Genomic DNA, 64,597 nt, shown 5'->3' with positions numbered 1-64,597 from the left:
CGATCGAGACGGCCTACAGGGAGAGGTGAGGGCCCTCGGAGTGTGGTGTCAGGAAAATAACCTCACACTCAACGTCAACAAAACAAAGGAGATGATTGTGGACTTCAGGAAACAGCAGAGGGAGCACCCCCTATCCACATCGACGGGTCAGTAGTGGAGAAGGTGGAAAGTTTTTAAGTTCCTCGGTGTACACATCACGGACAAACTGAATTGGTCCACCCACACAGACAGCGTTGTGAAGAAGGCGCAGCAGCGCCTCTTCAACCTCAGGAGGCTGAAGAATTCGGCTTGTCACCAAAAGCACTCACAAACAATTCTACAGATGCACAATCGAGAGCATCCTGTCGGGCTGTATCACCGCCTGGTACGGCAACTGCTCCGCCCACAACCGTAAGGCTCTCCAGAGGGTAGTGAGGTCTGCAGAACGCATCACCGGGGCAAACTACCTGCCCTCCAGGACACCTACACCACCCGATGTCACAGGAAGCCATAAAGATCATCAAGGACAACAACCACCTAAGCCACTGCCTGTTCACCCCGCTTACATCCAGAAGGCGAGGTCAGTACAGGTGCATCAAAGCAGGACCGAGAGACTGAAAACAGCTTCTATCTCAAGGCCATCAGACTGATAAACAGCCACCACTAACATTTAGCGGCCGCTGCCAACATACTGACTCAACTCCAGCCACTTTAATAATGGGAATTTGATGGAAATTATGTAAAAATGTACCACTAGCCACTTTAAACAATGCCACTTAATATAATTTAAATTTTATTTTTTTTAATTTTATGTTTTTATTTTTTTAAAAATTCACCTTTATTTAACCAGTAGGCTAGTTGAGAACAAGTTCTCATTTGCAACTGCGACCTGGCCAAGATAAAGCATAGCAGTGTGAACAGACAACACAGAGTTACACATGGAATAAACAATAACAAGTCAATAACATGGTAGAAAAAAAAAGAGAATCTATATACAATGTGTGCCAAAGCATGAGGTAGGCATAAATCGAATAATTACAATTTAGCAGATTAACAACTGAGTGATAAATCATCAGATGATCATGTGCAAGAAGAGATGTACTTGGTGTGCAAAAGGCAGAAAAAGTAAATAATAAAAGCAGTATGGGGGTGAGGTAGGTAAATTGGGTGGGTAGTTTACAGATGGACTATGTACAGCTGCAGCGATCGTTAGCTGCTCGGATAGCAGATTTTTAAAGTTGTTGAGGGAGATAAAAGTCTCCAACTTCAGAGATTTTTGCAATTCGTTCCAGTCGCAGGCAGCAGAGAACTGAAGGAAAGGCGTCCAATGAGGTTTTGGCTTTAGGGATGATCAGTGAGAATACACCTGCTGGAGCGCGGTGTTGCGGGTGTGTGTAGCCATCGTGACCAGTGAACTGAGATAAGGCGGGCACTTTACCTAGCATAGCCTTGTAGATGACCTGGAGCCAGTGGGTCTGACGACGAACATGTAGCGAGGGCCAGCGACTAGGGCATACAGTCGCAGTGGTGGGTCGTATAAGGTGCTTTAGTAACAAAACGAATGGCACTGTGATAAACTGCATCCAGTTTGCTGAGTAGAGTATTGGAAGCTATTTTGTAGATGACATCGCCGAAGTCGAGGATCGGTAGGATAGTCAGTTTTACTAAGGTAAGTTTGGCGGCGTGAGTGAAGGAGGCTTTGTTGCGGAATAGAAAGCCGATTCTTGCTTTGATTTTGGATTGGAGATGTTTGATATGAGTCTGGAAGGAGAGTTTGCAGTCTAGCCAGACACCTAGGTACTTATAGATGTCCACATATTCTAGGTCGAACCGTCCAGGGTGGTGATGCTAGTCGGGCGTGCGGGTGCAGGCAGCGAACGGTTGAAAAGCATGCATTTGGTTTTACTAGCGTTTAAGAGCAGTTGGAGGCCACGGAAGGAGTGTTGTATGGCATTGAAGCTCGTTTGGAGGTTAGATAGTACAGTGTCCAAGGAAGGGCCGGAAGTATATAGAATGGTGTCGTCTGCGTAGAGTGGATCAGGGAATCGCCCGCAGCAAAGAGCAACATCATTGATGTATACAGAGAAAAGAGTCGGCCCGAGAATTGAACCCTGTGGTACCCCCATAGAGACTGCCAGAGGACCGGACAACATGCCCTCCGATTTGACACACTGAACTCTGTCTGCAAAGAAGTTGGTGAACCAGGCAAGGCAGTCATTAGAAAACCGAGGCTACTGAGTCTGCCGATAAGATATGGTGATTGACAGAGTCGAAAGCCTTGGCCAGGTCGATGAAGACGGCTGCACAGTAATGTCTTTTATCGATGCGTTATGATATCGTTTAGTACCTTGAGCGTGGCTGAGGTGCACCCATGACCGGCTCGGAAACCGGATTGCACAGCGGAGAAGGTACGGTGGGATTCGAGATGGTCATGATCTGTTTGTTGACTGGCTTTCGAAGACCTTAGATAGGCAGGGCAGGATGGATATAGGTCTGTAACAGTTTGGGTCCGGGTGTCTCCCCCTTTAGAAAGGGGAGGACCACTCCGCTCTCATGTATTGTTTGAGGCCAATTCTGGCCTTTGAGGCTACCATCCTCTCATCGATTGACACGTTCTGGGCTGGCTGAAAGTACGTCTTGCAGGCCTCAACAATGCTGGAGTAGAGAGGTTTGATTTTGCACAGTCTATCAAACGTTGCTGTGCCTCTCTTCTTCTCATTCTCTTCATCAACCTTTGGGTCACTGATATGAAGCGCCTGTGAAAGAACCAGAAACCTTTTGCAGGACATAACAGTCATGGGGAAAGGCAGTTGGTAGAGAGATGACGTTTTCCAGTAGTCCTTCAGGCTTTTCAGCTTCACCAGCCCCATGTAGATGACCAGTGAAAGGTAGCAGAAAAAGTCTGACATGGATATGGGCTTCCATGCTACCTTTTTGCCTGCTTGCTTCTTCTCCCCATACTTATTCGTGTTAGACACGAGCGAATCTACAACAGATTGTGTGAAAAACAGCTGAAGGGGGCTGTAAGTTGCRGTCGAGTTCACCTGAGGTCCTGGCTTCCTTTTCGGCCTAAAAGTTGGTTGGGGTGGCTCCACATCATCTTCTAGGACAGTGTGCCAACGCCCTTCTGTCCCTCTGTTAGCGGGTGGCACACTTCCCCTCTTCCTCTTCTTTGTCAGTGCCTTCACACCTCTAGATGGCCCGGGAGGTGTGGAGTCAGAGACAGCAGGGGTACAGATGGATGAACCAGCTTCAGAGGGGGATGGACAAGTTGGCAATGGGGGCTCCCAGTCGGAGTCAGTGCCACTGTGAAAGAAAATTTTCAGTTAGAATMRTTTCACATATGAGCCCTGTATCAACAGGTATAATAAACATATATATAGAGTACAGGGAACATAAAGTGCTGTTCCATTTCACTTTGGCCATTGTTGTGGGCCTGCCTCAAATAGGCTATTTCATGTGGGGGTGGGGTGGAGCAGCAGTTGCTAGACCATGCTCCCTCTAATCCCTAACATGTAGACTGATTGGAGGAAGCATGCTGGCTGTGTTGAGATGTATGGGTTTGCTTACATTCTACACCATACCATTTATATATATATATATATATATATATACACTGCTCAAAAAAAATCAAAGGGGAACACTTAAACAACACCATGTAACTCCAAGTCAATCAACACTTCTGTGAAATCAAACTGTCCCTTCGGAATCTAAACACTGATTTGACATAAATTTCACATGCTGGTTGTGCAATGGATATAGCAACAGGGTGAAATTATTAGGCAATTAGCAAGACACCCCAATAAAGGAGATGGTTCTGCAGGTGTTGACCACAGACCACTTCTCAGTTCTATGCTTCCTGCGCTGATGTTTATTGGTCACTTTTGCATGCTGGCGGTGCTTTCACTCGTAGTGGTAGCCATGAGACGGAGTCCTACAACCCAACACAAGTGGCTCAGGTAGTGCAGCTCATCCAGGGTGGCACATCATGGCGAGCTGTTGGCAGAAGGTTTGCCGTGTTGTCAGCTAGTGTCGAGAGAAATGGAGGTCTCACCAAGGAGACAGGCCAGTACAATCAGGATGACGTGAGGAGGCCGTAGGAGGGCAACAACCCAGCAGCAGGACCGCTACCTCCGCCTTTGTGCAGAAGGAGCAGGAGGAGCACTGCCAGAGCCCTGCAAAATGACCTCAGCCAGCGCACCAATGTGCATGTGTTCTGCTCAAACGGTCAGAAAGACTCCATGAGGGTGGTATGAGGGCCCGACGTCCAAGGTGGGGTTGTGCTTACAGCCCAAAACCGTGCAGGATGTTTGGCATTTGCCAGAGAACACCAAGATTGGCAAATTCGCCACTGGCGCCCTGTGCTCTTCACAGATGAAGCAGGTTCACACTGAGCACATGTGACAGACGTGACAGTCTGGAGACGCCGTGGAGAACATTCTGCTGCCTGCAACATCCTCCAGCTATGCCCGGTTGGCGCTGGGTCAGTCATTGGTGGGTGGGGTGGCATTTCTTTGGGGGCCGCACAGCCCTCCATGGGCTCGCCAGAGGTAGCCTGACTGCCATTAGGTACGAGATGAGATCTTCAGACCCCTTGTGAGACCATATGCTGGTGTGGTTGCCCTGGTTCCTCCTATCCAAGACAATGCTAGAGCTCATGTGGCTGGACTTGTGTCAGCAGTTCTGCAAGAGGAAGCATTGATGCTATGGACTTGGCCCGCCCGTTCCCAGACCTGAATCCAATTGAGCACATCTGGGACATCATGTCTCGCTCCATCCACCAAAGCACGTTGCAACCACAGACTGTCCAGGAGTTGGTGGAATGCTTTAGTCCAGGTCTGGGAGGAGATCCCTCAGGAGGACCATCCGCCACCTTCAATCAAGACATGCCCAGGCGTTGTAGGGAGGTCATACAGGCCGTGGAGGCCACACACACTACTGAGCCTCATTTTGACTTGTTTTAAGGACATTACAATCAAAGTTGGATCAGCCTGTAGTGTGGTTTTCCACTTTAATTTTGAGTGTGACTCCAAATCCAGACCTCAATGGGTTTGATAAATTTGATTTCCATTGATAATTTTTGTGTGATTTAGTTGTCAGCACATTCAACTATGTAAAGAAAAAAGTTATTTAATAAGAATAGTTCATTCATTCAGATCTAGGATGTGTTTTTTAGGTTCCTTTATTTTTCTTGAGCAGTGTTATATTATATATAATACACACAAACATAGGCTATGGGTCGTTCACATACATACAAACATACCCTCACTCACAATGAATAGCCAACGTGTACTTTACACATTTCATTACATTTTTTAAATATATATTGCTCTTCCAGTACAATTTGCAATGCCGAAAGACCTCGTTACGCCAGCGTTCACTATATGGGTTGGTCGAACAACAAAGAACCATTGGATATTGCGTTTACCTCTGCTCATTGGCTATCTACCCAGCTAGATTTCAAAGACGATCAGTGGTCATAAAATACAGTCAATCAACGAGACAGTGGTCATATAATTGGTGCACAATGAGCTCGTCACTTGTTGTCTTCCAATTTTGCGGTCAATCCGTCCCGCAAAATGACCAATCATACAAACCAAACGGTTTTGTTAAAAACAAACAGTTGATTGCAAGGAAACCAAACATGACTAGATGAAGTCAGGTATTAGTCTGTGTATTTATGTCGGATGTTTCGTCGAAAATTGAATGACACGAAATTCAACGAGATAAGCGTTCACAAAATGTTTCGTGTTACGCTTCGAACACACCGACTGCGTCATTGCGTTTCGATACACAGAAGTACATTCATTTCCAATGGAACGCTGCGTTTGCCTTGCAGCATTGCGTTGCAGAGGCAGTTGCAGTGCGTTCCGTGTGGTGCATACGTTCGATTTGACCAGCTGTCAGAGCAGCTCACGGATCACTGCACCTGTAATAGCCCATCTGTAAACACCCATTCCAACTACCTCATTCCCAATTTATCTGTATTTATGTTAGTTGTAGTCTTGCAGTCGTTTGCGACCTTTCCAGTATCTTCTACTTGCACATTCATCTTCTGCACATCTATCATTCCAGTGTTTAATTGCTATATTGTAATTACTTCGCCACCATGGCCTATTTATTGCCTCCCTTATCTTACCTCATTTGCACTCACTGTATATAGACTTTTTGTCTTCTTTTTTTCTACTGTATTATTGACTGTATGTTTTGTTTATTCCATGTGTAACTCTGTGTTGTTGTATGTGTCGAACCGCTATGCTTTATCTTGGCCAGGTCGCAGTTGCAAATGAGAACTTGTTCTCAACTAGCCTACCTGGTTAAATAAAGGTGAAATAAAAAAATACCTCAATCACCGCAGTAGATAGAAGTAGCCGAGGTGGGATCTTTAGAGGGACCTGAAGGAATTACAAAGAGAGCAGGGAGTATTTCCTGAACAGAAACTCAACCACTCTTCTAACATWATTTTTCAGTTAAAAAAGAGAGAGCAAAGAAGCCCAAATATCCCATCTATGCATTTTTCTTCGAAAGCCAAGTTAAGAAAAAGTTTTGTAGGTGAATACAAGTCATCACTGTAGTAAGCCTACAGTCACCTGTGTTTTCTATCTAGCCGTCCTCTGATGTTGAGCATGTCACCCCTTCTCAGACCTGTGTAATTACAACTTCAATCACAGACAAATGGTTGTGTGCACGGACCAGCTGTGCCAAGGCCCTCATTTGGCCCCTACAAGACAGTGATTTGAGTCACCTCAGATCCACCCAAACTCATGCCTGCTGCCAGTTGATTACAAAGCAAAACCACAAAGCGAAAATCTAGTCGCTAATGGATTGATTCTGGCTATGTCTCACCATTGCTATTAGTCACATGTTCTCCTGTAATTTAACACTTTTCCAACTGAAATACAAAGAATGCTGATCTGGAATGAACTTTCTAAACCTCAACATGAGAATATATCCATTGAAACGAGTGCAGTATGGCTGCTGTGAATAGTTGGCTTGTGAAATCCACCCTCTCCAGAATGACTCATTTCTCCTAGTTGGATGTTCTCCCTGCAGTGGTCATTGCATGTCTTTCTGGTAAAGTAACTGCCTCACTGAGAGCAGTGGGAAGTGTTCCTGGCTGGTCTCACTGTGATGCATGCTGTGTCTGTCTGCTTTACAACCTGCAGGCGGCCATAGCAGCTGCCTGCATTAGTGTAATAATGTAAAAGAGATATTTGAATATTAATACCACTTGCATGACTACTATGAGACATGGTACAAATTATTTCAATCGCTGCTGAAATGTAAAACTATCTTGAATGCCGAAGAGTCTGTTTATCCTCACTTGGATTTGCAAACATGAGGGAGACTTGGGTGCTAGGAATCTGAGGGCATGTTTATGTGTTATTCAGAGTCAGACTAGAAATAAGGCATTTGATGAAAGGTGTTTGTAAGAAAACATCATTGTACATTTAGCAGCCTATTGCAAATGCCCAAATTACCATCATTAGAAACGTTGTTGAGATTTGTCACCATGAGTTGAATTTCCATTGGTCTAAATTACACATTGGCTAGCCCCTGTCTACTATTAAGCTAGTATCTGGACCACTTTGTTGTTACAAGTACTCAGAGCAGAGACCAGGGGGGGGAAATCTAATCTGGCAGCCCTCTTTCTAAACAGAAGAGTCCCTTTTAAATATCCTTCAAGAGATTGGGTTTATGAAATAAGATAGACCACAAGTGAGGGGAAAGAATGAGTGTGGTAAGGGAGACTTAATGTATGGAAAGTTAGATTCAGCTCCTTGGTTTAAAGCTACAGTGAAAACGATGAGGCGAAAAGACTAACTAGTTACAGTAATACGCTCAAAATGGAGGAGAGGACCTCTGCTTTCCAACATTATCTTGTTCATGTGTCATGATCCCAGTGCACATTCAGTGCAATATGTGCCCAGTTAAGTCCTTTTCCTACTTTCTTTTTTTTAAAGGCCCTGAGTTTTCTTTAGAAAAAACCTTCATAGGAGTAATATACACAGAGTATACAAAACCCCGCAGGACCCTGCTCTTCCCATGACAGACTGACCAGGTGTATCCAGGTGCAAGCTACGATCCCTTATTCATGTCTCTTGTTAAATCCACTTCAGTCAGTGTAGATGAAGGGGAGGGGACAAGTTAAAGAAAGATTTTTAAGCCTTGAGACAATTGAGACATGGATTGTGTATGTGTGCCATTCAGAGGGTGAATGGGCGAGACATAAAATTTGAAACGGGTTTGGTAGTAGGTGCCAAGCGCACCATTTTGAATCAAGAACTGCAACACTGCTGGTTTTTTCACACTCTACAGTTTTCCGTGTGTATCAAGAATGGTCCACCACCCAAAGGACATCCAGCCAACTTGACACAACTATGGAAAGCATTGGAGTCAACATGGGCCATCATCCCTGTGGAATGCTTTCGACACCTTGTAGAGTCCGTGCCCCGATGAACTGAGGCTGTTCTGAGGGGAGAGGGGGGGTTATGCCACTCAATATTAGGAAGGTCTTCCTAATGTTTGCTATATTCAGTGTCTATCTTGTTGACTATGGTGACTCCACAGAGGTTCGTTGCAACGTGCTGCACCTGATCTGGCATGGCACGTACCACTGCACCCAGGGTTATGTGGTGGACTCCAGCTGTGACTACATCTGTGAGCCGGGGTACCGGATCGAGGGGGACCACTATCGTACCTGTCTGGATGGGGGGTCCTGGAGTGGGGCAGAGCCCATCTGTGCAGGTATAGCTCATATGTTTAGTCAGCACATCGAAGTATACTGACATGATTCATGAATGCTTTTTCACTGTGGTGTGAAACCCAGGTGGTGTTTGGTTTGATATGCTTGGAGGCAAGTGAATGGTCAGAGTCAGTGGTAATTAAGTCAGCATATTTTTTTATTTTTTTCATGAATTAATGAGATGCATGCACCCTGTAAGCACAGCAAAACAAAAAAAAAACATTTGGAATCCAAGCTAATTGTTTTTCCAGTGCCGTTTTGTTTCTGACTTCTATAAGCCCTGGCAGCTCCCATGGGCATGTCTCCCACCCACATAAACACAACACAGATACTCATCTAGTACCGCTCTTTCCACGTTTCATTTCCTTTTTCTGTCTTTGTCTCAAAACCAAGACCAATAGATATTTCTTATCTTCAAAGTTCCCCTCCCTCAAAAGATGAATTGATTCAATTGACCCAGACCAACAGAGGATGTTAACATTTAACTCAGATATTTTTCTATTCTCTATTCTTTTTATTCACTGGTTTACCAACCTGTGGTGTTTCAGATCATGATCCTCCCCAAATAAAGTGTCCCCTGTCCCAAGTGAAGGTCGCTGAGCCTGGGAAACTAACAGCCAGAGTGTCCTGGGACCCCCCTGTTGCCTCGGATACAGCTGATAAAACACTAGAGTATGACAGTCCTTTTTAACAATAAAAAAAAAGATTCCCTCCTTCTTCCCCTGTGCTTTATCAGGAGGTGAATCACGTGGTGTTCTTTGTCTGTTTGCAGTGTAACACTGATAGGCCAGGGGCCAGATACCAACTTTAAAGAGGGGATGAACATTATCCGGTACACAGCACATGACCAAGCCAGAAACAGGGCTGCCTGCAAGTTCATTGTTTGTGTGGAGGGTAAAGCACCAAAGTGACCTGACATTCAGACACAATGACCTGACATTTGGACTAGAGTAAAGCCCAGACTTACTGTACAAACAAACAGTGCATTCGGAAAGTGTTCAGACCCCTTGACTTTTTCCACATTTTGTTATGTTACAGCCTTGGTCTGAAATGGATTAAATTGTTATTTTTTTGTCAATCTACACACTATAATGACAAAGCAAAAACTGTTTAGAAATTTTTGCAAATGTTTTCAAAAACGGAAACACCTTATTTACATAAGTATTCAGACCCTTTACTCAGTACTTTGTTGAAGCACCTTTTGCAGCAATTACAGCCTCGAGTCTTCTTGGGTATGACACTACAAGCTTGGCACACCTGGATTTTGGGAGTTTCTCCCATTCTTCTCTGCAGATCCTCTCAAGCTCTGTCAGGTTGGATGGGGACTGTCGCTGCACAGCTATTTTCAGGTCTCTCCAGAGATGTTCGATCGGGTTCAAGTCCGGGCTCTGGCTAGGCCACTCAAGGACATTGAGACTTGTCCTGAAGCTACTCCTGCGTTGTCTTAGTTGTGTGCTTAGGGTCATTGTCCTGTTAGAAGGTGAACCTTCGCCCCAGGTTGAGGTCCTGAGCGCTCTGGAGCAGGTTTTCCTCGAAGATCTCTCTGTACTTTGCTCTGTTCATCTTTCCCTCGATCCTGACTAGTCTCCCAGTCCCTGCCACTGAAAAACATAGATTATTTAGGTTTAGGAAAGTATTTTAAAAAAAGAGGTTTGGAGAGAAATTGCCACATTCTTCAACCCATGGTAATCTTCAAATTAGTTGATTCAGCTATTTCAGCCACACATGTTGCTGACAGGTGTATAAAATCGAGCACACAGCCATGCAATAGACAAACATTGGCATCAGAATGGCCTTACTGAAGAGCTCAGTGACTTTCAACGTGGCACCGTCATAGGATGCCTCCTTTCCAACAAGTCAGTTCATCAAATTTCTGCCCTGCTAGAGTTGCCCCGGTCAACTGTAAGTGCTGTTATTGTGAAGTGGAAACGTCTAGGAGCAACAACGGCTCAGCCGCAAAGTGGTAGGGCACACAAGCTCACAGAACGGGGCCGCTGAAGCATATAGCGCGTAAAAATCGACTGTCCTCGGTTGCAACACCACTACCAAACTGCCTCTAGAAGCAACGTCAGCACAATAACTGTTTGTGAGCTTCATGAAATGGGTTTTCATGGCCGAGCAGCCTAATGCCAAGCGTCGGCTAGAGTGGTGTAAAGCTTGCTGCCATTGGACTCTGGAGCAGTGGAAACGCGTTCTCTGGACTGATGAATCACGATTCACCGTCTGGCAGTCCGACGGACGAATCTGGGTTTGGCGGATGCCAGGAGAACGCTACCTGCCCGACTGCATAGTGCCAACTGTAAAGTTTGGTGGAGGAATAATGGTCTGGGGCTGTTTTTCATGGTTCGGGCTAAGCCCCTTAGTTTCAGTGAGGGGAAATCTTAACGCTGTGCTTCCAACTTTGTGGCAACAGTTTGGGGAAGGCCCTTTCCTGTTTCAGCATGACAATGCCCCCGTGCACAAAGCAAGGTTCATACGGAAATGGTTTGTTGAGATTGGTGTGGAAGAACTTGACTGGCTTGCACACAGCCCTGACCTCAACCCCAATGAACACATTTGGGATGTATTTTAACGGCGACTGCAAACCAGGCCTATTTGCCCAACATCAGTGCCCGACCTCACTAATGCTCTTGTGGCTGAATGGAAGCAAGTCCCCGCAGCAATGTTCCAACATCTAGTGGAAAGCCTTCCCAGAAGAGTGGAGGTTCTTATAGCAGCAAAGGGGGGACCAACTCCATATTTAATGCCCATGATTTTGGAATGAGATATTCGACGAGCAGGTGACCACAAACTTTTGGTCATTTAGTGTAGGTCAAGATCAGAATACGGTGTATCTGTAGACACACCTCCGCCACACCTTCATTTATTCCATCTCCACCCCGGAAACAAATAGTGGGTGAATAGCATGCTATTGTCATGCTTAAGTTCAAGGTCATAATACTCGTAGGTAGAAAAGTGCATAAAAAGGGAATTCCCCTATAGCGTCTCAGAGTAGGAGTGCTGATCAAGGATCATGTCCCTATGTCCATATCATCTTAAATCCTAAACTGATCCTATATCAGCAATTGCTTTGGGAACAATAGAGATCTTGGGCCTCCCGGGTGGCGCAGTGGTCTAGGGCACTGCATCGCAGCGCTAGCTGTGCCACCAGAGACTCTGGGTTCACGCCCAGGCTCTGTCGCAGCCGGCCGCGACCGGGAGGTCCGTGGGGCGACGCACAATTGGCCTAGCGTCGTCTGGGTTAGGGAGGGTTTGGCTGGTAGGGATATCCTTGTCTCATCGCGCACCAGCAACTCCTGTGGCGGGCCGGGCGCAGTGCGCGCTAACCAAGGTCGCCAGGTGCACGGTGTTTCCTCCGACACATTGGTGCGGCTGGCTTCCGGGTTGGATGCGCGCTGTGTTAAGAAGCAGTGCGGTTGGGTTGTGTTTCGGAGGACGCATGACTTTCGACCTTTGTCTCTCCCGAGCCCGTACGGGAGTTGTAGCGATGAGACAAGATAGTAACTATTAACAATTGGATACCACGAAAAAGGGGGTAAAATAAAAAACACAATAGAGATCCTTCTCTCTGTCTCTCCCCAGTCAGGTGTCCAGTCCTCAAGCCCACTCTCCATGGTTACCTCACCTGTGATTCTGACGGGAACAACAACTGGAACTGGACCAGTTCTACGAGAAGAGGAGGCTTCTGATTGTGTCGGCACCTAACGTAGCCCATGGAGACTACAAGCTCCAGAACCTTATGGTACAGGTGAGTCCGAGACACCAGGATGTTTTGGGTATTATCTGCAAGTCAGGGAATTTCTGCTCTCAACAATGGTAGTTACTACAGGACTTAATAAAAGCTGTTTAGGGAATGAAATATGAGCACCTTGTTTGTATGAATTGTGACCATGCTTGGGGTGTTTTCATGCCTAGAAAGCAGATTGTGGTCTGGACTTAAGACGAGTGACAGTGATTGAGCTGCAAGGGTCCCCTCCTCGAGAAGTGGGCCGCATCACCTGGACACAGGTGTCACCTGGACACAGGTCATTGAGGGTCTGAGGTAAGGTGACTTCACATAATCAAATTGTATTGGTCACATACATGGTTAGCAGATGTTATTGCGAATGTAGTGAAATGCTTGTGCTTCTAGTTCCGACAGTGCAGCAATATCTAACAATTTCACAACAACTACCTAATACACACAAATCTAAGTAAAGGGATGGAATAAGAATATGTACATATAAATATATGGATGGGCCATGACCGACCAGCATAGACGGTATAAAATACAGTATATACATCTGGGATGAGTAGTGCAAGATATGTAAACATCATTAATAAAGTGACTATTGATCCATTTGTTAGTGTCCAATCGTTTTGGCTGCACTGCATCTTCAGGCAATGTAATACACCATCACTGACTTGACACGAAATGGTCATCTCGTACTGTGGTACAGGCAGGCTTTCCAGATCTCCAGATCCTACTTCAACATGGTGCTGCTGGACAAGGATGATTTGGACCACGAGAGATTCCTCACACCCACCACATCCGATGAGCTCTTCTCATACATCGACAATAACCTTTTGGACGAAGAAGGTTGGAGTTACAGAGACCTCTGTGACTAAGACTTAAGAGTGCCCCCTGGTGGCTTGGGGAGGTCAGACACTTTTACAAAGATATCAGCTCAGAGGAAGGCTGGCCCAGAATAGAGAGAGAAACAAGAAAACAGATAACAGCTCTGGTAGTCAAATGTTTCCACTGGCTGATAGATGAAGAGATCTCAGCCGTTTTTCAGGTCTAAAAGTATAGAGATTGTTGGTGTATTGTTAGAGGATGAAACGTAGGCGCCTTTTTACTTCACCTTCCATACTGCACAGACAGGTATAACAAACGTGGATGATTACAGGTTTAGTCACTTCATATATATATTTATTTATTTATTTATTTATTTATTTATTTATTAGGTGAATTAAATATTTGATACAGCCATAGGACTCAAATAAAAGAGCATAAAAGTTGAGAAATAAAATTAGTCTCCTTCACTTTGTGCAACTGGTAATATTTACATACATATTTAAATCACAGGCACAGTAGTTTTTCAATTACCATGAATCATAACCCAAGGTGACATGGACCAAAACTGGTTCAATGCCTTAAGAGTGGAACAGAGATTCTGCCTGAAATTGAAACACCAGCAACCCCCATGAAGCACCACAGTTAATTGAGTGGTTTGCTGAACATGGATAGAATTCAGCTTCAATAAATACATGATAAAATGTAAATTAAACAGGAGTTGTTCAATTTGATCAAAACTTTGGTTAGTGTCGATTGATCTCAAAAAGTATTTGTATAGTTAGACAACCTTACATTTAAAAATATGAAATGATACCTCTTCTATCAAAAACCTGAAGCCATCAGGTGAATTTACACTATGCTTTCAAATCACTTGTTTTAGGCCAATGTGTCGTAATGGTGCCTGAGGTTAGACACAGCTGTATATATGACAGTCTCTTTTTTTTTGTTACAGAATGATGGTGATAAAAAGTTGAGGGATTGCCCTGTGTCCATAGCTCTTCTTTCAGGTTACGAGGTAGAGTGTGGCGTCTTCACTTGCTCTTGCCCATAGAGGAGCGTAATGGAAGAGTGCCCTCTGCACACGAGTCAGGGTATTGCATCATCTTCTGCCACAGAGTCACCTCCTCCCCTGTAGAATCCGCCTCCACTTCCTCCTTCTCAACCTCCAGTGTGGCTGAAAAGAAGGGCACCAGAAACACAGTGAACTAAAGTAGGTCTGTCCTGTCCTGACCTCGTCCCCAGGCTATTGCACAAAGCGCATATCAGCCTGGGATAATGATTCAAAGTTGGCGTTAGTGGGTGTGACCATTAGGTGTTGTGGGATTGTTTGGTAGATTAAGCCGATGAAGCCAATGCTATTTGCACCGTGAGTTTCTCCCKGTCTTTCTGTATTGGCTAACAAAAGCTMAAGTTTGACGCTTTGGTCCACCAGACTTCACACATTTGGACAGAAATGTCAGGGAATGAGATTTATTTTAACAATAGGCCTAYTGCTCTTAGTAATTTGAACTGAGGTAGCTTCACCTTACTACCAACTTTAACATTGGCAAAATAGGTGACCTGCAACGGAATAGTAAATCAAACACGTAAAACAGTAGAGCAATACTGCCAATGGATATAAACTGATACTTCCCCGCCATAAATCAACAAGGTGTTGTGTGTCATTAATTGTGGCTTTGCTGAGTCGAAACCCCACCCAGGAAGATAAAAAGGTGTTGTGTCATTACCTGTGCCTGTGCTGAGTCGAACCCCACCCAGGAAGTCATTACTGGACATGGCCTCCCGGTCCCACACTGTCAGCTCTAGCCACATCTCACTTAGCTGGTCTAGGGTCAGGTCTTTGTACACAAATGTGTGGTCGTAGTGGGGGTTCAGAGTTTTCTTCACCACCGGAGTCTTCCTCTTAGTGGACTTGGCCTTCGATGGCAACAAGTACCTAGGTTTAAAAGCATGAGTGAGAAGGATTACATTTTGATGAAGGCTAGGTGGCTGAAAAATGTTCTTAAAATGAGCGGGAGTTGCACAATCTCAAGTGAGGATGATGAAACAAAATTCATCTCTGTTAGAGTGAACGTAGAGAATTAGTGACATCATGCCTCCAGCTAACCCTTTCACAAAGGAATCCGACGTGTCCCCTGCTTTCATTGCCGTCAGGTTCTTGGCCTCTTTGATCAAGACGTGCAACTCCCCTCCCTGCTCCGTCTTTGTCTTCTTGCCTAGAGAGAGTCTCTTGCCTAGGGGAGATAGTGGTGTCAGACAGCCACTGGTAGGGATTGGTCTGACACAGATAGTGCTGACTGAGCTTTTCTGTTCGTTTGTTCTGTCGACACGGACACTCCTACCTTTGGTCTTTTCAGTGGGTGAATTCTTGGTCGAGACGTATTTCAGGGAAATCAACAGTTCTCCTTTGTACTGAGAGAAGGCAGAGGACTGCAGTGGTGAYGCCTATAGAGGATAATAGTCGGTAAAACCACTAGACCACAGGGGTGTACTGTATATTAGAAATAMATTTAGTGATTGATGTGTAGGGCCTGCAATGTTTTCTGACCATGTGACCTGACCAGGAACAACTGAGCCCTAGTGATGAGACTATTCAGGCTTACTTTTCCCACGAACGCCACACACTCCTCGTGGCCTGCGTCGAGGTTCCTGCAGTCCAGAGGCACCTCCACCTCTCCAAGGAGGGCATTACGGCCCAAGCGGGCATGGTGCCAGACGGAGAGCTGGAGGGAACGATTGAGCACCTGGGAGCGACTGATGGAAAACTGAATGAGGAGAAGAGATGAAGTGAGAGAGTGACACCCTGCTCTCACTGATCCGTCAACGACATCTTAGTAAAGTTTTCCACCCAACCTCTCTGGCCTTTGCATCAGAGTTACTTGTTCACTATACTCCGAGTTAAAAAAGGGCAGCAACAAAATCAATATTTGTTTGTCTTTCACTAACGGCGATTAACTCTCCTTATCTTGAATGCCAATATCAATCTTACTGCCTACTGAAGAAGGCGGCATTATCAACTTAACAACCGGCCATTGAGTAATAAGGGATGTGTACAGGGTTAAAGTTCATCAGTGTTCATCTAATTCTACTGCAGTTCCAGAGAGGCCATCACCTTTAGGGTCTCATTGTAAGTGGGGTCCACTGTGTTATGTTTAATGCTGGTTTTTCTCTTGCCAATGCGAGACTTGTCAGGGAGAAGGTAGCACTTGACATACCTGCAGGACAAAAAAACATGAATATTTTCCTACATGTTAAAKAGTTCAAATGAAGCCATATTCCGTCTGGTCCTGCAACACCAAGAAACTATACTGAACAAAAATATAAAACGCAACATGTCAAGTGTTTGTCCCATGTTTCATGAGCTGAAATAAAAGATCCCATAAATTGTCCATATGCCCCAAAAAATGTATTTATCAAATTTTGTGCACAAATTGGTTTACATCCGTGATAGTGAACATTTATCCTTTGCCAAGATAATCAATCCACCTGACAGGTGTGGCATATCAAGAAGCTGATTAAACAGTATGATCATTACACAGGTGCACCTTGTGCTGGAGACAATAAAAGGCCACTCTAAAATGTGCAGGTGTCACACGACACAATGCCACAGACGTCTCAAGTTAAGGGAGCGTGCGATTGGCATGCTGACTGCAGAAATGTCCACCAGAGCTGTTGCCAGAGAATTGAATGTTCATTTCTCTACCATAAGCCTCATCCAACGTCGTTTTAGAGAATTTGTGTGTATGGCGTCGTGTGGGCGAGAGGTTTGCTGATGTCAACGTTGTGAACAGAGTGCCCCATGGTGGCTGTGAGGTTGTGGTATGGGCAGGCATAAGCTATGGACAAGGAACACAATTGCATTTTATTGATGGCAATTTTAATGCACAGGAATACCGTGACGAGTACCTGAGGCCCATTGTGAGGCCCATTTCTTTTAAGGTATCTGTGACCAACAGATGCATATCTGTATTCCCAGTCATGTGAGCTCCRTAGACTAGGGCCTAATGAATTTATTTMAACTGACTGATTTTCTCATATGAACTTTAACTGAGTAAAATCTTTGAAATTGTTGCRTTTATATTTTTGTTCTGTTATTTAAGTTCAAATATAAAGTGCCTACATTTCCAAACTACAAATGTATAATTATTTTTCTTCCGTTAAATGTAACCTTTACAATTCTTCCTTTTGGAACTCTGATAATGACCCCTGGGCACATCAAACATTTTGTAAACAGGACAGGGTCTTATCTAAGATTATCTACGTCAGGRATCATCAACTAGATTCAGTTGCGGGACAATTTGTTCTTRAGTGGATGGTCGGAGGGYCGGAACATAATTACAAATAATTTGTARAYGGCAAACTGACCGCAAAAAGCCCAAACAGATATGTTTGACTAAWAATCTATTCAAACCTTGCTTACGATCACATGGTTCTCTCTATTATGCATGGGAATACTTGAACCGATTTCTTCAATTAAAATCACTTGGAGATGATTTCCTGATGTTTTTWGTGTTATGTTCAACAWTAAAATAAATAAATAAAATAAGTATATAAAAGTTGCTCAGAAAATTGGGGGGGGCCAAATAAAACCAAACCAAATTCGGCCTGCGGGCCGCAAGTTGGGAAACCTGATCTACATGATGTCATACAGTAACAACACTGAAGTGTGTGTCTAGAGTGAACAACAGGATTACTGGGAATCAATCTCTACAACGCATCTCATCTACTGTCATCATAAAAACATGACGAGACTTATTGCAAMCTACGGTAGAATAGTGTTGGTCTCACTTGAAGGAGTGGGGGATACTATCACTGTTGGCAATGACATGATGGAATGCATCTGAATAGTGTAAAGGCATCCACCATGACTTTCATCCACCCAGTGTTTTCAGATGTGGGGATATGAAGGAGAGGAAACATTATTGAGATGCACCCATCATTTCCTACTGAGACAACTATTAAACCCTAGTCCTGAGGGGACACTCACGGGTTTGAGCGCTGGCGTCTGGCGTCCCCGTGGGCCAGCGAGTGACACTCCTTGACGAGGACGGCCAGGCTCTGGGTGGTGTCATCGTAGCTGATAGAGAACACGATGTCCCCGCTCACCTCCACGCTGTCATAATCTCCTGCCTCACTGTAAATACTCATCAGACTGCCCAGTGTGCTCTGTGGTGGACACACACAGACAGACTTCTGTTAGTAGTTGGTTTAAATGCATTCATATTGACTACAATTCTAGAACTTGGAATTCAAAATGAGCAAAAATTGTGACCAGAAAGGTAAATGTAGCATATTCAATCAAGTAACATAAACTTCCTGGAAAGCACACAAAGGAGGCCTGTGACCATGAAAATCAGGTCAGTCAAATTTGCATGCCCTGAAGCAAATTTGAGCGTGAGCTTTTGTTGCCATGGTAACTTAATTAGGCAGCAGCTCACAACACAAACCAGGATATCCTGAATTGTCTCAAAGTTCTGGTTCAATAAATATCTTGAGGAACTCTAAAGATAGCATCACACACTAACTAGAACCTTTGAAAATAGGATAAGTGAGAATCGCATGCATTTACCTTGGAGCCGCGAAGATTTGAGGTACTTGAGCACACCTTCTTTCTATGGATGCTAACCAAGTTATCAATGTCTTCATCCTCCTCATCATCCTGCAAGCACAGCAAACAATTTAAAATCATGAAAAAGACAACGCAACTGCATCTTTCACCAATACTAGCACTATAAGGAAGTATTTTGTAGTATAGTGAAGCCTTATGCATTAGTCTGTAATGAGGAAGAGGTACTGCTCACTGGCACATTGAGCCCAGGCACCGACTTGCTCCGGTCACCCATAAAGCCCTCTGATGCTTCAGCCCCCTCCTCACGCAGGTCCAGCACAGATGTGAATTCTGAGTGAAACCCATGGAGACGCATTAAAATGGAGCATGTCTTTGTTAACTCGAGCAGGCCGGATGCCCTTAAAACAAACAATATTTGAGTAGAGTTTGGGAGTCAGGGCTACTGAGGCGACAGACACACAAGAGTCTCACCRGAGGGTTTCTGAACTCGTCTGACGCTCTTCTTGAACAGGCCGCCATCTTCAAATGCAACAGACCCCGTGCAGGGACTAACACTACGACTATTTACTACGGAGGACTATGGAAAGGGACAAGAGTTACAGTCAGGTGTGACAGYATAATATGTATTGGCTGGAGACATGAGGACTAATACAGGGTTAGGGTCAATTCCATTATTTTTCATGTGGACTTTTCACTTGCCGACTTGACTGACTGCACAGAAATGGAATTGACCCCAACACCCGATTGATAGGTAAACAGTCTCCTTACCGTGTCTGCATCTGAGGTGGAGCTGTGGCTACTGACGAGGTCTGCTTTGACTAGAACATTCATACTGGACCCTGTTGGACTAGACTGACCTGTGCTCTCCTCCTTCCTGGATCATAAACACCATTCATAATGAGCAGACATCCCAAAAGCAGTTTTGTTAGCATGCAGCGCTAATGCAATAGGCCTACTTGTTTGGATGTAGACTTACCTTGGCAAGAGAGGAGTCCCAAGAGAGGACTCAGTCTCTGTCATGACACTGTTCAGGCTGGCTTTCTCTGCAGGCTCATTGTCCCTGTGCTGCTGTTGCTCCTGCTGCTCCTTGACTCCCACGGATTCTTCGGAGACTTCGTCTAGCAGACTGAGAAGGTCGAAATAACAGTGTCAAAATGTTATATATTGAATTTAAACTCCATCCACATATTACAGTAACTGCATCACACTATTGATTTTAAAGCCTGTGTTGTCCCCCCCAGATAAAAATAGGACTCACTCCTTGTTGGAGGCTGCTAGGTCCCTCAGTCTGGGTCGGGGAACAGGGGAGGCGGGCTGGCTGGGGTTCAACTCTGTACTCTTCAACAGGAGCGCTCCCATGTTCTCCCTCTTCCTCACTAAAACAGAACACCAAGCTTCAGCATGACAGGCGACTGGTAATATGCTGACAGTGGCTTCATTCAGATAGGGATTTCATTACTGGGAAGTGCCATTCAAAAAGTACATGAACAAAAGCTATGCAGTAACGGAGCTTCTTACGTATCAATATTGAAATTGAGYGGAGAAAATAGGACAAATTGCTATGCTGCCACGTCACCGACAATGACATTCCACTCTGCAYCAGCAGTGAGTCGTTTATGGTTTCCAATTGAATAGAGCGTTGCCCACAACTTGGTGGTTCYTGGACTCACATGGGGGCCTCTTTTTGAGGGAAGTCCTCACTATGTCGTGTCCAGGGGTGGTGAAGAAGCGGTTGACTCGCTGGTCATAGAACCAGTCTCCAGTGCACTTCTTTAGATCACTGGAGAAAATAACACCACACATTACCACCACGTTAAAACATCATCAAATATATGGACCRCAACCCTAAGGGTGACATGCTGACAGTGCAAAAACACTGCACTGTTGTAAAAAATATATATTTTAAAAAGACACAGAAAGATATATATTTTTTTACATKAGTTTAGAATGCAACAGATATGCATAGCATACATCGCGGACCAACGAAATGTAAACCCGCTGAAAGTATTATCGTCTCCTCGTGGGCGTTGTACAGTGAGAGTCTTTGACGTTAATAAAAACATCACGCTTTGCATATAGATTCAGCAAACACAGGGATCATCGCCATTTAGATGCTAAAGGACAGGGTGGGGTGATGTACAGAGRAATTGACTCTTACGCCTCTTTAGCACACACACTGCACACCCAGGATCCATTGGGGCACACTGCGCGGCAGTTGTGGCACACTTGGTGTTTACATGCCCTACACTGGCTGGAGCCGGCAGATAGTGGACCAAGTAGTTCCTGGCAGCGGCCGCAGCTGCGCTCACTGTACTTCTCACTGCTACGCTTGGCGCCCTTCCTCTTAATGTCCAGCAGCTCCGTCTTCAGCTTCCTAAAACAACAGGGGGGGGGGGGACATTGGTTAGACCCTTGCCTATTGGTGTCTGYGTTGACATCTTTGCCTAACTGGATGTTGAAAGTCTATTGACTTCCTCCATCTGCACTCATGAAATACTGAGTTGATGAGGTGAATGCTAAATTCCCACCAGCATGCACTGTATCGCTTTCACCGGTCCTGTCTTTTTAGATCAGATTAAGGAAATGAGACAAGGGCAGGAGGAAGCCACTTTAGGACTATTGAGATGCAGCTCGGGAGGGGAGTTCTCACCGGACACGGTGCTCCTCAGCCTGCCTCAGTTCCTCGTCCCTCCGCAGCACCTCCAGGATCAGCTCCCGCTCCGAGTCAGTCAGGAAGGCCACATTAATCATGTCTGCAGCTTGTGGCATTGCACCTCCGTCCCAGGCTAACCCCTTGGGGATTGTCACCCTAGGCCAGACAGGCTCCTGCTAGCCAAAGAAGAGAACAAGGCTGAGTTCAGAAGGCACAAAATGGGAACATGTTTTATCTATCTATAACTTGTCCTTCGTGGTTTCTGCCTGAAAATGCCTTTCTCCTGCTTTACCAAGCACCATAGCTTACATTTGAAATCGCTCATGATATCACAGTGAAAACCAGTGTGAAAGTTCTAATCTCAAACATCAGCAGCATTGAAGATGGAGTAAAGCTGATCGGAGGCTAAGGCTCCTTTACCCCCAGCTAATGTCCATTTAATAGAGGACCCACTTTCAGTACATGAGCAACGACCTCATATACAGTACAGGCTACTCAGAAAGAGCACAGCATTACAGTGGACCACTGCAGGAGAGAGTGCGCGTTTAAACAATGGGAGGGCTTGATGTGAGGGGAAAGGACAGAGACAGGTAGAGAGCGGTAGACAGTGCAGGACTAGCAGACATACAGACAGACAAAGGGGACTGTTAGTGGATTGTGTTACCCTTACCTCCTCCACTAGTGAGCCTCCATGCAGAGAGGCTGCTGCTGCCACAGTGTCAGAAGCCTCTCACTCTGCCTTGCTGGAGCTGGCTGGGTAATTTAGGGAGGTGGAGCTGGCAAGCATGGACAGACCCAGACAACAGACAACCTAGCTTAGAGTCAACACCCTGAGATGGCCCTGCTGCAGACAAACCAGATTGAAGGTGGACTAGCAGAACATTTACATGACAGACTGACCAGGTAAATCCAGGTGAAAGCTRTGATCCCTTATTGATGTAACCTGTTAAATCCCCCTTTTTTTTTTAAATCAGTAGATAAAAGGGGAGACAGGTTAAATAAGGACTTTTAAGCTTTGAGACATGAGGGTGAATGGGCGAGACAAARGATTTAATTGCCTTTGAACGGGGTATAGTAGTAGGTGCCAGACGAACTGGCGAACACAGAACTGCAACACTGCTGGGTTTTTCATGCTCAACAGTTTCCCTTGTGTCTCAAGAATGGCCCACCACCCAAAGGACATGCATTCAACTTGACACAACTGTGGCAAGCATTGGAGGAATGCCATCACATTTTATAGTCCATGACCTGAAGATTTGAGGCTGTTCTGAGGGCAAATGGGGRTGCAACTCAATATTAGGAAGGTGTTCCTAATGTTTTGTACACTGTGTAAATCTCACCAGGATGTACAGTACTGTGTCATTTCAACTGGAGTAAACACCAAACTACAACACCTTTAACAAACTAAGCCTATAACGTTGTACTGTATATGCTTACATCATGTAGAAAATCCTTTGCAGGGAAAGAAAACAGCCCTGCCTAAGTAGATCTTGAGCTTTGAGTCAGGTACACAAACAGAAATTAACATTTGTTGACATATAGATAGTGATTTTATTTCAGCATGTCATCCTATAGTAAATTATAACAGGAAGACATGGGAAAATAGTCTCTACCTAATCTTACTTTGACAGACGCTGGCACGCATATAGAATAGATAGATGATGACAAATAGGATCCARGATCCTTGAGGTTTTAAACCCCTCTGACAGGGTGAAAGTTTGCTTGAGGGAATTTGAACAGGAAAGCTAAAAACAACACGAGCGCAGCATATCGCAGGGTTCCCACCCTCTAAGGACATAGAGCGGCGGGTGGAGTGCACTGGTTAAACCATTTGTTTAATCCTGACATCAAGCCTGTCATCGGCCATGTTCCAGTTATGAGCTTCAATCTCTAGGTGAATCCAGAACCTCAGAAGACATTGAATAGTCAAGTTGACAGTTTAAAAAAAAAAAGGCACTTCCATTTTTTGACAACTTTGAATTTACTGTGAACACACTATATTTTGAAGGAAAGGCAATGTTTTTATCTGCTCAGGAACAGTTTCAGTGTGAGCCAGAACATTCGAGAAATAGTGTACAAAAGTATTGTTTGCTTCATCATGACCACATGGTATGGAAACCCGAGTGCCAAGAAGAGGACACAACTGTCCAGGGCAGCAAATATGGACAGCAAGATAGTTAGCAAACCTCAAAAAGAAGTTCAATAACATATACAGTGCCTTCAGAAAGTATTCATACTCCTTGACTTATTCCACATTTAGAGCCTGAATTCAAAATGGATTAAATATATTCATTCTCACCAATACCACATAACGACAAAGTGAAAACATGTTTTTAGATATTGTTGCTAATTTATTGAGAATGAAATACAGAAATATCTCATTTACATTAGTATTCACACTAGGGCTGACCCCAATTTACTGGTCGATAGGCTGGTTGGTCGACCAAGATTTTACACACACACAAACACACCCAGTCAAAAGTTTGGACACACCTACTCATTCAAAGGTTTTTCTTTACTTTTACTATTTTCTACATTGTAGAATAATAGTGTAGACATCAAACTATGAAAAAACACACATGGAATCATGTAGTAAACAAAAAAGGGTTTTGATATATTTTATAATTTTTCAAAGTAGCCACCCCTTGCCTTGATGACAGCTTTGCACACTCTTGGCATTCTCTCAACTAGCGTCACCTGGAAGGCTTTTCCAATTGTCTTGAGGGAATTCCCACATATGCTGAGCRCTTGTTGGCTGCTTTTCCTTCACTCTGCAGTCCAACTCATCCCAAACCATCTCAATTGGGTTGAGGTCGCGTGATTGTGGAGGCCAGGTCATCTGATGCAGCACTCCATCACTCTCCTTGGTCAAATAGCCCTTACACAGCCTGGAGGTGTGTRTGTGTTGGGTCATTGTCCTGTTGAAAAACAAAAGATAGTCCCACTAAGCGCAAACCAGATGGGATGGCATATCGCTGCAGAATGCTGTGGTAGCCATGCTGGTTAATTGTGCCTTGAACTCTAAATAAATCACAGACAGTGTCGCCAGCAAAGCACCCCCACAACATCACACCTCCTCCTCCATGCTTCACGGTGGAAACCACACATGCGGAGATCATCCGTTCACCTACTCTGCGTCTCACAAAGACACGGTGGTTGGAACCAAAAATCTAACATTTGGACTCAGACCAAAGGACAGATTTCCACCGGTCTAATGTCCATTGCTCGTGTTTCTTGGCCCAAGCAAGTCTGTTCTTATTATTGGTATCCTTTAGTAATGGTTTCTTTGCAGCAATCTGACCACGAAGGCCTGATTCACGCAGTCTCCTCTGAACAGTTGATGTTGAGATGTGTCTGTTACTTGAACTCTGAAGCATTTATTTGGGCTGCAATCTGAGGGGCAGTTAACGCTAATGCACTTATCCTCTGCAGCAGAGGTAACTCTGGGTCTTCCTTTCCTGTGGCGGTCCTCATGAGAACGAGTTTCTTCATAGCGCTTGATGGTTTTTGCAACTGCACTTGAAGAAGCTTTCAAAGTTCTTGAAATGTTCTGTATTGACTGAGCTTCATGTCTTAAAGTTATGATGGACTGTCGTTTCTCTTTGCTTATTTGAGTTGTTCTTGCCATAATATGGACTTGGTCTTTTACCAAATAGGACTATCTTCTGTACACCACCCCTACCTTGTCACAACACAACTGATTGRCTCAAACGCATTAAGGAAATAAATTCCACAAATGAACTTAACAAGGCACACCTGTTCATTGAAATGCATTCCAGGTGACTACCTCACGAAGGTGGTTGAGAGAATGGCAAGAGTGTGCAAAGCTGTCATCAAGGCAAAGGGTGGCTATTTGAAGAATCTCAAATATAAAATATATTTTGATTTGTTTAACACTTTTTGGTTACTACATGATTCCATATGTGTAATTTCATAGTTTTCATATCTTCACTATTATTCTACATTGGAGAAAATAGAAAACCGCTTGGCATTCAGGCCAAAGCATTCAATCTTGGTTTCATCAGACCACAGAATCTTGTTTCTCATGATCTGAGAGTCCTTTAGGTGCCTTTTGGCAAACTCCAAGCGGGCTGTCATGTAACTTTTTCCTGAGGAGTGGCTTCCATCTGGCCACTCAACCATAAAGGCCTGATTGATGGAGAGCTGCAGAGATGATTGTCCTTCTGGAATGTTCTCCTATCTCAACAGATAAATTCTGGAGCTCTTTCAGAGGGACCATCGGGTTCTCGGTCACCTCCCTGACCAAGGCCCTTCTCCCCCGATTGCTCAGTTTGGCTTGGCGGCAGGCTTTAAAAAGAGTCTTGGTGATTCCAAACTTCTTCCATTTAAGTATTATGGAGGCTATTTTGTTCTTGGGGACCTTCAATGCTGCAAAAAATGTTTGGTACCCTTCCCCAGATTTGTGCCTCGACACAATCCTTTCTCTGAGCTCTACGGACAATTCCTTTGACCTCATGGCTTGGTTTTTGCTCTGACATGCCCTGTCAACTGTGGGAGGTGTCTGTCAAGGTGTGTGCCTTTCCAAATCATGTGGTAAATTCAATTGATTGGACAAGAGGACTCAAATTAACTTGTAGAAACATCTCAAAGATGATCAATGGAAACATCCAAAGCAAAGCTGGAATGACTTCAGAACATATAAGTCCTTGAGTGGCCCATCCAAATCCCAGACTTGAATCCCATTGAAAATCTGTGGAAAGACTTGAAGATTGCTGTTCACCGTCTTAAACTCTGAAGCATTTATTTCCATCTAGCCTTTATTTTTTATTTTTTTTATTTAACTAGGCAAGTCAGTTAAGAACAAATTATTATTTACAATGACAGCCTACAGATTAACAGAGCTTGAGAAAATCTGCAAGGAAGAATGGGAAGAAAAAAAAAAACTATTCCAAATGTGCAAAGCTGATACAGACAACTCAAAGCTGCAATTGGCTCTAAAGGTGCTTCTACAAAGTATTGATTCGAGTGAACATTTCATTTTCAATAAATGTGCAAACATTTCTAAAAACATGTTTTCACTTTGTCATTATGGAGTATTGTGTGTAGCTGGGTGAGTAGAAAAAATGATTTAATCCATTTTGAATTCATGCTGTAAACACAGTAAAATGTGGAATAAGTCAAGGGGTATGAATACTTTCTGAAGGCACTACAAGTGCTGAGCACTCAGAGCAAAGCACTGACTATAGCTAATGACCCCTCCCATCCACTATTTCCAGTTTGAAAAGCTCCCCTCAGAGAGGAGATATCTAAGAATATCTATAAAAAGTCATTTGTCCCAAGTTGTTGATAATGGTCTCAGATCCTGATGTACGTACATATGAATTATTCAATCATGGAGATGATCAGGTGCCCTTCAGTCTTAATGATGATGTATTTTTTACTAGGAATTCTTGATGTTGATTGTGGCTTTTAGACCAATGATGATGTAATGTATAGCCGTCTAACGGGAAACTGCACTTGCACTTTAGTAGTTTGTATAGTTTATTTATTTTGAGGATGATGGAGTCCTGATGGCTTTTAATGTCTGTTTTTATGTTGTGAAGCCAAAGACACATTTMCACATTGGGTGAACAATAAAGTTTTTCTGATTCTAATAATGTTGAGTGAGTTTAAGCAGGAAAAAAACCTTGATTTAAATTACTTAGCCCTCATTAGCACAGTGTTTGTGTGCTATGCTGTGTCACTCATGCAGAACTTTGGAGGAAAACTTTTTCCTCATTGTTTTAACGCTTGAGGCCACTTGACTCACATTTGAGAAGTGTACAATGCCTTGTAGGGCAGCTCAGCAGGCAGCTGCCTACTTCAAGGGAATGCGTGTGTCACAGAGACAAAGATGACAGTGCCCTGGGATATTTCTAGAGTCAATAGACACTAAGAAGGATATCTACAGAAAGAGGGAGGACAAATTGTACGAATACCAATGTTAGTAAACATTTGGTGAATACAGGAAAGAAAACTCCACGTAAAGTGCTTTTCCAGGGCATCTTAGGCTGTGTTTGACAAATCAGATTCTTTGCCAAAATATCAGAATTGGGCTGCCTGTGTAAACACAGTCTCATTGTGGGTATAGGCTATAATAAAAGGAAAGTTAATTCCAATTTAACAATGCATGAGAATAGCATAGTTTAATGTGCAGTTTTCTTGACAGTAACTCAATAAGGAATGTAAGTCTAACAGCAAATGTAGGACTATTTCAAAGTATGTAATTTACCTCATTTGCCAAAAGGACTTAACAAAAAATGCAGTAGGCTACATTTGATTGTTTTGTTGTATTTTTTCTAACAGCCAAAATGTAAATCAAACAAATCTATTGTAGGCCTAGAGACAATGCATGATGTGGCTGGATTTAAGATTGTGTTGGCAACACATCCAGTTAATCGGACATTATTGAAAAAGCGCAGTTGTTTATCAACACACATGATCTGCTGAATAAGACAACACTACATAAGAAATGCATCTGAATGAGCGAGCGCAAATATTGTTCATAGAAGATTTGTCAGTCTCAAAAAATGTATTTCAACACCTGTCCAGAGGGAGTTTTAATTCCATTGAGAAAATCGTAAACTTCACTTCGATTGTGATTCAAATCAATTCACCATACAACTTTCTTTCGTTCCCAAATCTTGGAAGGGAGGATATGAAAAATAATAAAATGGAATAATACACTWTTTAGAGCAGACTGGTAGCGGGCAAAACAAGTGCATGGGTATATCGTTTGTTCGCAACGTTAATGAATCGAGGATAGTAAATCATTCCTAAGGGAGGTTTCCCATATCAGGAAAAGGTATTCAACAATTTACTGTCGTGTAAAACATGTTTTGATTGCAACTGTAATTCAATAAAACAGTTTAAATGAATATTATAGATCACAACAAACTCAACTTACCTCTCTACCCTTTGCTGCAATGTGTCAGCGTGACTCCCACAGTCTACCTTCCAGTCTCTTTCCTGCACTCTGAAACTGTTGACTTTCCGCGTTGGTTATAATCATCACATCCCGGAAGATATGGAAACTTTGTGACAGCGGTGGGGCGACAAATAGCTACAGACGTTTTCCGCAGCAGGTGCATTTCCTCTGCTCTATTTCCCTACTTTTCTGAGAAAAAAGCAGAAGCAGTGCTAATTAATTCAATACCAATAGTTTCCACAAGTAAATAACCAAACCCCGTACAAATAATTTAGTAAAATTACATAATAATGTGGAGCATTATTCTATTATGGAAATAATGCAAGAGGCAAAATACACAAATACTTAGCTATTTAAAAAAAAAAAAAATGTTTTAATTTTTGTGTGTAATTGTATAGTATAGCCCTTATTTGGACAGATATTTCATCCTATGGTTACAATATTTATAAAGAAATGTGTAACAAACGTGTTCCCAGACAGGCACCATGTGGCAAGTCAGTCATTGCATGTGATGACATTTTGTCAAATCAGTTGTAAAACAACTGGTAAAAAACGGCTTCATTTTCACATTGAATAAACCTTTAAAATCATGTTTTTCCTRAATAGCTACATTATTATTACAGTGCATTCAGAAAGTATTCAGACCCCTTCACTTTTTCCATATTTTGTTACGTCACAAACTTATTCTAAAATGGATTAAATTAAAAATGTTCCTCATCAATCTACACACAATAACCTATAATGACAAACCGAAAACCGTTTTTCGGTTAATCTTTGAAAATTAATTAAAATAAAAAACTTAAATACTTTATATACATAAGTATTCAGACCCTTTGCTATGAGACTCGAAATTGAGCTCAGGTGCATCCTGTTTCCATTGATCATCCTTGAGATGTTTCTACAACTTGATTTGAGTCCACCTGTGGTAAACTCAATTGATTGGACATGATTTGGAAAGGCACACACCTGTCTATACAAGGTCCCACAGTTGACAGTGCATGTCAGAGCAAAAACCAAGCCATGAGGTCGAAGGAATTGTCTGTAGAGCTCCAAGACAGGATTGTGTCAAGGTTTAGGGAAGGGTACCAAAACATTTCTGCAACATTGAAGGTCCCCAAGAACACAGTGGCCTCCTTCATTTTTAAATGGAGGAGGTTTGGAACCACCAAGACTCTTCCTAGAACTCGTCGCCCAGCCAAACTGAGGAATCGGGGGAGAAGGGCCTTGGTCAGGGAGGTGACCAAGAACCCGATGGTCACTGACAGAGCTCCAGAGTTCCTCTGTGGAGATGGGAGAACCTTACAGAAGGACAACCATCTATGCAGCACTCCACCAATCAGGCCTTTATGGTAGAGTAGCCAGGCGGAAGCCACTCCTCAGTAAAAGGCACACAACAGTACGCTTGGAGTTTGGCAAAAAGGACTCTGACCATGAGAAACTCTTTGGCCTGAATGTCAAGCGTCACGTCTGGAGGAAACCTGGCACCATCCCTACAGTAAAGCATGGTGGTGGAAGCATCATGCTGTGGGGATGTTTTTCAGTGGCCGGCAGTGGGAGACTAGTCAGGATCGAGGGAAAGATGAACGGATTAAAGTACAGCGAGATCCTTGATGAAAACCTGCTCCAGAGCGCTCAGGACCTCAGACTGGGGCGAAGGTTCACCTTCCAACAGGACAACAACCCTAAGCACACAGCCAAGACAACGCAGGAGTGGCTTCGGGACAAATCTCTGAATGTCCTTGAGTGGCCTAGCCAGAGCCCGGACTTGAACCAGATCGAACATCTCTGGAGAGACCTGAAAATACTCCCCATCCAACCTGACAGAACTTGAGAGGATCTGCAGAGAAGAATGGGAGAAACTCCCCAAATACATGTGTGCCAAGCTTGTAGTGTCATACCATAGAAGACTCTAGGCTATAATCGCTGTCAAAGGTGCTTCAACAAAGTACTGAGTAAAGGGTCTGAATACTTATGTAAATTTATTATTTCCATTTTTGCTTTGCCATTATGAGGTATTGGTGTGGATTGGTCAGATTTATAGTATGCTCAATTTCCACGTCTGTATTGAATAGTTTATCATCTGGCAAATCTAATAGGAGTGACCTACTATTGTTGGCATTAATGTTATTATGGACAATTGAGAGACTGGGCGTAGTTGTGAGGTTCTGAGTGTATGGTCAATGAAACGGTGAAGCATGTGTTGTTATATTATTGTAAGTATGTTGAAGAGAGAGACAGAATGAAGTGTAGGGTCATTGAGGTTGGACGGGTTGGACACGCGTTGGACRAGTTTGGATGGGGTTGGAAGAGATTTTGGGAATGGGAGAGGGTCTACTAGAAGTTAGTAGGGCTCTTTTTTATTTTCTCAGAAGTACTGAGTTGGGTAGGAAGATTTAGAAATGTGGCACTAATGTTGTAAACCGTGACTGACCACACACTCCAGCACAGTAGTTGGTGGCCTGCACCTTTAACGTTTGTTTGAGGACCGCCATAGAAGAAGAACAGCTAGCGCACGCTTGTAGTGTTAACCAAGTTCAGCTCCCCACCTGTGAAAATCTCGTTTTTTTTAAACTTCATTATTATACTGTAGTTAGCAGTCAAATCAAAAGTAGGCAACCAAAAAAAAGAGCAGCTGCATAATTTCCAATCGCCCATATATCTTTGGGTAATATATACATAGACAATACCAGTCAAAAGTTTGGACACACCTACTCATTCAAGGGTTTTTCTTTATTTTGACTATTTTCTACACTGTAGAATAATAGTGAAGACATCAAAACTATGAAATAACACATATGGAATCATGTAGTAACCAAAAAAGTGTTAAGCAAATCAAAATATATTTTATATTTGAGATTCTTCAAAGTAGCCACCCGTTGCCTTGATGACAGCTTTACACAATCTTGGCATTCTCTCAACCAGCTTCATGAGGTAGTCACCTGGAATGCATTTAAATTAACAGGTGTGCCTTCTTAAAAGTTAATTTATTTCCTTCTTAATGCGTTTGAGCCAATAATTTGTGTTGTGACAAAGTAGGGGTGGTATACAGAAGATAGCCATATCTGGTAAAAGACCAAGTTCATATTATGGCAAGAACAACTCAAATAAGCAAAGGTAAACGACAGTCCATCATAACTTTAAGACATTAAGGTCAGTCAATTCGGAAACTTTCAACAACTTTGAAAGTCTCTTAAAGTTCAGTTGCAAAAACCATCAAGCACTATGATGAAACTGGCTCTCATGAGGACCGCCACAGGAAAGGAAGACTCAGAGTTACCTCTGCTGCAGAGGATAAGTGCATTAGCGTTAACTTCACCTCAGATTGCAGCCCAAATAAATGCTCCACAGAGTTCAAGTAACAGACACATCTCAACATCAACTATTCAGAGGAGACTGTGTGAATCAGGACTCCATGGTCAAATTGCTGCAAAGAAACCACTACTAAAGGACACCAATAATAAGAAGAGACTTGCTTGGGCCAGGAAACACGAGCCATATGGACATTAGACCGGTGGAAATTTGTCCTTTGGTCTGATGAGTCCAAATTTGAGATTTTTGGTTCCAACAGCCGTGTCTTTGTGAGACGCAGAGTAGGTGAATGGATGATCTTCGCATGGGGTAGGAGGTGTGATGTTGTGTGGGTGCTTTGCTGTTGATACTGTCAATGATTTATATAGAATTCAAGTATACTTAACCAGCATGGCTACCACAGCATTCTCCAGCGATAGGCCATCCCATCTGGTTTGTGATTTGTGGGACTATCATTTGTTTTTTAACAGGACAATGACCCAACACACCTCCAGGCTGTGTAAGGGCTATTTGACAAAGAAGGAGAGTGAAGGTGTGCTACATCAGATGACCTGGCCTCCACAATCACCCGACCTCAACCCAATTGAGATGGTTTGGGATGAGTTGGATCACAGAGTGAAGGAAAAGTAGCCAACAAGTGCTCAGCATATGTGAGGACTCCAAGACAATTGGAAAAGCATTCCAGGTGAAGCTGGTTGAGAGAATACCAAGAGTGTGCAAAGCTGTCAAGGTAAAAGGTGGCTACTTTGAAGAATATATTTTGATTTGTTTAACACTTTTTTTGTTACTAAATGATTCCATATGTGTTATTTCATAGTTTTGATGTCTTCACTATTATTCTACATTGTAGAGAATTGTAAAAATAAAGAAAAACCCTTAAATGAGTAGGTGTGTCTAAACTTTTGACTGGTACTGTAKACAGGGTTGGGTAGATTACATTCTAAATGTAATCCGTCACAATTACTAGTTACCTGACAAAATGTAATCAGTAACGTAACTTTTGCATTACCCAAACTCAGTAACGTAATCTGATTACATTCAGTTACTTTTGGATTACTTTCCCCTTAAGAGTCATTTGAAGAAAAAAATGTATGATACCAATTGAACGACATCTATTGCAGGATCAATCAATGTTAAAGTTTATGTAGCTGGCCATATATGGATGTTACATTTGACTTTTTATGTTGGTTATGTAGGCTTATTCTAACCAATCTCTTTCTACTCCATATAATAATACAATTAAATGATATCTTTACATTAAAAAACGAATTCTATCAGAATTCCAGTCATTCCAATAAATGTTATATCCCTTGATCTTCAAGAATTGGACTTGGAAATATGGTAGTATAGATTAGCCAAATTGTTTTACCTGAGCATAACCCCAAAACAAAGGATTTATTAGCCAGCCCTACTCTGTTTATGATTTTGTTGTCATGGAGGACTGATTGGGCTCATTGAATCGAGTTGAAAAATAAATGCTGTGCTCATGGAATGGCATGCATTGAGCACTACTGAAAGTGCTATTTACAGTCGTGGCCAAAAGTTTTGAGAATGACACAAATATTAATTTTCACAAAGTCTGCTGCCTCAGTTTGTATGATGGCAATTTGCATATACTCCAGAATGTTATGAAGAGTGATCAGATGAATTGCAATTAATTGCAAAGTCCCTCTTTGCCATGCAAATTAACTGAATCCCCAAAAAGCATTTCCACTGCATTTCAGCCCTGCCACAAAAGGACAAGCTGACATCATATCAGTGATTCTCTTGTTAACACAGGTGTGAGTGTTGATGAGGACAAGGCTGGAGATCACTCTGTCATGCTGATTGAGTTCGAATAACAGACTGGAAGCTTCAAAAGGAGGGTGGTGCTTGGAGTCATTGTTCTTCCCCTGTCATCCATGGTTACCTGCAAGGAAACACGTGCCGTCATCATTGCTTTGCACAAAAAGGGCTTAACAGGCAAGGATATTGCTGCCAGTAAGATTGCAACTAAATCAACCATTTATTGGATCATCAAGAACTTCAAGGAGAGCGGTTCAATTGTTGTGAAGAAGGCTTCAGGGCGCCCAAGAAAGTCCAGCAAGTGCCAGGACCGTCTCCTAAAGTTGATTCAGCTGCGGGATTGGGGCACCACCAGTACAGAGCTTGCTCAGGAACTTGTGGTATCTGTAATCTGATTACAATATTTTTGCTGGTAACATAACGGATTACCTTTTTTTTGTAATCCCTTACATGTAATCCGTTACTCCCCAACCCTGCATATATACATACATGTACACATCTCTTTTAAATGTATTTTGATTTATTTTCCCTTAACCCTACCACCACTCCCGTAATTGGAGTAAACTAATGAACAACAACACTTACGCTTCTACTTCCAGTTTATGCATACTATATACATTTTATGGACACAATGTATTTTATAATAGTTATCTTTTGTTTGTTTTTAATCCCATCCTTCAGCTACCATAAACTCCGAATCCCATCCAATTTGACTTCATCAGTATCATGTCTTTGCACATTTTGTTTGTGCATGCCGCCACCTACTGTGRTCAATCAAGTTACATTTTGTGATCCAAAAATAAGAGGAAGGGGGAAAGGGAGAAAATAATTCCACCATCAACTAATCCTACGCCTACATACCACTATTTGATAAAATAAACAAAAATACCACCCCATTCCACTCCTTTGACCTTAACTTATCTCCGACCTCTCCATGCTCCTACCATCCATTTCCCCCAGAGATATCACAAAACCTGAAAATACTGGAAAACAATGATGCAGGAGAACGTTACATGCTGATCAGACCGGACGAGTCGCATGTGTGAGCATTGCAAAATAAATGTACACATATATGTTATTCAATCATTGCACCCACACTGCTTGTGAGCTAGTGTCTGCTTGCGAGCGTCTGCATAGCCAGGCTCTAAAATAGAACTTGGTTCTATTTGTGATACCCAACGCGCTGCAAATCCTGCCTCTCCCATGTGGGTGGACAAAATCAACGTGCGCTCATTAGCGCATGTGGTCTGGTCAGCATATAATGAAGAAAAAAAKAAGGAATAATTTATGGAAAGATACAACTTTGAGGTTTCAAGCAAGGAATAAGGCCCTGTTATAAAAGCTATACATACTGGGATAAACTCTTCACTTCAGAATAATGCATATTTTGGAACATATCCTATTGTAAGCGATATCCAGGTGAATGACATAGGTTTACTAGATAAGAAATTAAATGATTGTTTATTAAGGGATATTTTCTACAGGAATTCTATTCCCTCTGCTATATTTTGTTGGGCTTCATCGTTTGATGTAAACTGGCGCCATGCTTGGCTCACTCCACACAAATTTAAGGTGACCAATGAAGTAAAGGAGATCACCTTTAAGATTATCCATAGATTCTACCCGTGTAATAGCTTGATTTCTAAATATATACCTGATGTTACCAGTGAATGCAGTTTTTGTGAACTAGAAACTGAATCTATTGAACACTTATTCTGTAATTATTTACATAGTGAGGTGTGCTGGACTGATGTAAAACTATATCTTGGCAACAGAATGCACACAACCATTGAAATATCTAAGTTTGAGATATTATTTTACTACACTGATTCCACAATTGAACGCCAGTATGTCATAAATCTCTTTATTTTATTAGGAAAATATTTCATAATCAAAGTGTATATAGAAAAAAACCCTTGGAAAACTATTTGGAATCATTAAAACGTATACAAAACAAAATGTAAAAAAAATGTTTTGCTACGTGTCTGGATTTCATTTGATATAAATAATGTGGATTTGTATATATTTTTTTCTTCTCTTCCTTATTTCTTTGTGTCACCCCTCTGGCTGTTCTGTTTCTTGTGTTTTGCATGTTACTGTTAAATAAATAAATAATAATAATAAAGAAAAAATATACAAAATACAATAACAAAATAATAATAATAGCAKCTACAGTGCACTATGGTCTGGTTCCATTGCGAAATTTGAGCTGTTTTTTTCTCTTACATTTCAACATCCACACAGACTGAAGAAAATCGACCATTAACATATTTGAGGGCAAAAAGTAAATTTTATAAAATATTTCCATATAACATTTATTAAAATCACTATTTGATCCACTTCCATTTGGGTCCGGGTTCAGGGTGAGCCAGGGGTCCCAGAGTTGAAAATAAGTACATAAGAGTGAAGCGGCAGGGTACTATCACTTGCTCTCTCCTCTTTCTCCCTTTTTATGTGTTCCTCTTTCCAGCGCTCACTTCATTCCCCACTCATCACAGTGAACCAGATAAAAGTAAGAATACACATGTGGTTCAACGCTGAACACAGTAGGAAAACAAGGTGTTGATGCACTGGGATAACAGGATGTCTACTCAATTGAATTTAAAAACATGACTGTAACAGCACTATGTAATTTGATGTCTTAATAACTTTTGCATACCATAATAAAGCATAGTTCAGTCAACAAAAAAAGAAGGAACTGGAAATGGTGGAAAATGCCACTCTTGCTCTTTCTGCTCATGGCAGCAACATTAAAACTTCCGGTTTTTCCGATTTTGCCTTCAAAATAAAAGTATTCGGTAAAACGCTGTGTGTATGATACGAAATCAATAATTTTTGCAGCTTTGTATAGTGCATAATGTTAAAATAAAGTTACAAAATTACATTGGGGTCTAAATTTAAGAAAATTACTAATTTATATAAAATAATAATATTACAAGCAAGGTGGAGCACATGGAAAAATGGTTGGAGTATAAGTAAATGAATGTAAAGAACATAATATTCTACAGAACCTATTGATCTAGCACTAGAGTCTATACAGTGCTTTGCAAAAGTATTCATCCCCCTTGGTGTTTTCCTATTTTGTTGCATTACAACCTGTAATTTAAATGGATATTTATTTGGATTTCATGTAATGGATATACACAAAATATTCCAAATTAGTGAAGTGAAATGAAAAAAATGACTTGTTTCAAAAAATAAATAAATAATAAAGACTGAAAAGTGGTGCATGCTTATGTATTCACCCCCTTTGCTATGAAGCCCCTAAATAAGAGCTGGTGCAACCAATTGCCTTCAGAAGTCACATAATTAGTTAAATAAAGTCCACCTGTGTGCAATCTAAGTGTCACATGATCTCAGTATATATACAACTGTTCTGAAAGGCCCCAGAGTCTGCAACACCACCACGCAAGCGGCACCACCACCAAGCAAGCGGCACCACCACCACCACCAAGCAAGCGGCACCACCAAGCAAGCGGCACCACCACCACCACGACGACGCAAGCAGCACCATGAAGACTAAAGAGTTTCGAACAGGTCAGAGATAAAGTTGTGGAGAAGTACAGATCAGGGTTGAGTTATAAAAAAAATATCAGAAACTTTGAATATCCCACGGAGCACCATTAAATCCATTATTAAAAAATGGAAAGAATATGGCACCACAACAAACCTGCCAAGAGAGGGCCGCCCACCAAAACTCATGGACCAGGCAAGGAGGGCATTAATCAGAGAGGCAACAAAGAGACCAAAGATAACCCTGAAGGACTGCAAAGCTCCACAGCGGAGATTGGAGTATCTGTCATAGGACCACTTTAAGCCGTACACTCACAGAACTGGGCTTTACAGGAAGAGTGGCCAGAAAAGCCATTGCTTGAAGAAAAAAATAAGCAAACACGTTTGGTGTTCGCCAAAGGCATGTGGGAGTCTCCAAACATATGGAAGAAGGTACTCTGGTCAGATGAGACAAAATTTAGCATTTTGGCCATCAAGTAAAATGCTATGTCTGGTACAAACCCAACATCTCTCATCACCCGAGAACACCATCCCCACAGTGGACCATGTTGGTGGCAACATCATGCTGTGGGGATATTTTTCCATTGGCAGGGACTGGGAAACTGGTCAGAATTGAAGGAATGATGGATGGTGCTAAATACAGGGAAATTCTTGGGGGAAACCTGTTTCAGTCTTCCAGAGATTTGAGACTGGGACAGCGGTTCACCTTCCAGCAGGACAATGACCCTAAGCATACTACTAAAGCAACACTCAAGTGGTTTAAGGGGAAACATGTAAATGTCTTGGAATGGCCTAGTCAAAGCCCAGACCTCAATCCAATTGAGAATCTGTGGTATGACTTAAAGATTGCTGTACACCAGCAGAACCCATCCAACTTGAAGGAGCTGGAGAAGTTTTGCCTTGAAGAATGGGCAAAATCCCAGTGGCTAGATGTGCCAAGCTTATAGAGACATACCCAAGAGACTTGCAGCTGTAATTGCTGTAAAAGGTGGCTCTACAAAGTACTAGTGAATAGTTATGCACGCTAAATTTCTGTTTTTTTTGTGTGTCTTATTTCTTGTTTGCATATTTTGCATCTTCAAAGTGGTAGGCATGTTGTGTCAATCAAATTATACAACCCCCCCCCCCAATTTTTTTACATTTTAATTCCAGGTTGTAAGGCAACAAAATAGGAAAAATGCAAAGGGGGGTGACTACTTTTACAAGCCACTGTATATGGTTMTATTTCTTGGGTGACTGGTCTAAATACCCAACAGCCCTTTCTACTCCACCCATTCCATTGGTCCCAATGCAATACACTGTAGGCCTGTAAATTACATATTGGTTTATATAGCAAAAAACTATTCTATGTGCCAATGTAAAAGTGGGTTGGGGAGTACTCCATAGAGTCTGTAGAAATGATATATGGTGTCATTTCATGGGACTCTGAATAATATGGAGTGTTGCTGGCATTCTACTGTAGTCAAACAGATGCCAGGAAACTATACGGTACAAGTATAGCACTATACAGGAACAACTATTGTTTGTGGTGATATAAAAGAGGAGTCAAGAGTACTCAGTAGGGTCTGTAGAATMTATATGGTGTTATTTCATGGGGGACTGAGGTCTATATGCCCAGCAACACTTTCTACTCCACCAACTCCAATGGTCCCGATGCAATCCATTATAGGCATATACATTACATATTGTCTTATATAGAGAGAACTATTCTAGGTGCAAAAGTAAAAGTGGCATTGGGATTATTCACTAGGGTCTGTAGAATCTATTATGGTGTTAATACATAGGGGACTCTGGTATAAATACCCAGCAACACTTTSTACTCCACCCATTCCATTGGTCCCGACGCAATACATTTTTCGATTCGATATATCTATACATTGMAACTGTGTGAATGTTCACTTTTCTGTAAAGTCCAGACAACTCCTTGTGGATTGTCCATTGGGACAGCTGTATTCTGCTGACAAATTTACCTAGACAGTTTTAATTCAATGAGAAGCAGGCAATTATATATGCTAAGCAGACTATTTTTGTTTTAGTGCTAGTTTTTAAAAGTATGCTAAGCAGCCTGTGAGAAGGTCTGTTAGAGGGTTTGTACATGCAGGAACAGTCATGTATGCTTTTTGTCACAGAATAGTGTAGTTTAACAGGAAGAATAAACCACAATCACGATATGCCTTGCTCATATCAATATCAAATGCTATCGATATATCAAATGATTGATATTGGTGCCTACCACTACATTAAATAAATACATTCATATTTAAATATAATTTCATTATTAAGCATATAGCTTAATTTCATCARTCTGCTGTATCATTCAAGCTTAAAACTTATTTCAATTCATTTCCTCTACGATAACTCATGTAAAACGGTCTTGCATGCCATTGTGAAAAAGTGTATTCACATTGCCCTCTCCTGCTTTAGAGAATAAGCACACATAAACACCACAACTGCTACTGTTTTTTTTTTAAAGGCAGAGGCTGCTGAGCTGACTTTTCCGGACCCCCGCTTCTCTGCGGTGCAAATAGCCTAACCATGAGAACTTTCTGAATGGACCTTCTCCCTATTGTCACGAGTCAACGTAAACACACTATTATTTAGCACACTATTATTTAGAGTGGTATGCCTGAACTTTCCAAAAATGTGCCTCATCTGACAAAACACACTTCAATGTATCCTCTCTTATTTTGACGTCAACCTCTCCAGTTACATACTGCTCATCTGATTCATCTGATTCAGTTGTCATAGAGCTTACGATTTCCTGATAAACCTCTGTTAGATGCACTATTGTAAAGTGGTTGTTCCACTGGATATCATAAGGTGAATGCACCAACTTGTAAGTCGCTCTGGATAAGAGCGTCTGCTAAATGACTTAAATGTAAATGTAAATGTACCACAACTTCCTGTCTCTGTGGTAGAATTCATTCCCAATATCTTGGGTGTCTGAGATTGATTGGGCTGCACCACTGACACTCCAAAACATGAACTCTTGGCTACATCAAGATGAAGTTTAGAAGCAGGTTGTTTACCATTAAAAGTGTGTACATTTTGCATATTAAGTTGGAAGTCTGAGGGTCTTCTTTGAGCAGTTGACATTCCCTGATTTAAACTCTCCACAGGCAATAGGTTTTGTACCTGAACCTCATTTACATTCTGTTTGTAACATTTTGTTTAATTTCACCTTCTTGTCACTAGCAACAGGATGTATAAATGTGTCACAGTCCCCTTTAAAACTAAATCAAGTTCTCTTCCCCACTCTGTGTTACAATGACTTAAGTTTGTGCTGTCACCCTCATCTCCTATCTCATTACATATGGGTGACGGGCTCAAAGGGTTGGTCCTCACTCTGAATAACACAATTTTGAATGTTACCGCTATTCTTGTCCCACATATTCCTACGATTTTTTGACACCACGTTTAATGACAATGGGATTTCCAATTGGTCATTGCAAAGTTTTGGCAACTTCCTCMCAAAATTGGAAGTCAAGTTGTTCATTATGCTGCATAACGGAATGTATTGCCATTTGAAATAGCATGGTAATCCAAATATTTATTTTATCTTAACTTTCTGATCCTCCCCAACATCCCTGCCACCCCCATACAATTTATGTTTCAGATTTGGTTGTTCCACAGCATTATTTTAATGTATTATCTGTTGTGTTAAATTATTCTGACCTATGCTTTTATCAGAACAGTCAATTCCACTGTTAACTCTATCACCACAGACAACAACAATTAAGAAGAAGCCTTTGACTTGCCTCCTGAAGTACACAGCATAGCCATTGGTTAGTGTGATGGAAATCGATAATGAGGAGACGCTAAATTAATAATCAATCAAGGCATTACTTTTATTAAAATAATTGTTATAACAAGGAGGCTTGTCTCTCCACACATGCAAGTGTAATGAAGTGAGAGCCCCCTGAGTGGAGTTCACTTCTGGGTTATATACTATCTTAGGATAGGTGCAACTTCAGATATAACGTACAATGGTTCCAAACACTAATCTCACACATCCTGTGCCAGACATTGGGCCCCAAATACAAATAACTTGTTTTGTTCAGTATTAAGAACATTTGTTGTCACTTAGTTTCCACCTTGAACTAGGGGAGAGAACAATCTCCCCTCTGAGGAGGTGACTGACACACAAACACTGTGGAGACAAGTGATTGATTCCCCATTACTCACGCCATCCCTTCACATGGTTTGCAATAAAGACACACAGTTCACATATGGAAACAATGTTTCCTTCTGACCTCCTTTGCCATACTCCTTGCTGATATTCTGCNCCCTTCACATGGTTTGCAATAAAGACACACAGTTCACATATGGAAACAATGTTTCCTTCTGACCTCCTTTGCCATACTCCTTGCTGATATTCTGCATAGCAACAGGGACATGTGATAGATAAGACTGACTTCTCCCCTCTCTGGACCCAAGGTTACTGAGGCCCTTTTGAGGGAGGATGTGCAGCTGCCAACACTGAAGCGTCTGAAAGGAGACGCTTTAATAACAAGTYTCAACAGTTCAATCATATAAGCATTTTCCGCAGATAAAACATCTTAATTATCTTTGTTACTTAGCTTATATGAGTTAGATAAAGAAACTATCTCAAGCCCAATGCCTAGGCTTAAAATAAGGATATTTTAGTACACAAGTATTAGTAGGGTTTAACAGAACTTCTCACATTAGGCAGCACAAAAGGGTTTACATCAGCAAGAGCAAGACAGTCCAGGGCTCATTATTGGGATAGCCTGTCCATTGCAGTGTGTAATGCAGTGTTGCCTAGTTTTATATACACCATCCCAGCAGCGCAAAAACTCGGGAAGGAAGTACAATTTCTTGCTTCTCTGAGCATGCTCTTCGTATAGCCTAAGCCTATAGTATAGGCTATGGATCATTTGATTGTGTCACGATCGTCTTCTTGAGAGAGATTGGACCAAGGCGCAGCGTGTGCAAAATACATCTTCTTTTATTAAAGAAGAGAGAAAAACCAAGAAACGAACAACTATACACAAACTAACAAACTGACGACCGTGAAGCTATGAAGCTATACATATAAATAGTGCTGACACAAACACTACACATAGACAATAACCCCAACCAGCTAAAGCCTATGGCTGCCTTAAATATGGCTCCCAATCAGAGACAACAATAACCAGCTGTCTCTAATTGAGAACCAATTCAGGCAACCATAGACTTTCCTAGACACCTACACTGAACACTAAACCATCTACTCTACTTAACCCCCTAAACCATACAACACCCTAGACCACAGGTGTCAAACTCATTCCACGGAGGGCCGAGTGTCTGCGGGTTTTCGCTCCTCCCTTGTACTTGATTGATGAATTAACATCACTAATTAGTTAGGAACTCCCCACAGCTGGTTGTCTAGGGCTTTATTGAAAGGAAAAACCAAAAACCTGCAGACACTAGGCCCTCCGTGGAATGAGTTTGACACCCCTGCGCCTAGACAATACAAAAACACATACTACACCATGTCACACCCTGACCTAACTAAAATAATAATGAAAACAAAGATAACTAAGGCCAGGGTGTGACAGATTGAGACCACACTAAATATAGGCACACTTGATATTGCGCGGCCAGCAGAAAATTATGGTTCGGCATACATTTGACTTCGCCACCTAGAATAGTTCTCTCTATAAGCCAATATGTAATATACAGACCATTCGGAAAGTATTCAGACCTTTTGACTTTTTCCACATTTTGTTACGTTACAGCCTTATTCTAAAATTGATTAAATTCTTTTTTTACCCTCATCAAACTACACACAATACCCCATAATGACAAAGCAAAAACAGGTTTTTAGAATTTTTTGCAAATGTATCAAATAAAATAAAAAAGAAATTTCACATTTACATAAGTATTCAGACCCTTTACTCAGTACTTTGTTGAAGCACCTTTGGCAGTGATTACAGCCTCGAGTCTTCTTGGATATGATGCTCTTTATGTCGTGTTGTGTTGTCTCTCTTGTCGTGATGTGTGTTTTGGCCGTCATTGTAAAGAAGAATTTGTTCTTAACTGACTTGCCTAGATAAATAAAGGTTAAAAAAATATATAAATAATTTGGTGTCTACTCTGTCACAATAACTCCTCCCTGGCATTTTCATTTGTTTTCATGTCAAACACTGTATTCGAATAATCATTCTATTTCTATGATTCCAACAGTTCAACATTTGGTTTAAAATAAGGCCTATRTTGTTTGCCCATATCGTGCAGCCCTTATGTGGCAGTGTGGAAATGATTTTAAATCAGTGCAGGAAAACCAAAAATTATTTTGGGTTGAATTGAACAGTATAAAACAATCAGAATGGAGAACGACCCATTGAAATCACTTAGAATGTATGTATTGACACCCTAGGGTGGCACTACTCATAAAGCAAATTCTGAACTTTTATTATTCAAAAACATAAAATACAGTCATACCGTCAAAAAAAAAAATCAATAACGTTCACTTTTATACATTAAATATTGGTTTATAGAGGAAAAAAAACATTATTTGTGCTGATGTAAAAGTGGGGTTGGGATTACTCACTAGGGTCTGTAGAATCTATACAGTGCATTCGGGAGAGTATTCAGACCCCTTGACTTTTTCAACATTTTGTTACGTTACAGCCTTATTCTAAAATGGATTAAATAGTTTTTTTCTCCTCATCAATCTACACACAATGCCCCATAATGACAAAGCAAAAACAGTTTTTTTTAAATTTTAGCAAATGTATTAAAAAATTGAAATATCTTATTACATAAGTATTCAGACCCTTTGCTATGAGACTCGAAATTGAGCTCAGTTACATCCTGTTTCCATTGATCATGCTTGAGATGTTTCTACAACTTGATTGGAGTCCACCTGTGGTAAATTTAATTGATTGGACATGATTTGGAAAGGCATACACCTGTCTATATAAGGTCCCACAGTTGACAGTGAATGTCAGGTTGGGAGAAGGCGCAAATGGCGCCTGTGCTTGAATCCGAAGGGCGGCAAGCGGCAAGCGGCAAGCGGCAAGTGAAGTGAAGTGAAGTGAAGTGAAGTGAAGTGAAGTGAAGTGAAGTGAAGTGTGTGTGATAATTAATGGAAAATAGTGAAATCAAAGAATGGAACAAAATGAGCAAAAGTTGTAGTAGAAGACAAGGACCAGCCCGATTAAGCCTTATTGGGCTGCGTATTTTTGGAGGAGATTCTTTTGGGAAATCCATTTGTAATATCGAGGACTGTGAAGAAAGCAGTGGGAAAGGTGAATTCAATCAAGGGACTAGAAGCAGCCTTGTTTTGGTAAATTGTGTTGAAGAATTTAGCAGAATTGTCCACGTCAGAAGTAACATGTATTGATCTTCGGAGCAGGGCACCTGCCAAAGGAGTTATAGCTGGAGTCTCATTGGATATAAATGATGAGTACCTATGTCAGAAAATCCCAGGTGTGGTCAGTGCATGTTGCCTGACCAGTATGGTAAATGGAAGGAAGGAGAAAAGCCTGTGGATATCATTGTTGTTTGAGGAGACTCTACCTGAATATGTGAAACTTGGATATGTAAGTTTTGCGGTGAGAGCATTTGTGTCCAAACCATTACAGTGTGGAAATTGTAAAGGGTATGGTCACGTGTCAAATGTTTTCAGACAAGATAATTATGATATTGAAGAATCTGTGAATGGAAAATGTTGCAACTGTGGTGGGGATCATACTCCGGACTTCCTTGAGTGCCCTGTTAAGGGGAATGAGGTCGAGGTGTCAAGGACCAGGGCTGCACAGCGGATCTCCTATGTGGAGGTGCTGAAGAGAGTCGAAGGGGCAAGAGGCAACAATGTTGAAGATATGGCGGCGGATGCAATGCAACTAGTTGCCAGTGTTTTAAGTCAATCGGGTGATCTGGATACACTCGTTGTGAAGAAGGTGGATTTTGTGGCATTTATAGCCACAGTGATTAATTGTACAGCACAAGTGTCTTAAGAAGTCCAAGAAGCTGGATATCATTATATCTGCAGCTGAGAAGTTTTTGGGGCTCCAAGACTTCACGGCAGAAGCACATCAAGGACTTTTGTCGCTAGGAAATGTCCCGCCCTCACAGGAGGCTTCTGAGACTGTGTTGGGACCTGATTAGAATGTGGTTTGTACAGAAAAGCCAGTTGATTTTGTTTAGTCTTTGTTTTTTTGTTGGTAGTTTGTATGATATTTTATTTATTTTTACCCAAATGTTTTCCTTTTTTGGGATCCTTATTATCCATCTGCACAGTAGGTGGCGGAATGCACATTTAATTGTTACCAACGCCATTATACCATAGAAGAAGTGCATGTCAAAGCAAACCATGAGGTATAAGGAATTGTCCGTAGAGCTCCAAGACAGGATTGTGCCAAGACACAGATCTGGGGAAGGGTAACAAAACATTTCTGCCGCATTGGAGGTCCCAAAGAACACAGTGGCCTCCATCATTCTTAAATCGAAGAAGTTTGGAACCACCAAGACTCCTCCTAGAGCACATGACAGCCCACTTAGAGTTTGCCGAAAGGCCCCTAAATTACTCTGTCCATGAAAAACAAGATTTAACTCTTTGGCTTGAATGCTAAGCATCACGTCTGGAGGAAACCTGGCAGCATCCCTACTGTGACGCATGGTGGTGGCAGCATCATGCTGTGGGGCTGTTTTTCTGCAGCAGGGACTCGGAGACTAATCAGGATCGAGGGACAGATGAACAGAGCAAAGTACAGAGAAATCCTTGATGAAAGCCTGCTCAGGACCTCAGACTGGGGCGAAGGTTCACCTTCCAACACAACAACAACCCTAAGCACACAGCCAAGACAACGCAGGAGTGCCTTCGGGACAAGTCTGAATGTCCTTGAGTTGCCCAGCAGAGCCTGGACTTGAACCCGATCGAACATCTCTGGATCCAACCTGACAGAGCTTGAGAGGATCTGCGGGAGCAAGAACGGGAGCAACTCCCAAAATACAGGTGTGCCAAGCTTGTTTTTTCTTTCTTTCTTTAACCTTTATTTAACTAGGCAAGTCATTTAAGAATAGTGTAATTATAGAACGCTAGTGGACTTATATTGAGAAGCAAAGTGAAAACAGCCTCTTGGTCATCAACATTGTTGCATGTGCTGCATTGACCATGCAGAGATTGAACGCAAGCGTCTCGTGCTCCAGGAACAACAAATGCGCTCATTGATTGACAGGGGCGGGGCTAGGTCTGTGTGGAACGCAGCGGAGAGAAATTACTCAAGTAAGTTAGCGAAGTAAACTAAAAAAATGCACGTTACACACGGCGTATTAYATTTAACAAACCGAACATTCAAATACCGTTATAGAACGTAAAGTTAAAAAACAAAACCGGTCCATGCATCAATACTATATCGTAAATATATATATAGTAAAATACGGTATATTGGTATATCGTAAAATAAAATATACCACCCAGCCCTAATTGTGGCCAATGTAATGGCGGGTTATTCAGAGCCCCATGAAATGACACCATATAGATTATACAGCCCCTACTGAGTATTCCCTACCCCACTTTTACTGCGGCACCAAGAATAGTTTTTGCTCAATAAATCAATGTGTATACCATATACAGTGATTCACATTGGGGGCGTTTATTTAACCTTGGAACATGTTTTAAAACACAAATGTAATGCAAATGTCACTTAAATATGAACATGAATAATTGTTATACTGTTACATGGGGACTTTTATTTGAAATGTTCCGAAATTCCGTAACCCGGAAGTACTTTTTGTGCTGCTGACGAGACTGATCTCTTTCTAGCGTTGAACATGGCGACCGAGGTAGACTAGCTGGAAACGTTAGCCAGCATCAACATGAGCAAATAAATGGTTACCAGTTTGACCTTTTATCGTTTCGAATTAAATGGTTGATTAGGTAGTATGCAGGAAAGTGACGCGTGTAATTAACTTTCTCAACCTACAGATTAGGTGAAATAATGGAAACTCGAGGAATAGAACAGATGTTTGACTTCCAGCGGTAAGAACAAGAAGTGTTGTTGTCAAGACAAGCTAGCTAGCAGCTAAATTAGTTTATCAGCCCACCGATACCCATGGCAGAGATTTCCAATAGTCTTGCTCATAATCGGCTCTGGCTATTAGCTAGCTAAGTCACCGTCTTGGCGTTCATTTAGCTTGTTAGTTACTGTAAGCAAATTAGCCTACAAGATGTCAATACTATTATCCATTAACGGCTAGCTAGCAAGTAGTTTGGTCGGTTGCAGTTACATTAGTTTCATAGTTAGAGGCATATAATCTGCCCCCTTGGACTCAGAATATTTTTCCTGTCAAGGATAACACTGAGCTGTCTCTGTGTCTGTCTCAAACAGGTTGCCAAACGATGGACTGGTCCTTTTGCTGGTGTTGCTTTATTCTCCAGTTGGCCTGTGTTTGATGTTACTACGACTCTTCGTAGGTGCACATGTGTTTTTGGTGAGCTGTGCACTCCCAGACAGTCTTGCTAGAAGGTAAGGGTAGTTTTGTAACTGGTTATCTTACTAAATGTTAGGTTGACTCAGCATAATGACATCATCATACACAGTGGGGTGACTTCCTGCTTAAAATAAAAACAAATCTGTCATACAGCCACAATGGTGAAGGGGCATAAAGATGTCGATATGTCATTGTTAAACCGCTGTCCATAGTGCTTAAACTCTAGGCGGAATTCTGACTTCTCCCTACAGTTCTGAGCGATTAGCTTCGCTCATGTGAACTACAATCCCGATGCTGTGTTTAGACACGTCAATAATCAACGCTTTCAAAACATATGGCCTTTATCTTTCATCAGAAGAGAAAGAATCCTTCAAATAAAAAAGATACACTTACTGTAGCAGTTTTACACATCCATTCAGCTATGGGTGCCTCCATCTGACTAAACTACACTTCCTATACACTTCCAGAGTTACCCTTACACACAGGTGTTTGGAGCACACTAGATAGCTAATTAGCACAGGCCTCCTGTCTTCTGTCTGTTTTTTAAAATAAGCGATGTAGCATGGAGATATGGCCGTGTGGGAACATTAACCGAATAAAAGGTGTGTAGTAATTTAACCTTTTGTTTTTAGAAAAGTATTTCTCGCTGATATGAAAGATATGTTCCTTATCTTTCAAAAACACCGTCAGCGATGGGTTTTAATGTTTAAAGCAAGCGTCAGGGCTCTTAAAAAAACTCCCCCGGTCAGGAGATACTAACATCAATAGGTGCTAAAGCAGTTGGCGTCTATGAATGGGGTACACTGTCCACTGAGGATTTAAACGATGGCTTTTTAAATGTTTTTTAAACATGGTTCAATGCACCAATAAATCAGCACAATATACTTTTTCAGTTTTTCAAATTGCCGGCAACCCGGAGCTAGAATTGGGTTAATGTATACTTTGCTAATGACGACACAAAAAAGAATAAAGGAAATAAATGTACAATACAAAAAACTTAGAAAACGAGGCATTTATGGTAAGTACATGAGGTCTAAAAAAACATGAGCTGGTGCACACCAGAATAATAGTTTGTGTGGATGTGCTTACTAACGGCGAATAAACTATCAAAATAAAGTCGCACACTTTTGAATACCCATTAAATTGCTGGGAGATTATACATGGAGTGTGCAACTTTCTTTATTTTGATAGTTTAAAGTACATGGGGGTCACCATCTTTATGCACCTCTGCTATTGGCTTCTCCCAATATGGGTATGCCTCAACCAAAGAAGGGTGCACATTTGAAGGAACCAATTGTGGGAAGTCTTGGCAAATTTGCTGTTTGTCTACTATCTCTCCATTTTTAAAACATATTATCCTGTTTTGTGTTCACTGGATCAAACTCAAAGAATTCTTCCTGTTCCAGATTCATTGTGAGAATAATGTTCTCAGTCCTTGGTATGCACGTCAGACAGAACAGCCCACGTTCAAGAGACAAAAGCACAAAACTGTACATCTGCAATCACGTGACCCAGTTTGACCACAACATTGTCAATCTTCTGACTTCCTGCAATACGGTGAGTGTTTTGTTGAAGTGAATCTATTCATCGTGTTGCACTTTGAGCTCCTTGAGTTGTTCTCAATGATTTTATATATACAATAGATGACTGATAGGGGGCACTGTGTTGAAGCCACCGTGCCTCCATCTTGGTTCTCCCTCACCATTGTGTTGAAGCCACCGTGCCTCCATCTTGGCACTCCCCCACCATTGTAAAAAATATTCTGGAAGCTATAGAAATGCATTTAATGTCTATATTAGTTTTTGCCACATTTGTTATATTAGACACCTTCATGCATACTTTTACATTATATGATATGAGCTAAACATAAAAAAATATGTAAAAACATTGTTATTTAGATATGACTAATGTAATTTTGTCCTTGAAACATTTAATTGAAATACTGTAGAATTCCATTCATTCCTATAGAGGACTGCTCCTACTGGGGAGTGCCAGTATGGCAGACCGGTGGTGTCAAAGCCGCTCAATGGCCAATACATGGCATCAGCAATCCAGGGTTTGTAAACATCATTGGTTGTTCTTGCCCAGCTGAACAAAGAGAGCGGTATTGACTCAACCTTATGCCATCGGCCAGTGTTTGTTATTCATTTTTTCCATGACTTGTGACCTGTTCCTCTGCTCAGCCTATGCTGGACGACTCTGCAGGCTTGGTGTGTTGGGCCAGAGGCTTCATGGAGCTCAACCATACGCCATCAGCCAGTGTTTGTTATTCATTTTTACCATGACTTGTGACCTGTTCCTCTGCTCAGCCTATGCTGGAGGACTCTGCAGGCTTCGTGTGTTGGGCCAGAGGCTTCATGGAGCTGGGTGCCATATCGGGCCAGGATGAGATGGAGGAGTCCCTCAGGAGATACTGCTCCTCTCCAGAAACTCTGCCCCTGCTCCTCTTCCCCGAGGAGGACACCACCAACGGGCGCGCTGGCCTGCTGAAGTTCAGGTGAGCTACAACACACTGCATTATCCCTGTCATCAAGCTGATTGAGTTCTCACTGTCTCTCACTTTGGGTTTGAAGTGTTCTTTCATCAAACCAAAAGTGTCCCTGCCCCACAGCACTGGTTTAAGCATAATGTGCAGATCAGTACTATCCATGGGATTTATCTTGTGTATAAGACAAATGTTTTTGTAATCGATTATATCTGCAGTCTTTGTATATACAAATACGTTTTTTAATTTTTCCCTAATCACCAGTAGAACACAGAACTATTGCTGTTATTAATTTAAATGGAAATAGTGATTTATTAATGGGTCTTTAGAGGAGAATCTGTCCTGAGCAGAATGCCAACACTGCTGTAAGCTGCCTCTGTACTGCCCCTGTATTACTGATTCTAAGAGCTACTGAGCTAACCTGTGTTTTATCTCCCTCAGCTCCTGGCCTTTCTCCATGACTGATTCCATTCAGCCTGTGGCCTTACAAGTGAAGAGGCCATTTGTAGCTCTGGTAATACCATCAAAACTAAACTGCCTCTGTCATATTAATTTAAAAGCAGTACTCATAGCATATTTAACCATCTACATTTGGTGAGTGTTTGTGTAAAAAGTTGGTCTTTCAAAAATTGAAGGTTTCCTCCAACAGTCCATAGACGACCAGTACTTTCTTGTAAAATTGGTTTTCACGCCAGTGATAGACCTAAAGATTTTGTGTTGATTCTTCACTCTGCCTTTACATAATTCTGTTAGACACATGCAGAGGATTTCCTGAAATGAAAGTACTAATGCAGTTTGTTCCTCTTTCTCAAGAGCACGCCAGAGTCCTTTTGGCTGACAGAACTGTTGTGGACCTTTTTCGTCCCATGTACAGTGTACCATGTAAGGTACTAAATAATTACTGTCTCTCACTACTTGTCTTTGTCGGGGCTCTGGTTGGACCTTGTAAAGGTATCACTTTGATAATTGACACATTTTATGCATGCCCTTAAAGTCCAGTCCATTACTCACTGGAAGATTCTGCTAGAATTAACAATGGTTTTTGTGATGGTCTTGCTGTTTCAGAGTTAACATTTTGTCAAGATCAGCAATATATTGTGTTGTAATATAACTTTTCATTCAGCTTGATTAGAGGCGGGGAAAGTTTAATATCACTTTTATACTAAATGTTTTTCTGCAAAATTTACCACACTGCCAACAATTTTTCGCTTTTTCCTCATACCTGAAAGGTATTGCTGGTATCAAAGCGGAAACTTTTATTTCCGCCTAACGGCCTAGTAATGATTTCAGTAAACTTCTGCCTACGAGACTCACATGCTGTTGAAAATAGGATTGCTATTATTTTTTATGGCTATCATGATGAAGGTACTCTCAATGTAAGACCTTACGCCTGCTTGCTAGCAAAGTTGAGTGAGGATAGGAAAGAGATGAAGCATGGATAAAATAATATACGTTATTTTATGACAGCGATTCTACACATTCCCTTGACACAAGTTGAGTGGGAAAAATATTATTTGTATTTTATTCTGTTATATTCCTTATATATTCTCACTACAAATATACACTGAGCGTACAAAACATTAAGAACACCTCAATTTGTCGGGGCATGGATTCTACAAGGTGTTGAAAGTGTTCCACAGGGATGCTGGCCCATGTTGACTCCAATGCTTCCTACAGTTGGCTGTTGGCTGTATGTCCTTTGGGTGGTGGACCATTCTTGATGCACACTGGAAACTGTTGAGTGTGAAAAACCCAGCAGTGTTCCAGTTCTTGACACAAACCAGCCTGGCACCACATACCCCATTTCAAAGTCACTTAAATCTTTTGTCATGCCCAGTCACCCTCTGAATGGCGTAGACACAATCCATGTCTCAAGGTGAAAAAAAAATCCTTCTTTAAACTGTCTCTTCTTCATCTACACTGATTTTTAAGTGGATTTAACAAGTGACATCAATAAGGGATCATAGCTTTCACCTAGATAGTCGATGTCATAGAAAGAGCAGGTGTTCATAATGTTTTGTACACTCAGTGTATGTGTGATTGGGGTAGGTGTGTTGTCTGTTTATTGAACAAAATAATGAACTATTGATTTCATTCATTTGGACATAACATACTTTTGTGTATGTGGTGTAACGGTTTTGACTTGAGGTTATTTATAGGGGTGCCAGGTAGGTTGTGCCTACCAGAGAAAGCATTGGTTTCTCCTTTTGGTTTGTGAGGGAATGAGTCCCATCTGGTCCGTCAAGTCACACCAATACAAAGGACTTAAGTATATTTCCATCCTGACTTTTACATTTCATAAACCCCTTAAAACATTRGAAAGAACTTCAAACAAGTGTATTCTTTTGCGTGGTTGTATTAACAACATAAATGATCACACACACACAACAATAACAAATAAGGCGCTTATGTTAATTTAGAAATGTCCTGTACCTCGGGCATAAAGAGAGTCCAGCCCGGTAAATAAGTTCAGGGACTCCAGTGACCTTAGTCACGCAACGTTTGTCCTTAGCGTAAACCCAGTATATTCATACACTCAAAATAACACTTATTTTGCAACACAACTATAAAGCGTATCAAAGACTAATACGTCCTCACAACTACATAAATCACAGTATACATCACCCCAAAACAAATGAAATACCGTGTACAAAAAGTTGTGGTCAGTCAAACAATCCAATCCGCCAACATATCTCCAGCGGAGAAAAGGCCACTTTGAACAACGGAGAGGTGTAGTCCACAGACGCACAGAGTGGATCCAATCCTGGGTAAACTCGTTTTAAGGCAACAAAACAAACGGAATAGCGAAGCTTCATGAACTGAGGGTAGTACACATCCTCATTCATGTCTCAATCACAACTTCACCTTTGCGCAGCTGATGCTGGCTATTTAATGGGGAATTAAAGGGGAAGCGCCCTATTAGAAGGAGAAGCACTGAGACGGTTCAGAAATATTCAGGGCCGTCACAGTGGACACCCCTTCAAATGAGTGGATTCGGCTATTTATAAAATCAAGCACACAGCCATGCAATCTCCATAGACATACATTGACAGTAGAATGGCCTTACCAAAGAGCTCAGTGACTTTCAACATGGCACCGTCATAGGATGCCACCTTTTCAACTATAAGTGCTGTTATTGTAAAGTGGAAACGTCTAGGAGCAACATCGGCTCAGCCGCGAAGTGGTAGGCCACACAAGTTCACAGAACGGGACTGCTGAGTGTTGAAGCACGTAGCACGTACAAAAATAAAATAACATTCACTACCGCGTTCCAAACTGCCTCTGGACGTAACGCCAGCATAAGAACTGTTCGTCGGGAGCTTCATGAAATGGGTTTCCATGGTTCGGGCAAGGCCCCTTAGTTCCAGTGAAGGAAAATCTTAGTGCTACAGCATACAATGACATTCTAGACGATTCTGCACATCCAACTTTGTGGCAACAGGAAAGGGCCTTCCCCAAGCTGTTTCAGCATGACAATGCCCCCATTCACAAAGCGAGGGCCAGCATGACAATGCCCCTGTTCACAAAGTGAGGTCCATACAGAAATGGCTTGTAGGGATCTGTGTGGAAGAACTTGACTGGCCTGCACAGAGCCCTGACTTCAACCCTATCAAACACCTTTGGKATGAATTGGAACGCCGACTGCGAGCCAGGCCTAATCGCCCAACATCAGTGCCCAAACCTCACTAATGCTCTTATGGCTGAATTGAAGCAAGTCCCCGCAGCAATGTTCCAACATCTAGTGGAAAGCCTTCCCAGAAGAGTGGAGGTTATTATAGCAGCAAAGGGGGGACCAACTTCATATTATTGCTCGTGATTTTGGAACGATATGTTCGACGTCCACATACTTTTGTTCATGTAGTGTAATTAAACTCAGTATGCCATTATTTTGAAAATACATTTTGTCTTATCCATCTTATGACCAGCCTAAACTATGTTTTTTTTTATGGTGTATATTCATACAACTACAACCACTCGTCATTGGCATGCGCACGGGAGGTGTAAAAGGCGTATGCAGGAAAGAATGTCGTAAAAATTGGCCTGTTTAAGGGGGTTATGTAAACATTGCCCACTTTTTTTTTTACATACCGTAAAACCGTTGTGAAAGCAGAATAAGTTCACTATTAATGCTCACAAGGCTTGTAGAGACCCTGTTTTGTTTACTTTCACAGATGGCTCCCCCCTGTATCTAGACAAGATGAAGAGTCCCTTCAAGAGTTTGCCAACAAAGTCCAAGAGGTATAAAACCTTTTGTCATTCTAATTTTTACACCCTTATTCTGCACTGCCTTCTATTCCCTACCTCCCACATTTATATCAAACAAACAAAGCAAGTATGTATCTTATCAAAGGGTTTGTTGTATATTGCAAGTTATTATCACATTGGGAGCTGAAAATTCACAATGATATGGAACACTAAAGAGAATAATTATTATATTGTCCTCTGATTTGTCTTTGTGTCGTCCATTTTCAGCTTCTAGCCACTGAGCTCAGCGTGGTCTCTACACAGATTACCAAAGCAGACAAAGCAGAGCACATCAAGAGGAAAAGGCACATTGCACCGCGCACCACAACCTCAAGTAAGTAAGGGAGAGCCCTGGAGAAAACTTCCCTGACAAGGCCCTTCCTACAGCATGGCCTTGGTGCAAGTTATGCTCACTTGGAGGGTGGTTGGCACCATTGGTGATGGTGTGTATTTGCTGCTGTCTGTCCAGATCTGGGTGCCAGACCACGTTCAGTTCCCCTGGGCTTCATGATCCGCAGCTCTGGGGTGGAGGAGCTCAGGATCAGCAGGATGGCTCAGCAGGTGAAGGAGGTTCTGCCTGACATTCCCCTTGGCATCATCACCAGAGACCTGGGTATGCCACCTTTTTATTTCCAGTGCAGTGACTGGGAATTTGGAATGGTGATGAGCAGTGCACTGACTCGAGTCCTGTATTTGCATGTGAATTTTATTCAAATGGAGTTTGTATTAGGATCAATGGGAGAAAAAGGCACAGTAGCTTGCAGCTTTCCCTAAATCTTTCCCTTTACCCTTTATACAGTGCAAACCAACTGTGTGGACACCACTATCACTAACCTGCTGGAGAGCACTGAGGTGTTCCCAGTGGAGGCCACAGGCGGCGCCACGTCTGCACCAGGCCCAGCCTGGCGGTCCCTCTCTTCTTCAGCTGCACCTGCTCCCACCATTAAGGTTTGCCAATCATCTAAATGATGTCTTACGTCCACTGGTAGTCTATATTACCTTGCTCGCAAAGTAATTGATGTACCATCTTGCTACGCTATTCTATTTATCAGGAGTTTGCTATATAGTCTGATTTTGATCATTTTGACCCATAGCCTGCTGCCAAATCTTTTGGTAAATCACCGGTAGACAGACACATGTCCCTACAAGAGAGGAAAGAGGCCTTGTATGAGTTTGCAAGAAGGTGAGATCAAAGCTGCAATTCAATCTCGGATTGATTTATAATTTCACCTACATTTTACACTCAGTCGTTGTTGTCCACTTTTCAACTCTGTTAGTTGTTTCCGCCCTCCTTTCTCTAGACGCTACATCGAAAAGCATGAACTGGAGCAGGACGAAACCTCTGAACAAGATCTGATTGCTGGGAAACGTGTTAGGAATGACAGTTGTTAAAATCAAAAAATTGTACAGACAATAAGTGTACTGGAGTGTATGCAGAGCAGAGGAGTTTTTGTTGACCCACACGTACAGGAAGAAGACTTGAAGATTTCAATGGATTTATTTGTATTTTTTTATTATTTTTTTGCATGGAAATCATGCATGTCTTTTTAATTGTTTGTCCTGGTAAAAATATTATTTTGATAACAATTTCTATTAAGACCCAGTGACGTGAAACATCTCATTATTTTTATAATGGCAGAGGTGGTGGTAAAAACTAAATCTATCTTGCTCTGCTTTCAGAGAATACTCCTCAGGTCTTAGGTTCATTATGATTTGTCAGTAAGTGTTTCTGCAGTATACATTTTTAAATTCAATAAAATCAGTCATTTATAAATGCAAGAGATTGTCTTGAATAGCATCACAATTCCAGTATTTATCTTTGATTTACCCTGGCTGGAATCAATGAATGCAAAGCACCATTGGGTCATAAAATCAGTGTATGTCATACTTTTGAACTTTTCTTCAGAGTAAATACATTTGTGTATAAACGTTTGTAATTATCAAGTCAAAAACCCAACTATAAAACCGTAAACTAGAGCATATAGCTKTTGAGGGAGGTCATTCAAAGTGAATCCTATTGTTGGCAGTAGATAAGACAGGCTGATCATCCCTGTGATTAGCTAAAGAAACTTAACATTAAACAAATGTTTAATAGTCAGACGAAATAAGAATAGCACACCATTGTGAATGAGGTGTTATGGTTGTGTAGGTGTGGCATATGAGTGTTCTTCTGTCTCTGCCTGAGGCCCAGGATCTTGTGGCGCAGCGGGTATATCACTCCCCTCTGCACCGCAGGATCATATGGCCGAGCCCCCCCCTCTTTAAACTGTTCTCCCTCTTTCATACACTTGTTTGAGAAGTAGGCCACTAACCCAGTACATCACCTATAGTTATCTGCCCCACTATGGGCACTGTGGCAGTATCGTGTACACGGGGTGGAAATTACCAGTGACCTCAATATATTATCACAAAACTTGGGTGCTGATAAGATACGTGTTGCGATTCAATACTGTGATTTGATTGCAATTTGATGTTCCAAACTTATTKCTCACCATATGTCTGCTACAGAGACAAGAGAGCCATGAGAAAACAAGTTTTGATCAGTCATGAAATAAAAGTGCTGAAAACAAATGGGCTCCTATTTAAGAAGATGGGGAACTAGCTATGRAGGAAAAATACTGTTTTGGTGCAGGTATAGCCAACTAGTGCAAAAATAATCTTGCAATATTGTCAAAATAATATTTCTTCAAAAATAATATCTCTATGTAACTAGATTTTTTTTCTTACCACCAATGTGTATGTATCTCATAGTCGGGAGAGTGAAGGGAAGAATGGGTGATACAAAAAATGTTATTCAAGTAGGCCTATCTGTAATCTGAGATTTCATCCTGACAATGGTTAGTTGAATGTTGCAGATTTTTTTTTAAATATGTGGAACCTTAAAGGTAAACGATTATATATTTTGCCTGTAACTCGTATAATTCAGATAGTGGATGACTGTCTTAAAGATGGCATTTAATCACTWAAGCAAAAGCCTCAACATTTCAAATATATAGTCTGTCGCTGGTTTGTTCCCTCCAAGAAAATAGACCAAATCAAAGGTAAAAAATAATATAAATATGATTATTCGTAATTTCTCCCTAATTAGTGTAAGTGATTGAGCGCTGTTTCATGATGCAAACATTATGATTGAAGGCATTGAATGCTGCAAACTTGAACAAATTCATTCTGTCACGGCATACGTGCTAGACTTTTGATAATATGATAATGTTAGTACGATGCACAATCTGAATGTAGGCTTAGGCTAATGTAGCCAGTGTTTTATTCTCGCTTCATTTCCTATGGTCCTATAATATTCAGCCTATTACAACACGTGATGTCGCACTTCCAATCAGAAATCCACCAATCACGTCGCTTACAACGCGGGCACTGCGACCAAACGGACCAATATAATTGCTGTAAATTGAAGCGGTTTTAGAGAATGACCTAACAAAAATACCCTGTACGCACCACTGAGGTATATATAAATACACATATGAGCGCAAAAGTTTGAAGATTGTAGCCATTCGAAGAAGCAAGTTAGATTAATTTTACTCCACTAACAAAATGAGAGAGATTGTTCATTTACAAGCAGGGCAGTGCGGTAATCAAATTGGCGCAAAGGTTTGTACACGTCTAGGCTTTTTTTAGCCATCTATTTTTTGTATTATGTTAAGAATTATTATTGGTTAAAAAAAAAACTACGGCCAAGTGGCCTCGAGATAATGCTCTTTCAAAGTGTGCGCGAAAACATGTAACCCCTTTGTTCTCAGATTATCAATAATTGTTTGGCGGAAAGTATCATCCTCTCGATTATACATTGGTTGCCTTCCTGTTCCAACAAGTTSAATGATTTGAAGTTGTATGTACTTGTTTTATTCGGGGAACCATTCAAATGATCGAGGTAATGTAATTCAAGGGTGTTGACTGCCCCGCGTTGGACTAACTAGCAGTTATGTCTGGTTCAGGTCATGGAGTGCGCCAAATCGGCCAGCGCGCGCTCTTTGCGATTACGTTATAGCCTTGCTGTTTTTAGTTTGGTTTATATTTACTTATCGATGTACTAATATATTGAGCATAATTGTCATGTTTTATTTGTACATTTAGCRAAGGACAACGCAGAAAAAAAATATATAAAATGGGTGCCAACTTTTGAAACTCCATTTTGTTTTTGACACTTGACGCATGGAAGCCAGAAAGCAGAACTTTATTTTTTATAAACAAGTTCAAAATGGATTGTTTGCTGCCATTTTGTATTTAATTCAACTGCAAAAATTAACAGTGAATTGACTCTGGATTGGCATTAATTGACGTCTCCCTATGCTAGTTCTGGGAGGTGATTAGTGATGAGCATGGCATTGACCCCACTGGAAGTTACAACGGGGACAGTGATCTTCAGCTGGAAAGAATTAATGTGTACTACAATGAAGCTTCAGGTGAGTTAAGTGGTGTGATTTCTTGAGCCACAATGGTCTGGTAAATCTGGCAATTGTCCAATTCGGGCTAAATGCAACAAAACCAAAAATGGATCTCCTAGTTACCATTATTAGCCAGGTACGATTGTTTTGAATTTCTTTTTTAAGTGCTATTTTTGACTTTTCAGGTGGAAAGTATGTGCCACGCGCAGTACTTGTSGACTTGGAGCCTGGGACCATGGACTCTGTGAGGTCCGGACCATTCGGTCAAATCTTCAGGCCTGACAACTTTGTCTTCGGTAAGAAACTTGGAAGTGGTCTATGGGCCAGTATTAGTTGCATGTTACTACAACAAACCTTCATTACTTGACTACAGGCACCACAGGCAAACCGTTGGCATTGGTTACTCAAAATAAAGGGTTGCAATGTCACTTAATTAGCTTTGTCATCTCCTGCTTTAGTGTTTGTGTAATCCATCACTAGGGCCCAGTTTCATCTCATGTTATCTTTACTTTGACATTATACTTCTGTCCATTACAGGTCAGAGTGGAGCAGGTAACAACTGGGCCAAGGGCCACTACACTGAGGGTGCAGAGCTGGTTGACTCTGTCTTGGATGTGGTGAGGAAAGAGGCTGAGAGCTGTGACTGCCTGCAGGGCTTCCAGCTCACCCACTCCCTGGGAGGTGGAACCGGCTCTGGCATGGGCACCCTGCTCATCAGCAAGATCCGTGAAGAGTACCCCGACCGCATCATGAACACTTTCAGCGTGGTGCCCTCCCCAAAAGTGTCAGACACTGTGGTCGAGCCCTACAATGCCACCCTCTCAGTCCACCAGCTGGTAGAGAACACAGACGAGACCTACTGTATCGACAACGAGGCGCTCTACGACATCTGCTTCCGTACCCTCAAACTCACCACGCCCACCTACGGAGACCTCAACCACCTGGTGTCTGCAACCATGAGTGGGGTCACCACCTGTCTCCGCTTCCCCGGCCAGCTCAACGCTGACCTGCGCAAACTGGCAGTCAACATGGTGCCCTTCCCCCGTCTCCACTTCTTCATGCCTGGCTTTGCCCCCCTCACCAGCAGGGGCAGCCAGCAGTACAGAGCCCTGACGGTTCCAGAGCTCACTCAGCAGATGTTTGACTCGAAGAACATGATGGCCGCCTGCGACCCTCGTCACGGCCGCTACCTCACCGTGGCTGCAGTCTTCCGCGGGCGCATGTCCATGAAAGAGGTGGACGAGCAAATGCTGAACGTACAGAACAAGAACAGCAGCTACTTCGTTGAATGGATCCCCAACAACGTCAAGACTGCAGTCTGTGACATTCCTCCCCGTGGCCTCAAGATGGCTGCCACCTTCATTGGAAACAGTACTGCCATCCAGGAGCTGTTCAAGCGCATCTCTGAGCAGTTCACAGCTATGTTCCGACGTAAGGCTTTCCTCCATTGGTACACAGGAGAAGGCATGGATGAGATGGAGTTCACTGAGGCAGAGAGCAACATGAACGACCTGGTGTCTGAGTACCAGCAGTACCAAGACGCCACTGCAGAGGAGGAGGGCGAGTTTGAAGAGGAGGGTGAAGAGGAGTTGGCTTAAATTGTCAGTTTTCTTTTCTTGTGAAACAGCTGACTGGTGTTTGTTTTTCACTTCATGTTTCCTGTATCTGACAACCTTCAGCTGTTCTTTTTTTTTTTTTTTTATGTTTTGTTTTTTGTTTACTTGCAATAAAAGAAACATGGTTAAACACTTGTTTGTCATTTAATACGATCATGGGTAATGTATAGTAAGTGAAGCTAATGKTAATTTCTTAGAAATGTAGACTTTAACATTACAATTTTGTGAGGGAGGTAATGGTGAAAATTGTTCCCTATGCAGTTCAGCTATACTGAACAAATATACATGCAACTATTTTGAGGTACAGTTCATATAAAGAAGTCAGTCACTTGAAATAAATTCATTAGACCCTAATCTAAGGATATCACATGGCTGGAAATACAGATATGCATCTGTTGGTCACAGATACCAGAAAAAGGGGGGTGTTGGCCAGTATCTGGTGTGACCACCATTTGCTGCATGCAACGTGACACAGTCACATAAGAGTTGATCAGGCTGTTGCTTGTGGAATGTTGTCCCACTCCACTTCAATGGCTTTGTGAAGTTGTTGGATATTGGTGGGAACTGGAATATGTGGCTGTACAAGTCTATCCAGAGCATCCTGAACATGCTCAATGGGTGATATGTCTAGAAGTATGCAGGCTGTGGAAGAACTGGGACATTTGTAGCATCCAGGAATGGTGTACAGATCTTTGTGACATGGAGCTGTGCATTATCGCGCTGAAACATACGGTGGGGGATGAATGGCACAACAGTATCTGCATTCAAATTGCCATCGATAAAATGCAATTGTGTTGTCCGTAGCTTATGCCTACCCATATCATGGGGCACTCTGTTCACCTCCACACAACGCCATACACGTGGTCTGCAGTTGTGAGGCTGGTTGGACGTACTGCCAAATTCTATAAAAATACATTGGAGGCAACAGCTCTGGACATTGCTGCAGTCAGCATGCCAAATGTACGCTCCCTGTGGTTAGAGCGTTGGACCAGTAACTGAAAGGTTGCTGGATCGAATCACCGAGCTGACAAGGTAAAAATCTGTCGTTCTGTCCCTGAGCAAGGCAGTTAACCCACTGTTCCCCGGGCGCTGAAGACTCGATTATGGAAGCCCCCCGCCCCTCTGATTCAGAGGGGTTGGGTTAAATGTGGAAGACACATTTCAGTTGAATGCATTCAGTTGTACAATTGACTAGGTATCCCCCTTTCAACTTGAGACATCTGTGGCATTGTGTTATGTGACAAAACTGCACATTTTTTGTGGCCCTTTTGTCCCAGCACAAGGTAAACCTGTGTAATGATCATGCTGTTTAATCAGCTTCTTGATATGCCACACCTGTCAGGTGGATGGATTATCTTGGCAAAGAATAAATACTCAGTTGCAGGGATTTAAACAAATATGTGCACAAAATTTGAGAGAATTAAGCTTTTTGTGTGTATGTAAAATTTCCGGGATGTTTTATTTCAGTTCATGAAACATGGGACCAACACTTAACATGTTGCATTTATATTTTTGTTAATTGTAGTTTTACACAAGCCTTTGAACGGTATTCATGTTTGTTTTAGAGAATATTGGTATTTGCAATACATTTTTTAAAGTTAAATATTGGATCTCAAGGATTTTGGTTCCTAAAAGGCAAATATGTAGCCGATTCAAATCTGGTTAGGAAAATCCCATACTAAGAGCATCTGCTAAATGACTAATATTGATTGTGAGTATGAAACCTAAAACAGTGATGTGGAATTATTTTAATTCTAGTGAGGTCAAGGCCCATGCAATCTCCTATTCTCTATTACTAAACATTATGTAGGTAGGACTACAATATAATACAAAATGTGAAACTCCTTTCCTGAAAAGGGGTCACCTGGGCCCAGTTTTTCAGAACATTCAACCCTGAACCCTCATTAAATTCAGTACCCCCTTCACTTTAGATTATATTTTGCCCAAATGTCATTGGATCATATAAAATGATATTTGTAGCATATGATGTATGTTAGAGATTTGGTTCAGTTCTCTCTTAACTACATCCAAAAATGAGGGACCAAATCTGAAGAATGAGCAGCATTTAACGCTACACAATTTTGATCTGGATTTAATGTTTTGGAGAAACTGGGTTCTCTTTAACTGTTGGGCTCCCGAGTGGCGCAGCTGTCTAAGGTACTGCATCTCAGTGCAAGAGGTGTCACTACAGTCGTCCGGGTTTGGCCGGGGTAAGCGGTCATTGTAAATAAGAATTTGACTTCCCTAGTTAAAAAAAAATACAAATGAACTGTTTCATGTCATGTGAGAGTAGTCGGTTGTCTTTTCACCTAAATATCACTAGGTGGCACTAATTGTTCTTTGCCCAGAATGCCAGGGACGAGATGAAAGTCAGAGGCCAGGGTTTATGATGAAGCACACCTATGCGCAGGGCCGACGTTATGGGCGGGCGCAATAGGGCCTGGCCCCACCCTACCGTATCTCCTTGCCTTTCCAAATAAAATACTAAAATATTGAACAAATATTGACAGAGACGCGCGCCGACAGAAAGACCCATCTGTCTTGTTTTGCACACTTTGTACAAAATAATAAAATGCAGTACTACAGGATATTTCTTAACGTAGCTCTTTATTAGCTAGCTATAACTGCCATGTTCACGTATCGCCAACCAGGATCAAACTGATCATGACCTAACCATTTGGGTGGTCTTAACCAATCATAGCACAGTATGATATGGCGGTAAAATGCATCCAATTATAATTCAGTATGTTTACACATATGAATATTACACCATCAATCTTATCTAATGCATCGGAGCGAGCGAAACAGCGCCCCTCTGTCTCCGTAAGTGTAGGCCATGTATCTGAAGCTGTCTGGACAAAAGGAGTATTGCATGTCATACTTTTTCTGTATTGACAGTTTCAGATGATATTGTACATTGGCTACATATCGTAAAACGGGCGCTGTTTCGCTCGCTAGTTTCAGCAGAGAGGAAGAGGCGAAGCGAAAGGGCTCACTCTCACAAATAAAAAATCTGTGCTGAGTAATCCCAATGCGATTCTATGGGCAAAATATGTAGACCTATCTTCTCGCCTGCATTTCCGATTTTACAATCTATGACAATCCAGGCGTTGGGACAATGACTTGTATTGTTAGGGCGGGAAATGAGCATCTCATCATTATATAGAGTTTTCTGGTTTCAGCCATTTGCGAATTACAAAGGAAAGTTGGCGGGTGCACAGTGCACTGTTTGGATGCTGGCTTCCCCTACAGTAAATTAATAATTCAAAATACTTTACCAGAGAGCTTGATTTAGCCACAGATGACCATTAGCTTCTTTAAATTTTTTTGTTGTGGATTGTTTCAAATCACAAGTGCATAGGCCTATGACTATTTGGGAAGCCAGTAATTTGGGCAGTGTGCGTGGCAATAGGCCTAGCTGATTATTGAGTTGTGTCAGTCAATGAAAATCACCTAAAATGTGGGAAGATAATGTGTTTTGAGTATAATTTAAAATGTTGAGACAAGTAGAAGGGGAAGGGTGTGTAGGTGAAGATATGGGCATCTCTCTCCATGTGCTCTGCTGTCTCCTGACAATTATTGGATATTCATTGTTTCATTGTGTGAGTTGTTTGCCCTTTGATTGTTTATTTTGATCAATTCACAATTACATATGTAACTAGTAGGCCTAGTAAATGTACCCTTAATCCACTGTGGAGCTCACTGTATATGCAGCTATCGGTGGCACACAGCAACCCTGGGCCACATGTGCTATACCACTGTACTATGAGTTTATCATTAAAATGATTAGCATATAGAGGACAGAAGTCACAGGACTAAGATAAGCACATTTTTTAGGGCCTATAATAACCAAATCAAATCATCAAATCAAGTTTATTTTATATAGCCCTTCGTACATCAGCTAATATCTCGAAGTGCTGTACAGAAACCCAGCCTAAAACCCCAAACAGCAAGCAATGCAGATGTAGAAGCACGGCGGCTAGGAAAAACTCCCTAGAAAGGCCAAAACCTAGGAAGAAACCTAGAGAGGAACCAGGCTATGAGGGGTGGCCAGTCCTCTTCTGGCTGTGCCGGGTGGAGATAAAACAGCGGGTACACAAAGTAAATCCACACAAAACAAAGATAAATTTAAATATACATCAAATACAATTTGGACGCCATTCCATTAGCTCTTCCAGCCATTCTTATGAGCCGTCCTCCCCTCAGCAGCCTCAAACTGATGACCGCAGAGAGAAAGAAACGGAGCTATGAGGTTATGAGGAGCCGAAAGCATGGCCCAAGGACGATGCGAAGAGATGTTCAGTGAGAAGAGCGAGAACCAGGCATAAGAACTGAGAGAGGAGACCAGAAAAAAATAATAAAAGAGTACAA

At 42.0% G+C, this 64,597-nt stretch overlaps 3 protein-coding genes and 1 pseudogene across 6 annotated transcripts; 3 read left to right on the top strand and 1 right to left on the bottom strand.

Annotated features, from left to right (window-relative positions):
• The first annotated feature begins 4,685 nt into the window (after positions 1 to 4,685).
• LOC111965485 (sushi repeat-containing protein SRPX2-like) lies at positions 4,686 to 13,333 on the top strand (annotated as a pseudogene).
• Positions 13,334 to 13,642: 309 nt separating this feature from the next.
• On the bottom strand, positions 13,643 to 28,567 carry LOC111965638 (synaptotagmin-like protein 4). 4 transcript variants are annotated; one of them, XM_023989800.2, is made up of 18 exons: positions 28,413 to 28,567; positions 22,176 to 22,281; positions 21,503 to 21,681; positions 21,011 to 21,226; positions 20,523 to 20,632; positions 20,111 to 20,228; positions 19,829 to 19,978; positions 19,621 to 19,726; positions 19,324 to 19,429; positions 19,085 to 19,182; positions 18,853 to 18,942; positions 18,271 to 18,449; positions 16,396 to 16,498; positions 15,887 to 16,048; positions 15,626 to 15,728; positions 15,391 to 15,517; positions 15,011 to 15,219; positions 13,643 to 14,457 (listed from the first exon to the last, which is right to left on the bottom strand). In XM_023989800.2, the coding sequence occupies exons 3-18, from the start codon at positions 21,619 to 21,621 to the stop codon at positions 14,315 to 14,317; spliced, it is 2,139 nt and encodes a 712-aa protein (XP_023845568.1). In that variant the 5' UTR covers positions 21,622 to 21,681; positions 22,176 to 22,281; positions 28,413 to 28,567; the 3' UTR covers positions 13,643 to 14,314. The 4 variants fall into 4 exon arrangements, with proteins under 4 accessions (XP_023845568.1, XP_023845567.1, XP_023845570.1 ...); XM_023989799.2 differs by having other exon boundaries at positions 21,503 to 21,678; XM_023989802.2 differs by lacking the exon at positions 22,176 to 22,281.
• An 18,234-nt stretch (positions 28,568 to 46,801) lies between these two features.
• Positions 46,802 to 55,992, top strand: LOC111965637 (lipid droplet-regulating VLDL assembly factor AUP1). Its single transcript, XM_023989798.2, has 12 exons — positions 46,802 to 47,031; positions 47,381 to 47,518; positions 48,890 to 49,040; positions 49,793 to 49,980; positions 50,410 to 50,482; positions 50,782 to 50,855; positions 54,141 to 54,207; positions 54,442 to 54,547; positions 54,683 to 54,826; positions 55,013 to 55,161; positions 55,308 to 55,396; positions 55,515 to 55,992. The coding sequence occupies exons 1-12, from the start codon at positions 46,991 to 46,993 to the stop codon at positions 55,603 to 55,605; spliced, it is 1,311 nt and encodes a 436-aa protein (XP_023845566.1). The 5' UTR covers positions 46,802 to 46,990; the 3' UTR covers positions 55,606 to 55,992.
• Positions 55,993 to 57,642: 1,650 nt separating this feature from the next.
• LOC111965634 (tubulin beta-4B chain) lies at positions 57,643 to 60,356 on the top strand. Its single transcript, XM_023989797.2, has 4 exons — positions 57,643 to 57,816; positions 58,520 to 58,628; positions 58,796 to 58,906; positions 59,148 to 60,356. The coding sequence occupies exons 1-4, from the start codon at positions 57,760 to 57,762 to the stop codon at positions 60,206 to 60,208; spliced, it is 1,338 nt and encodes a 445-aa protein (XP_023845565.1). The 5' UTR covers positions 57,643 to 57,759; the 3' UTR covers positions 60,209 to 60,356.
• Positions 60,357 to 64,597: the final 4,241 nt, after the last annotated feature.

This window comes from Salvelinus sp. IW2-2015, linkage group LG6.2, assembly GCF_002910315.2.
Source record: "Salvelinus sp. IW2-2015 linkage group LG6.2, ASM291031v2, whole genome shotgun sequence".
Lineage (NCBI taxonomy): Eukaryota > Metazoa > Chordata > Actinopteri > Salmoniformes > Salmonidae > Salvelinus > Salvelinus sp. IW2-2015.
This window is presented reverse-complemented; position numbering and strand designations above follow the sequence as displayed.

Bases quoted from the DNA above. Each gene is read 5' to 3' on its own strand.
- LOC111965637 (XM_023989798.2), top strand. From the start codon at position 46,991: ATGGAAACTCGAGGAATAGAACAGATGTTTGACTTCCAGCG. The intron at 47,032-47,380 runs GTAAGAACAAGA...TGTCTCAAACAG, and splicing joins CAGATGTTTGACTTCCAGCG to GTTGCCAAACGATGGACTGG. The intron at 55,162-55,307 runs GTTTGCCAATCA...TTTGACCCATAG, and splicing joins CACCTGCTCCCACCATTAAG to CCTGCTGCCAAATCTTTTGG.